At 41.4% G+C, this 72,089-nt stretch overlaps 1 long non-coding RNA gene and 2 pseudogenes across 1 annotated transcript; 2 read left to right on the forward strand and 1 right to left on the reverse strand.

The window, feature by feature from the left end:
* The first annotated feature begins 14,139 nt into the window (after positions 1 to 14,139).
* On the forward strand, positions 14,140 to 20,805 carry LOC148002451 (uncharacterized). The gene is made up of 3 exons (XR_015633712.1): positions 14,140 to 14,203; positions 14,830 to 14,914; positions 20,516 to 20,805. It is a non-coding gene; the product is annotated as an uncharacterized LOC148002451 (long non-coding RNA).
* Positions 36,384 to 37,049, reverse strand: Olr1836-ps (olfactory receptor pseudogene 1836; annotated as a pseudogene).
* LOC148002452 (Y-linked testis-specific protein 1-like) lies at positions 49,922 to 50,713 on the forward strand (annotated as a pseudogene).
* Positions 50,714 to 72,089: the final 21,376 nt, after the last annotated feature.

A 72,089-nucleotide genomic window follows, 5' to 3' on the forward strand; every position in this document is an offset into this window, starting at 1 on the left:
CCTCTACCAAAAAATAATAACAGAAAACCACAATAACTATTCATTAATATCTCTTAGCATCAATGCAAATTCTCCAATAAAAAAAATAGACATACAGACTGCATACATAAAGAAGAACTAGAATTTTGTTGCATTAAGGAAACACAGCTCAGTGACAAAGACATATAGTATCTCAGAATAAAAGGCTGGAAAACAATTATCCAAGAAAATGGTCTGTAGAAACATCATGGAGCATACATTCCAGTATCTAACTCAACCAAAAGTTATCAAAAAAAATGATAAGGAAAGACACTTCATTTTCATCAGAGAAAAAAATTCCACCAAGGTCAATTCTCTATCCTGAAAATCTATAATCTACATCCAACGGCACCTAAATTTATAAAGGAAACCGAACTAAAACTCAGGCTAACGAAATAGTCGTGGGAGACTTCAACAACCCACACTCAGCAATGGCCAGATCATGGAAAGTGAAACCGGAGACACAGAGAAATTAACAGCTTTTGAACCAAATGGATTTAAGGAATATCTATAGAATATTTCACCCTTGAACAAAAGAATACAACTTATTCTCAGGAACTCATGGCACATTCTCCAAAACTGATCATACAGTTGGTCATAAAAGAGGCATCAACAGCTACAAAAGAGTGAAATAATCCCATGCATTTTCTCACACGACCATGACCTAAGGCTGGACTTCAATAACAACAAAAATGTCAGGAAGCCCAAATACACATAGAGGTTGACCAATATTTTACTCAGTGATAACTTGGTAGAGGAAGAACTAAAGAAAAAAATTAAAAATGTTTTAAAATTTTAGGAACTGTAAGGTACAACAAACAAACTTATGGGACACAATGATAGTATAGCTAAGAGGAAAACTCATAGCTCCGAGAGCATCCAAAGAGAAACTGGAGAGAGCATACATAAGCAGCTTGACAAAAAATATAAAAGCTCAAAAACAAAAAGAAGCAGATTCACCCGAGAGGAGCAGAAGGCAGGAAATAATCAAACTCAGGTCTGAAATCAACTAAGGAGAAACACAAAGAACTTGACAAAGAATCAATAGAACCAGGAGCTGGATCCAAGGGTAAATCAACATGGTGCATAAACCTGAGATAGAATGACAAAAGGGCACAGTATCCAAATAAGAAAATCAGAAAGGAGAGGGAAATAAAATAACAGAATCTGCAGAAATTCAAAACATCATCATACCGTATTACTGAAATTTATATTCAAGGAAAGTATAAAATCTGGACAAAAAGATCAATTTTCTAAACAGGGAGCAGTTACCAAATTTAAGTCAGGGTAAGAAAAAAATATCTAAACTGTACCATGAATCCTAAAAAATTAGAAACAATTATGAAAAGGCTCCGACTTGGGAAAAGATCCCAGGACCAGATGATTTTAGTTGAAAATTCTATCAACACTTCCTAGAACCAAATACCACTACTGTCCAAAATATTCCACAAAATACAAACAGAGGAAACTACCCAATTCCATCGATGAAGCCACAGTTATGCTTATACCTAAAGCACACAAAGACCCAATAAATAAAGTGAACTTCAGACCAATTTCCCTTTGAATATTGACAAAAAATATTCAATCAAATCATTGCAAACCAAACCCATGAACACATCAAAATGGTCATCCATCACGATCAAGGAGACTTCAAAACAGGAATTCAAGGATAGTTTAATATGGAATTCCATCAACATAATCCACCAGATAATCAAACTGAAAGAAAAAAATGATATTTTCATCTCATTAGATGGTGCAAAAGCATTTGACAAAATAAAACACCCCTTCATAGCCAAAGTCTTACAATGATAGAATTCAAGGCCCATACTCAACAACAGTAACGTAATGGACAGCAAACCAGTAGCCAAATATCAAACTAAATGAAGAGAAACTTGAAGCTCTTCCTCTAAAATCAGGAACTAGACAAGGCTATTCATTCTCTCCCTACTTATTCAAAATGGTACTCCATGTGCTAGTCTGATCAATTAGACAACAAAAGGAGGACAAAGGGATACAAATATGAAAGGAAGAGGTTAATATATCACTATTTGCAGGTGATATGATAGTATACTTAAGTGACTCCATAATTTCCACCAGAGAAATACTGCACGTGATAAACAGCTTCAGGAAAATCCTGGATATAGAATTAAGTCAAACATATCAGTAACATTCCATGAATAAACAGAGCAAGAAAGAAATTAGGAAAATGACACTTTTCACAATAATCACAAATAACAAAAAATACCTCCGTGTAACTCAAACCAGCCAAGTGAAAGTGCCGTATGAAAAGAACTTACTTTCTCTAAAAGAAGAAAATCTCAGAAGATGGAAAGACCTTTCATGTCCATGGATTGGCAGTATTGATATAGTAAAAATGGCCCTTTGCCAAAAGCAATCTACAGATTCAATGCAATCCCCAGGAAATTTTCAACAAAATTCTTCATACAGTTAGAAAGAAATATGCAAGTTCATTTAGAAAAAGAAAAAAAAAACAAGGAAGTTGAAACTATTCTCAATATAAAGAAATTCTGTGGAAATAAACATCCCTAACCTAAAGTTGAATATCCAGCAATAGTGATAAAAATTATATGGTATGGGTACAGAGAGAGGCAAGTAAACACCTGTGTTGGTTCATCTAGATGTCAACGTGTAAATTATTGTAAATCCATCCATTCTTATCACGCTGTACAAAGCTAAAGTCCAAGTGGTTTAAAGGCATCCAGAAAAAAGAGATAAACACAAACCAATAGAAGAAAAAGTGGGGAAAAGCTTGAACACGTGATGACTATGGAAAATTTCTTGAACAGAACACCAAACCAGTGGCTTATGCTTTACGATGAAGAGTTAACAGATTGGACCTTGTCAAAATGCAAAGTGTCTGTAAGGCAAGGAACACTGTCATTATGACAAAACGGCAACTAATACCTTGAAAAACAATCTTTGCCCTTCTATACCTGAAAGAGAACTAATATTCAATATGTACAAAGAACTCAAGAAGTTATACTCCAGAAAGTCAAATAGCCCCATTATAAATGGGGTACAGATCTAATCAAATAATTTTCAGCAGAAGAATTTTTGAATGGATGAGAAATACATAAAGAAATGTTCCACATCATTGTTCATCAGGGTAATGCAAATCAAAGGATACACCAGGCAGAACGGCTAAGATCAAACATTCAGTTAACAGCAGATTCTGGTCACAATGTGGAGAAAGAGGAAGACTCCTCCATTATTGGTGGGATTGAAATGAGGTACAATATTCCGTAAATTACTCTGGGCTTTCATCAGAAAATTTGACAAGTATATGCTGAGGACTTAGATATCCCACTCCTGGGCATATTCCCAAATGATGCCCCAACATATAACCAGGAAACATGTTGTTCTATGTTTATAGCAGCTGTATTCATGATAGCCAGAAGCTAGGAAGAACCCAAATGATTTGACCACATGAATGGATACAGAAAATGTGGTTCATCTACATAATTGAGTGCAACTCAGTAATCAAATACAATGACATCATGAAATTCATAAGTAAATGAATGAAAGTATAAAATACCATCTTGAATGAAGCAACCAAATCACACACACACACACACACACACACACACACACACTCACACACACACACTATCCCAAAAACTTGAATTACACAACATACAATTCACATACCGCTTTAAGTTCAAATAGAAGGATGATCCAAGTGAGGATGGTCTGTCTTAAAAGGGGAAACAAAAATATTCATAGGACATGATATGGAGATTAAGTTTAGAGCAGAGACTGAAGGAATAGCCCTTCTGAGCCTAAACCACCTGGGGATGCAGCCCACATACATACAGCCCCCAAACCTAAACAACATTGCTGAGGCCAACAAGTGCATGCTCACAGGAGCCTGATAGAGCTGTCCCCTGAGAGGCTCTCCGAGATCATGACAAACACCGAGGCTGATGCTTGCAGCCAACCATTGCACTGAGAACAGGGTACCCTTTGGAGAAGAGAGAGAAAGTATTGAAGGAGCGGAAGTGCCTTGCAACCCAGGAAGGACAACAGGGGTCACGAACCAGAGCTTCACGGGACTAAAGCACTTCCTGAAGACTGCACATGGATAGACTGGCGTCTCCAGCTGCATATGTAGCAAAGCATGACCGTGCTCTGCACCAATGGGAGGAGCCCTTGTTCATGCCAAGGCTGGACCTTCCAGGAAATAGAATGTCATGCTGGGAAGGCAGCATGGGGATGTTTTTGCGGAGGGGAAGCACCTTTGAAGAAGACAGGGCAGCAGAAAAGGATAGGGATGGGGGTTTATGGATGGAGGCCTCACACATGGAGTCTGTATATTTTCTATGCATTTAACAGCTCAATGGCAAGGCCACTTCCTAACCTCCGATTGGCTAAACTATCGCCCACTGATATTCCCACGTTATTATTTGCTAAAATCTATATCCCATCTTTCTTGCCCTGGACACCATTGGGCAGCTATCCTGGGTCTGCTTATTCTCATGCTCTTCTATGTCAGCTGCTTCTCTGTCCTGAACGACTCCCCTCTGCTTCTGTCCTGGAGAATCTCCATGTCTTCTTCCTCTCTGGTCCTTTGTCCAAGCGTCCAGAGACTCCTGCACTGTCTGCTCTGCCTAGACACTGGCTATCAATATCTCTATTTTCCAATCAGACCAACTGAGGCAGGGTCCCTGATTCCTAAGTTCAGGACACTGTGATAAGCATGAGAATAAAATCAGCTACAATAACTATTTGTATGTGATTTTCTGGGAACAATATTCCCCAAATTTTAATATTCTGTTAAAGTACTAGAATCATAGAAAATACTAAGTAGACACATAATAACAATAATAACAATAATAATATAATATAATGTAATAAAAGTGATAATAAAAATAATAATAAATATAATAATAATATAATTAATATAATAAAATGATAATAAAAAGAATAATAAATATAATAATATAATATAATAAAATGATAATAAAAAGAATAATAAATATAATAATATAATATAGTAAAATGATAATAAAAAGAATAATGAATATAATAATTATAATAATAAATAATAATAAAAATAAAATAATCATCATCATAATCATCATTAAAGCCTAAGTGAACAGAGAAATAAATATACAAAAGCTGTGAAGGAAAAAGACCAAGTCACACATAAAGCTGATCACATTAGACTAACACCTGAATTTCCAATGGATAATCTATAATATAAATGGGCTTGGAGCACCTTTCAACACATTGTCAGAGAATAAAGATACGAGTCTCAAATTTATTACTGAGCAAAAGTATCGTTCACATCAACCCGAGAGGAGAAACTTTACACAGCATAATCACCAGGAACCCATGTCTCTTCAGCAACCTTAGTCTAAAAATGGGAAACCGCATTCTGAAAATAAGGGATATTCTCAGGAGGACAGAAATGGTAAATAACCCTGTAGTAATTCATCAGAAGAGGGAAAAAGTATGGGGCATCAAAAAAATAAAAAAGACTCATAAATACTCCTCATTAATAACGCTAAGCATAGGGGTTTGGGATTTAGCTCAGTGGTTAGAGCGCTTGCCTCGCAAGTGCAAGGCCCTGGGTTCGGTCTCCAGCTCCGAAAAAAAAAAATGCTAAGCATTAACTGTCCCTCACCAATAATATACAGGCTATCAGGTAGTATAGGAAAACAGGTTTATTTCTCCTACATCCAAAAAGTACATTTGTTTTAGATACAATTGCATACTCGTGTTTAAGATGCAATTGCCCATAATTCTTTTACTTTTTCTTTTCTTTTTTTTGTAAGTATATTTATTGTTCATTAGTTTTTTATAAAAATCTAGCAGATTTTCTTTTTAGTGGTAAGTGTAGAATTTTAATTTATATGTTTTTCTCTTTTTTTCTTTTTTTTGGGGGGTGTTCCCCTCCCCCTCCTCCCCCCATTACCACCCTCCCCCCAACAATCACGTTCACTGGGGATTCAGTCTGGCAGGACCCAGGGCTTCCACTTCCACTGGTGATCTTACTAGGATATTCATTGCTACCTATGAGGTCAGAGTCCAGGGTCAGTCTATGTATAGTCTTTAGGTAGTGGCTTAGTCCCTGGAAGCTCTGGTTGCTTGGCACTGTTGTACATATGGGGTCTGGAGCCCCTTCAAGCTCTTCCAGGCCTTTCTCTGATTCCTTCAACGGGGGTCCTATTCTCAGTTCAGTGGTTTGCTGCTGGCATTCGCCTCTGTATTTGCTGTATTCTGGCTGTGTCTCTCAGGAGTGATCTACATCCGGCTCCTGTCGGTCTGCACTTCTTTGCTTCATCCATCTTGTCTAATTGGGTGGCTGTATGTGTATGGGCCACATGTGGGGCAGGCTCTGAATGGGTGTTCCTTCAGTCTCTGTTTTAATCTTTGCCTCTCTCTTCCCTGCCAAGGGTATTCTTGTTCCCATTTTAAAGAAGGAGTGAAGCATTCATATTTTGATCATCCATCTTGAGTTTCATGTGTTCTCGGCATCTAGGGTAATTCAAGCATTTGGGCTAATAGCCACTTATCAATGAGTGCATACCATGTGTGTCTTTCTGTGATTGGGTTACCTCACTCAGGATGATATTTTCCAGTTCCATCCATTTGCCTATGAATTTCATAAAGTCATTGTTTTTGATGGCTGAGTAATATTCCATTGTGTAGATGTACCACATTTTCTGCATCCATTCCTCTGTTGAAGACAATTGGGTTCTTTCCAGCTTCTGGCTATTATAAATAAGGAATTCTGCATGAAACACATCTCGACCCGGACTCTTTTTTGTTGGGAGACCTTTAGTGACTAGGTCTATTTCCTTAGGAGTTATGGGGTTGTTTAACTGGTTTATCTGTTCCTGATTTACCTTTGGCACCTGGTATCTGTCTAGGAAATTGTCCATTTCCTGCAGATTTTTAAGTTTTGTTTAATATAGGCTTTTGTAGTAGGATCTGATGGTTTTTTTTAATTTCTTCTGATTTTGTGGTTATGTCTCTCTTTTCATTTCTGATTTTGTTAATTTGGACACACTCTCTGTGTCCTCTCGTTAATCTGGCCAAGTGTTTATCTATCTTGTTGATTTTTTAAAGAACCAACTTTTGGTTCTGTTGATTCTTTCTATGGTCGTCTTTGATTCTACTTGGTTGATTTCAGCTCTGAGTTTGATTATTTCTTGCCTTCTACTCTTCCTGGGTGTATTTCCTTCCTTTTTGTTGTAGAGCTTTTAGTTGTGCTGTCAAGATGCTGACATATGCTCTTTCCTGTTTCTTTCTGCAGGCACTCAGCGCTATGAGTTTTCCTCTTAGCACAGCTTTCATTGTGTCCCATAAGTTTGGTTATGTTTTACCTTCATTTTCATTAAATTCTAAGATGTCTATAATTTCTTTCTTTATTTCTTCCTTGAACAGGTTATCATTGAGTAGAGCATTGTTTAACTTCCACGTATATGTTTGTGTTCTTTCCTTATTGTCATTGAAGACCAGCTTTAGCCCGTGGTGGACTGATAGGACGCATGGGATTATTTCTATCTTTCTGTATCTGTTGAGTCCTGTTTTATGACCAATTATTTGGTCAATTTTGGAGAAAGTGCCATGAGGTGGTGAGAAGAATGTATATCCTTTTGCTTTAGGGTAGAATGTTCTATAAATATCTGTTAAGTCCATTTGGTTCTTGACTTCTCTCAGTCTGTCTATGTCTCTGTTTAATTTCTGTTTCCATGACCTGTCCATTGATGAGAGTGGGGTGTTGCAATCTCCTACTATTATTGTGTGAGGTGCAATGTGTGCTTTGAGATTTAGTAAGGTTTCTTTTATGTATGTAGATGCCAGTTATGGGAACAGAGTATTCTGCTCTCAGGCATGTAGTTGCTCCTGTTCACTGGGTTTCAGCTGTCCTTGTGGGTAGGAACCAGCAGGACGTGCACCTACTTCTCCTAGGTTCCCCTGTGGGGGAGGGCGGTACAGATGGCACAAGGTGTTTTCCTGTTGAGTCAGAAATCTGGACAGAGAATAGTCTCCTTTGGTTTCCCAGGAGTTCCTGTTACTCTGAAGTTATAGTTCCCCCACCCTCAGCATTTGGGTGCAAGGAGCTATTTGATCAGTTCAATTCAGAACCAGGCACAGTCTGGAACATGATGGTCCTGCAGTTTACTCCTCCTATATTCCTGTGTCCAGAGGCACTAAGCAGTTTTGTCTTGGGCCAGAGATGTGGGCAATGGTTGGTAAAAGTGTCGGTCTCTCCTGCCCTGTAGTCTCAGTTTACCCTACACTCCTGGATGATCAGCTCTCTCTCCCACAGCGTCTAGGAGCAGGGAGTTCTGGGCCAGGATCAGCGAGATTCAGTTGCAAACTAGAAACTGGAAGCGCCTGGTCCCAATGGAAATTCTGCCTTTGCCTTTCCTGAGTCCATCAGGCAGGACACTTGGAGCAGAAAAGTTGGTTTCACCTCTGGTCTCAGGCCTGAAGTCACACCTCGGGCTGACTTTCCACTTTCCAAAAGAGCCGCAATCAGAAAGGTCCTGCCCCTACTGCTCCTAGGTCCCTATACACATTAGTCCCAGATGGACCTAGGTATTTTTTTCTTGAGTCAGGAATGTGAGCAGAGTTCTCAGGGGTTTCCATCCCTCTGATGGTTTAAGTCTTCCCCACCCCACACGAGATTTGGGTGTAGGATGCATTTTGGAACAATTCAGATCCAGGTGCAGTTTGGACTGCAGGGCTCCTGCAGCTTGACTGCTCCTATATCCATGTGTCCAGAGGCACTATGCAGTTTCCTTTTGGGCTAGGGTTGTGTGCACAGGTGGGCCGAAGTGGCAGTCTCCCCTTCCCTGAGGTCTCAATATTGCCCACTCTTCTGGGTGATCAGCTTTCTCTCCCACAGAGTTTCCAAAGGAGTTTCAAATGTTCATTCCCTTCCCTGCATGTCTCTAATCTTTCCAATTCTCCTCCATCGTGTGTTGGAGAAGACCCCTCTGGCCAAGGGGAAGTTCAACAGTCCACATCAGACAAATAGGGCTGCAAAACTTCTTCTCTCAAAGGTAATCTCAGTGATTTCTCATATTCCACAAATGAATGAAGTCCTGCCCTCTCTCCACATGAGACTTTAATACCTTGGCCAGCTGCCAAAGCTTGACAGAGAGCTATGTCCACATAAAGTCAGTCAAAGATATCCCCCATCTCCACCAAAGTCCCTTATGAAATCTGCTTCGGGTAAAATGAGTTTGAAAACTGATTCTGCTGACAAAGGGGATTTCAGAACTTCCCTTTAAACCAAGAGGACCTTCAAAGTCCTATACTATTAAAAATGGACTTAAATAATGACTTATGGTCCAAGGGGGACAAAATACAGTCACCAATCCCCAAGTGAACCTCATAACACACGAAACAGCCCAAACAGAGACAAAACTTTCTGCATGTACACCACTAGATCAAGGACCATTGCCAGGTTCAGAAAGGGTTGCTGAGAGTACCCCACCCATGCAAGATGTGGTAGAAATTTCTGAGTCCACCCAAGGGACTCTTTGCCTTCTGGACATAAAAAAAGTGATCTACTACCCTCACCATCTCCCCCAGTGCTTCCTATGCCCCTATACAACAGAGAATTATTCAAATATGCTCTACCACCCGAAAGGACCCTCCTGACTTGTATTCAGGCCCAAAAGAGCCAAGTTTATCACAACACAAAATCAATGAACCATGCAAACTCCATATATATACAATGTGCAGAGAAGGTAAAACATTCCCTACCTACCCAGGGGACTCTAGGTCATTCTGTCCAAAAGGAGAGGCTCCAAAATTTTCCACATGTACACCAGAGATGCTAGAATTTCCAAAAACTAAGCAGGATTCCCTGAGTAGTACTCTATCTCATAAAGAGACTGTGGGATGAGAAACATCTACTAAAGACGTTCTACCAACAGCCACATCTTTAGAAACAGCTTGTGATGTTACACATATACAAAAGATATTCTTGGACATATTCCATCTGTAGAGAAAATTATGGGTCCATATTTGAAAAAGGAGTGGTAGAACATGATATGCAAACACCAGTGTCTGTAGCATCCTCGACAACGGAAGAAAGGGATTCCTTGTATTCCTTTTGTGCAAAAGAATGCATACGACCTCCGCAGATTTCACAGGAGGCTATAGGAACTTCCTTATCTCCTCAATATCAGCCATCTTCCCCAACTACAGAAGATGCTACACACTCTTCCAAATATGCACATAGGGTTTCCAGTCGTTCTGTGTACCCACAAGCAGACCCAGAACATCTGCCAAATACCTCAAAGGCTCTGTATTTTACCTTATCTCCTGAAGGGGCCTTGGAAACCGTTTTGCCTATCAAGCAGGCTAGGGAACCTGACACTTCTATATGAAAGTATGTTTCCACTTCTCCAGCAGAATAAATTTTTCTTGGAACATCCACAATTACACAACGATATCTAGAAACATCCTTATCTGCTCATGAGGCTTCCAGACCTTTCACATATGTCCATGATGCTCTAGGAGAGGTCACATCTTCAGAGGTAGCTCTAATACCTACTCCCGTTTCTGACATCACAGTCAGGATTTCTACACATATACACGGTACATTAAGACCTTCCTCATCTGAGAAGGATGTCTTAGGATCTACTGCATCTAAACTGCATGCTTTACAACTATCCCCATCTACCCAAGTAGATTTATTTCACATGTCCACTCTGGGGAGAAATTGTCGACATTCTCCCTCTACCAAAGTGGACCACAGTCATCCAGTTTCTAGAAACACAGGGTTAAGATTTGATCCTTCTGATGGAGTCTTGAGAATTTTCCCCTCTAAGGAAGACAGTTTCAACCTTCCCCCTTCTGCTAAAATGGATCTTTTGCCATCTTCTGCTGCCAAAGAGACTCCAAAACCTACAATTACTCCTTAGGTGAGTCCCACACCTTCTCCATCTGTCCAAAGGGCCTTGGAATTTTCCGAAAATGATAAAGGAATTGTGGAAAGTTGCCAATCCTTACAAGGGCATGCTGGACATCCCATATTGTCACAAGATGCTCAAGTAACTCCTCCTTCTATCAAAAAGGCATGTTCACCATCTGCCCTAGGGTTTCAGGGAATTTCTTCACCCCTCTCTAGGGCTCCAGAAAGTGTTCTCCATGCTCAAAGTGATTTGTTATTGTGAAAATTAGACTTCAAAAATACAAAACCTTTTTTTATATTTCCAAAGGTCTGAGGGATAGTCCACATCGAAAAAAAATCATTTAGACCTTGTGCCATTAGTCCAAGTATATTAGAAAAATTCCATGTCTTCTAAAGCATCTAAAAATCAATCTGGCTCTAGCAGTCTTCCTGGGAAACATTTACCATCAGCCATACAAACCACAGGACAATCGAAATCTAAAAAGGTGTATCTAGAAACTTTACCATTTGCCCAAAGGTCTTTAGGATGTTCAGCAACTTCTCCAAGAGCTCGGTGAATCTAGAGAACAAAATAACTAAAGACATCTGCCCAGGGTGTTTTCACAAGAACCACATATTTCTTCTTTTCTTTTATGCCAAGACAGATGTCCAGCTTCCTTCTCCCCATCTCTGATCTCTTCATCCTATTTGTTCTCCCTCCCAAATGGCTCTTTTCTCTGAATTAGAGGCCAATTAGTAAACCATAGTTATACGGAAGGAATATCTGAGAGGCAGTTGCAGTCACGACAACACTTGTGACATCACAGAAGAAGCTAGGGCTCTCCAGGATACAAGAGATTTTTCAGGGAGGGCATAATGATGATGTCACTGAGAACTGCCATGTCCTACCTGCTGAACAGATTTCCTTACATTAACCAGATTCAAGGGTTCCCTTTCCAGGAGTGTCTCCTGTCACACAGTGGAAACCTTTACGTACTACATCTCTCTAAACCTAGAGACTCTTCATTAGTGGTCACATGCTCTGAATGGAGAAAGTTAGTCAGGAGCTTGGCATGGGTAGAAAAGATTTAGGAACATGGAGAGAAGGAGATTCTTCTGAAGATTCATGTTATTCCCAGGTCCAATCCTATGACATAAAGTTCAGTTGCCTAGTGTTCTCATTTTCCCAGGTGCCAGTATTTTCTCTACAGACCTTTAATGGAGTGAATATTGTGCTACATTTTCTGATTGTACATTCATTCACAGGGGACATTTTATATGTTCCTGCATGCGTACTAAAAAATTTCATTTTTCCAATTCCATTTTTTGCAATGAATATGGCTACAAACGGGGCCCAGCTATAGAGCGAATATAACAGTGCAAATACTGTATACCTCCTTCAAATGATAAAATCCCAAACACTCCTTTTATCCATAAAGTAGCAGATATCAGTTAAGCAAAGGACAACATGGAGTATAGAATGTGTTTCTGTAGTTCTATTAGATATCAGTTCTCTAATATCGACCTTCCTGTGTTCCCAGGGAAAGACTTGAGGTTTTTGGATGCTTTACCATGATTCTTTCTTCAGGACAAACATCAGTTTCTGGGTGATGGTCAGCAAGAAGAATGGCTTGAGGTCCAGTGAAACCTCAACATCCATAGGTTATAAGAAAAGGAGGGCGTCTATTTGGCATTGTCATTTGTGGATCGTATATTCTTGACCTAGTTACACAGAATCCAAGTAAATATTCCATCAAAATTCTTAGTAGTAGGAGCCACCAAAAGCATATATATATATATATATACATACATATATATATATATACATATATACATACACACACACACACACACACACACACACACACACACACATATATATATATATATATATATATATATATATATATATATATATATATATATATATATCACCAAAACTAGATAGGATTGTTGAAGCTAAGAAGAGCATGCTGCCAGGAACTGGACATAGATCTTTCATGAGAGATGAGAGACACAGCTAGAGCATGTCAAATACAGAAGTGAATGCTAGTGGAAAACCAGGGAACTGAAAATGGACCTCATGTTTGTAGATGTTTAGAAAAGATTACAAGAGCTGAATGGACTTTCAACCCCATAAGAACAGCAATTCATCTAAGCAGAGCTTTCTGGTACTAAACCAATATTCAACGACTGTGTATGGACAGGCCTATGGCTCCAACTCCATTGGTAGAAGAGGATGGCCTTGTTGGGCCCCAATGGAAGGAGAAGCCCTTGCTCCTCCCTAGGTTTGCCTCCCAGTTCAAGGGAATGTCAAGGTGCAGTAACGGGGGTTATAGAAGAAGGTTAGTGGGACTGTTTAAGGATCTCAGCGACAGGAACCTGGGAAAGGAAATAACATTTGAAATGTAAATATAAAAATATCCAATTAGAAAAAGCAATAAAAATTGCTAAAAAATAAAAAAAATGAGAGAAAAAAAGAAAAGTTAACTGCCAGCTAATCACACCTATTGTCTCAGAAACCAAAAGGTAACTGTCAGGGAATGGTAGTCATAGTAGTACTAGTGGAAAGACTGAGATGCTGAAGTTTCAACTAGAAGCACTTCTCTCTCCCAGATGTCAGTGTCAGACACAAACTGCACTATAGGAATCCAAAGCAAGGAGGAGTTTACACTGAGCTGAGGACACAATACTTGTCTTTTCCTTCTTCCTTAGGACCTTTCTTTCTGGGAAAAATTATATAAGCCATGAGCTCTCAGGAATCAACTGGGCCCTTTCCAACACCTGGCTTTTGGAATAAAGAAATTAATGATATAAACTCTCTGACTTCAAGGAACCATAACAAGCAGGGATGTTCAGATGTTTCTGGGAAACTATCAGTTCCTGATTCCCATATGTTGAAGGCTCAGATAAAGGCTATCTCTTCAGCAAACCCACTCAACCCCTAACCAGGACTCACTGAGCTTTCCAATGGACCAAGTATTTCTTCCTTTTTTATACAAATACAGAAGGCCAGCTTCCTTCTCACCATCACTGTTCTCTTTAGTCTCTTTCTTCTCACTCCCAAATGGCTGTTTACTCTGATTTAGAGCCAATTAGTAAACCCTAGAGGTACTGAAGGAATATCTGAGAGGCAGTTGCAGTCAGGACAACACTGTGACATCACAGAAGAAACTAGGGCTCTCCAGGTTACAAGAGATTTTTCAGGGATGCCTAATGGTGATGTCACTGAGAGCTGCCATGTCCTACCTGCTAAACAGCTTTCCTTACATTGACCAGATTCGACAGTGCCTTTTCCAGGTTTGTCTCCTGTCACACAGTGGAAACCTTTATGTACTCCATCTCTCTAAAGCTGGAGACTTCTCTCTGCTTCACTAGTGGTTACATGTTCTGAGTGGAGAAATTTAGACAGGGGCTTGGCATGGGTAGTAAAGATTTAGGAACATGGAGTGTAGTAGATTTTTCTAGAGAATATTTTTATTCTGTATGTCACAGGTTTTTTCCTGTGACATACCGTTCAATTTTCTAGGTTTTCTCTGTTTCCCAAAGTCTAGTATTTTCACTACAGACCTTTAATTTAATGAATATTGTATTTCCATTTCTTATTGTAAATTCCTTGAAAAGCGACTGTAGGCAGCTGCGACGTGCCAGGCCTCAAAGTTGGCGCTGGTTTCTGCCTTCCACCCTCCCAATGGTGAGCTCTCCTTGTAGTAAACTAGTCCTTATATGGCTATGCCTTCCTGGCCTGCTGGCTTCCACATAGTGACAGCCTATCTGCATGACCCACCTGGCTTGCTAGGATTGGCCAGCACTAGCTTTTTAAGTGTGGTGGGGGGTTCCATGGGGTCAGAAGATTGTATCAAGGGTCATGAGTAAAACTGCCTGAAGAAGATCTTCACTATTCATGTCTTCCTCGCTGGTCGAAGTTGGGCACGGCAAGTTGTGGCTTGTACAGGGACCTCCTGAGATCAGAACTTCTTGCAGTGAGGATGGCACTGGAAAGTTCCCAAGGTAAGGTGGGGCCATAAGGACCATGGGAAAAAAGCAGCTATAAATTCTCAAGGTAGTTAACAAGAATGTTCGCGATAGCAGCGAACAGAAAGTAGGAAGACGCCTGGTGAATTTAGCCGTAGAAGTGTAGAAAATTTTTGTAATGGGGACCTCACAGTCTCATCCAATTTTTCTGGCTCTTCAAGAGCTGTTTGAGCATAAGAAACTAAAAATAAAAAGGAGCACCTTAGAGAGTTTTTTGAGCGAATGCAAAGTCATTGCCCCCTGGTTCACATCTCAGATAATCAGTAAGATTATCTTGCCACAGTAAGTGGCAAGTTGGGAAAAACTAGGGAAAGACCTTGATTTTGCCTGAGAACAGGGGACTCTAAGACCCGGGGTCCATCCAGTGTGGTGCTTAGTGCGTAGTTGCCTTGAGGATCAAAAATGTTTTCAGGCAAATATAGAGAAGGGGCAAGCTGCCCTAGAAATGCTTCAAGAGGAGAGGTCAGAAAAGCAGGGAAGCACAAAGGAGACAGACTCAGAAAAGACAGATGCAGAGGAAGAAACAGACGAAACAGAGTCAGAAGAAGAGCTACAAGTGTTGATAGATCAAATGAGGAAACAGTCTCTAAGGAATAGACAGAAGAAGAAAAAGGAAAAGCCTAAAATGGTGGAGGAACTTCCTGGGTGGTTCCTCTCAGCTCCTCCTCCCTGCAATGTTGTAGAGGGAGGAAATAGAGTTTCGGGTGCAGGGCGCCCTCCTGTGGTGAACAACGGTACTGAGCATCCGCAGGCTTTGCACCTGGCATCAGTTGGCCGATAATATGCTAATGAGGGAGCAGCACCATGCTAATGAGGTAATTCATGCTCCACCAATCCCTGAAGGACAATCAGCATAGCCTCAGCTGCTGTCTATATAAGGCGAGCATTCTTGATGCTTCAGGTCTCCCTGTCCCTGTTCAAGGGAGCTGTACAGTAAAGGCTTGTTCGCAGAAGAATCCTGTTGCCGCGCGTAGTTTTTGCTGGCAAGACATTGGGCGTGCGACAAACGGGTAGTACATTCTGCCAAGAAGTGTGGAAGCCAGTCCACACAGAACTGCATCTGGCCTATCCTGTTTATGTGGATGCTGATCAACAAAGGTATCATGAGCCTTTAGACTTTAAGGTGATCAAGTCCCTGATGGAATCAGTAGGACGTATGGAATTATGGCCTCACTTACCATACCTCAGGTTGAGGTCTTACACAGATTTTGCATGACTCCTAGTGATTGGATTAAACTTGCTCGGGCCTGTCTTAGTCTGGGACAGTATTTGGACTGGAGAGCTTTTCTTATTGAGTTTGCCAATGAACAGGCTGCAGCTAACTTGGTAGTGAGGGGGGGCGGCGGCCAGAGGCCTGGGATAGAGATATGCTGCTGGGTCAGGGACGCTTTGGCAATGCTCAGACAGGGTATCCAGGACAGGTTTCCCAGCAGATTAATGAAGTTGAAACAAAGGCATGAAAATCCTTACCTAATAAGGGAGAAGTGAGTGGAAACCTCATCAAGATCCTTCAAGGACCTATGGAGCCATTCTCTGACTTTGTATCCCGATTAGTGGAAGCAGCGGGAAGAGTCTTAGGCGACCCCAATACTGCTAGGCCCTTGATTAAACAGTTGAACAATGAACAGTCACAAAGGAATGTCGAGCCGCTATCACTCCTTACAAGAACAAGGGACTTAAGGCTTGGATGAAGGTCTGTAGAGAAATAGGGGGACCTGTGACTAATGCTGGACGTGTGGCTGCACTTATGGCGATGATGCAGAGAAAAGGAGGAAACTCAGGAGTGTGTGTTAAGTGCTGTCAACAGCGGCGCCTAAAAAGGCAATGTCCAGAAAGGAGAAGTCTATGCAGTATAGGAAGTTGCCAACGTCCGAGGCAACAAGGGCTGTGCCCCAAGTGCAAAAAGGGGAACCATTAGGCTCATGAGTGCTACTTGGTAAAAGACATCAATGGGCAGCCTCTTAGCTCGGGTTTTGGTGGAAAAGGTCAAAAAATGGTCAGCCGGGTCCACGACCCCAGGGCCCACAAATATATGGGGCAGTCGAGAATCAGGATGTAGAACAGAGTCACAAGAGATGGCCGTACCTTTGCCATCTGAGGGGAAAGGAGAGTCACTAAAGGCTCTGCAGGACTGGACCTCTGCTTCACCACCAGACTTGAACTAACTCCTTGGATGGGCATCCAGTTGACAGAAACTGATTTTAAAGGACCCCTTGAACCTGGCACATTAGGGCTACTTATAGGGAGATCATCTACAGATTTAAAAGGACTACATCTCCATCCAGGAGTTATTGACCCAGATTACACAGGGGTAGTCAAGATCATGGAAGAGTCACTGAAAGGGATTACTGCCATTTCCCCTGGGGACAGAATATCCCAAATATTACTTTGCCTAGCCTTCATGGAAGATTTGTAGCCCAGTCTAGAGAGAGGGGAGAGAATGGTTTCAGTTCCACAGGCTCCGACCATAAATTTTAAGACTTGGGTTTAACCAACGCCCAGTAATGAAGCTAAGGGTAGATGGTAAAAGGATCCCAGGACTGTTGGATACAGGGGCCGAAAGAAGTATAATAGCTAAGAAAGATTGACCCTCTGGATGGCCAGTACAGGCCTCATCTCAAACATTACAAGGTCTCGGTTATGCAAGAGCTCCTGATATGAGTTCAAGACAACTGAGTTGGAGAGATCACGAAGTGCATTCAGGAGTTATGCAACCCTATGTGTTGGATTTGCCCATTTCCCTTTCGGGGAGTGATTTGCTAAAAGATATGGGTTTCAAATTGACCACTGAGTATTCTGAAACTTCACTAAAGATTATGAAACATGCGGGCTATTTTCCCAGTAAAGGAATAGGGAAACACCTGCAGGGAAGGACTAGCCCTATAGCTGCCCAACAGAGAGAAAGGAATCAGGACCTGGGTTTTCCTTGGGGCCGCTGAGGAAGGGTTCCCATTACATGGAAAACAGAGGAGCCGGTTTGGGTTCCTCAGTGGCTGCTTTCTTCTGAGAAGCTTGGCACAGCTAAAGCTGGCTAAAAACCATAAAAAACCACCAGTATTACCTTGGAATATCCCAATATGTGTGATTAAAAAAAAGTCAGGGAAATGGGGACTGTTGCATGATTTACGAGTTATTAATCAACAGATGCAAATCATGGGCTCAGTGCAATGCAGGCTTCCCCTTTTATCCTCTCTGCCAGACTGTTGACCTGTTGTAGTGATTGATATAAAAGATTGCTCCATACCTCTTTGTCCAAGGGATAGTGAAAGGTTTGCTTTTACTGTTCCATCATGCAATCATGAAGAACCTGAGCAACGATATGAATGGGTAGTTTTACCACAGGGTATGGCCAATAGCCCTCCTATGTGTCAAATTTTTGGGGGCAACGCCATTGCCCCAATAAGACAGAGGTTTCCTGTACTGAGATGCATCCATTTTATGGATGATATCCTTTTAACTTCAAAGAATGAAGAGATTTTAGATTTAGCATATGGAAATTTAGTTAATTTGCTAGAAGGTAGGGGATTGATTATTGCCCCGGAAAAGGTACAAAATGGCAGTCTTGTAAATTATTTAAGAGCAAAAGTAAGTCCTTATACCATTATCCCCCAGAAGGTTGAATTGAGGAAAGATAATCCTAAGACTCTTAATGATTTTCAAAAACCACTAGGCGATATTATTTGGGTCATATATTATTTAAAATTACCAAATTATTAATTAAAACCATTGTATAATACTTTAGTTGGGGATTCGGCCTTGGGATCTCCTAGACAATTGACTGATGAAGCAAGGGAAGCTTTAAAGAAGGTTGAAAAAGTATTACAAGGCCCAATTTTACATCGATGGAAGGAGGGTGCAGACATTGTGCTATGCATTCCAGACACCTACATGCAGCCCACAGGATTGTTGTGGCAAGATGGCCCTCTGCTTTGTGTTTATCCCATGGCTTCTCCAGCTAGATCAGTAGAGTATTATCCTACAGCAGTTGCATGTTTAGCCCTGAATGGTATCCAGCAGTACATACAATTTTTTGGTGTTTCCCCAACCTCGATCATAGTGCCCTATACAGGTCAGCAGATGAAGATCTTGTGTGGCACTGTGGATGCTTGAGCTATATTATGCTGTGGATTCCATGGAGAGATAGATAATCATTATCCAGAACACTCTTTGCTGTCCTTCTTCAAAGAACATTCTGTGATCTTTCTATGGTTACCTCCAGTGTTCCTATACAGGGGTCGCCAAACATTTTTTACAGATTGATCCAAAAATGGCTGTGGAGCTTATGCGATTAACAATCAAGAGCCAATTTTGTGTCAATATCAACCCGGCTCTCCACAAATAATTGAACTCAAAATTGTTCCTTTGCCTTTAATTTGCTCTCTGATTCATCATATTTGTTAATGCAGTTAAGATATTAGAAGTGGCTGGCCCTATTAAAATTAGCAGCACGGTATGCCAGCTGCTGAGGGAACTTCAGGAATTGATCTGGAAAAGAGGTCACAAGTTTTTTGTCCAACATATTAGAGCTCATAAAGGTTTGCCTGCTCCTCTCAGTGAGTGAAATGATCTTGTGGATAGATGTACCCGAATGGAGTTCATCTTCTTAAGCTCATCATTGGATCAAGCACGACAATCTCATCAACAATATCATGTGCCTACTAAGACCTTAGAGCAGAAGTTTCATCTGTCTTGAGCAGATGCTCGACCGATAGATTTAGGAGGTCAACAGTGTATCACTTTTCACCATGGACCTAGTGTCGGGGTTAATCCTAGAGGCCTCTTGCCCTTAAAGATTTGGCAAATGGATGTAACTCACGTATCTGGATTTGGGACTCTAAAATACATTCATGTTTCTGTGGATAGTTGTTGAGGAGTCATTCATGCTACCCCTATGAGTGGAGAAAATGCACGCAATGTTATTGGACACTGCCTATAAGCCTGGGCTGCTTGGGGAAAGCCTCAACACTTAAAAACTGATAATGGCCCAGCATAAACTGCCAAATCTTTCAAATCCTTTTATAAACAGATGGATGTGCATTTGAGCCATGGCCTGCCTTATAATCCCCAACGTCAAGGTTTTGTTGAGCAAGCACATCGTACCTGAAGGAATGCGTAATTAAACAAAAAGGGGGAATAGGCCATGGTAGAACCCCAAGGGAACAAATATCCTTAGCCCTTTTTACTCTTATTTTTTTTAATTTTGGATGATGATGGCCTTTCTGCCGCTGACCGACATCAGTGTCGGGCGGGCACATTGAAAGGTTATGTGAAATGAAAAGACATGATCACTGGCTTGTGGCATGGGCCAGATCCCGTGTTGGCATGGGCAAGAGTGTCTGTTTGTGTGTTTCCTCAGGACCAGCAAGATCCGTTGTGGGTCCCTGAAATATTGACCAGGAAGTACAACAAGAATGAAGATCCTGCTGCTGCTCACACTTCTCGGTGTGACCCAAATGCTGGTCCAAATGGAACCGCTGTGGGGGATATTATCGGTGTTCCCAAGACTCATGCCGATACATCATGACTTTTAAGTCCACTCCTCTACTTTGTCTAAACAGTTGTCAATTTATCTTCTAGGTAATTGGACAGAGGAATTCGATTTCTTAATGGATCAGCTACGTGTAGCCATCATGACCGTGAACTCCACACGTGCAGATGCTAGACTGGCTATGGGATTGTCATCTTGGATTGAGGCTGCTATGAATCATCTGAGGGAGTGGGCGGGTATGGGAACCCTAGCTTGACTCTTGCTGCTGGTCTCCCTAGTGCGCCTGTGGTGTCTCTGTTGAATGAGGTTTGTTCAGAGGCGGCACGAGTTTATGGTGGTACAGGTATTTGCAGCCATTAAATCAGGACAGTCCCCTCAAGCCTGGCTTACGGTCATTCAGAAGACCTTGTTGTACCTCACGCCTGAGTATGTATGAGTGACCCTGCCCAGTGATGGGCAACCTCCCTTCTACCTAAGGCATAGGACCTTGTGGGAGACGAGGTGTCCTAAGACTGCTTTAATGAACAGATGATCCTAAGATGGTTGGATGGGTTGCCACGCTCAGGGGTGCTTTTGCCTGCATGATTAATTAAACAATAAGGGGGAACTATAGGCAGTTGCGATATGGTGCGCCTCAAAGATGGTGCTGGTTTCCATCTTCCACCCTCCCAATGGTGCGTGCTCCTTGTAGTAAGGAAGTCCAAATTGGCTATGCCTGCCTGGCCTCCCAGCTTCCGCATAGTGTGAGACGATCTTCATGATGCACATAGCTTGCTGGGATTGGCCAGCAGTAGCTATTTAAGTGTGCTCCGGGGTTTCCAAGGTTGTATCAAGGTTCCTGAATAAAACTGCTTGAAGAAGATTTTTGTTGGTCCTGTCTTCCTTGCTGGTCGAGTTAGGGTCTTGGCATGGGTAGAAAAGATTTAGGAACATGGAGTGTACGATATTCTTCTAGATAATATTTTTATTCTATATGTCACAGGTTCATTCTTGTGACATACAGTTCAATTTTCTAGGGTTTCCCTGATTCTTAAAGTCAGTATTTTCCCTACTGACCTTGAATAGGATGAATATTGTATTTCAATTTCTTATTGTAAGTTCCTTGATAAGGGACTTTGTAAATATTCCTCAATGTCTACTCAAAAAAATTTTTTTCCAATTCCATTTTCTGCAATGATTTTGGTCACAAGTGGGTCCAGCTATAGAGTGAGTATAACAGTGTAAATACTGTGTAGCTACTTCAAATGATAAACTCCCAAATCCTTATTTTATCGAAAAATTACCAGACATCAGGAAAGCAAAGGACAACATGGACTATTGAGTTAGGTTTCTTATCCCATTTGATATTAGTACTACACTATGTAGCTTCCAGTATTCCCACGGCCAGAGTTGGGGGTTTAGGATGTTTTACCATGATTCTTTGTTCAGGCCAATCCTAAGATGCTGGATGAAATGCAGGGAGAAACGTGACTTGAGGAGAAGTTAAATATCTACTTCAATAGGTTCACAAAAACAAGAGGGAGTCTATTTGAAATTGTCATTTGTGAATTCTACATTCTTGACATAGTTGGGCAGAATCCATGTTAACATTCCACTTAACCACATAGGTGTAGGAGCCACCAAAATCATATGTTTACTGTAGAGGGCCGCAATAATATTCACCACCACTAGATGGCACTGGCTTCCTCTGCGCCCCACGAGGAAGGCCTAGCTAGACAAGATGGCGCCGGCCTTCACCGAGGCAGCCGACTTCCTTTCAGGAAGTTAACTGTGTGCGCATGTGCAAGAGTGCCTTTGTGCCAGGTCTTTGCCCACTCCGGGGCGTGCCTGATGAGATCATGGGTAAGCGACCAATCAGGTGTGGATGTGCCTCGCTAGGGTGTATATAAGCGTGCCATGCTGGCACGCGGTGCTTCCTCCTTAAGATATCAATAAAGTTTGGTCGCAGCTAGGATTCCTATGTCCACACGTGTTTTCTTGCTGGCGAGGTCGCACGTGGGACAGTGTACATCAGCCAACCAAACTAGATAAGATTTATGAAGGTAAGAAATGCATTCTGCCAGGAACCTGAAGAAGTTATTTCCTGAGAGACACAGATACAGTATGTCAATACAGAAGTGAATGCTAGTAGCAAACCAGTGAACTGAAAACGGAACTCTTGTTGGTAGATTTTGAAAAAGGATTAGAAGAGCTGAAGGTACTTTCAACACCTTAAGAACAACAATGCCAGTGAACCAGAGCTTCTCATACTATACCAATATACAGAGAAAGGACATGGACTGAGCTATGGCTCCAAATGCACATGTGGCCGACTATGGCCTTTTTGGGCAACATTGGAAAGAGAAGCCCTTGTCCTCCCTTGTACATCTTTCAGTTCAAGGGAACGTCATGCAGGAGAAAGGCTGGTGTGAGAAGAAGGAAATGGGAATGGGTACGGATCTTATGGACAGGAAACTGGGAAAGGAAATTATATTTGAAATGTAAATATTGAAACATCCAGTTTAAAAAAAAAGCAGTAAAATTTACTAAAAAATAAAACAAAAATGAAAGTTATATAAAAAAAGAAAAAGCTACCAAGTAATCACACATATTGACTGGTGAATCTGAAGTGGTGTTCAGAGTAATACTAGTGGAAAGACTGAGATGATGAAGTCTCAACCAGAAGCACTTCTCTCTCCCAGATATCAGTGTCAGACACAAACTGCACTATAGGTATCCAAAGCATGATGCATTTACACTGAGCTGAGGAGACAATACTTGTCTTTGCTTTGTTTCTTTGGACCTTTTTCTTCAGGGCAAAAAGAGTAAAGCCATGAGCTCTGAGGGGAACAGCTGTGCCCTTCCCAACAACTGGCTTTTGGAATGAAGAAACTGATTATATGAACTCTCTGACTTCCAGGAACCACATCAAGCAGGGAAGTCCAGATGATTCTGAGAGGATGGCAGCTCCTGATTACCATGTGTGGAAGGCTCAGATCAAGGCTGTTTCTTCAGCGAACCCACTCAATCCGTACCCAAGACACACCGAGCTTTCCCGTGGACCACTTAGTTCTTCCTTTTTTTATAGAAAGACAGAAGTCCAGCTTCCCTTCTCTTTTATCTCCCTCCCAAATGGCTATTTAGCGGGAATAAGAGGAAAAGAGTTAGCCCTAGAGATCCTCAATAAATATCCAAGAGGTGGTTGCTGTCACCATGACACTTGTGACATCACAGAAGAAGCTCGGGGTCTCCAGGATACAAGAGATTTTTCATGGAGGGCCTAATGATGATGTCACTGAGAACGCCATGTCCTACCTCCTGAACAGCTTTCCTTACATCGACCAGATTTGAGGGTGCCTTTTCCAGGAGTGTCTCCTGTGACACAGTGGAAACCTTTACATACTACATCTCTCTAAAGCTAGAGACCTCTCTTTGCTTCATTAGTACTTACATGTTTGGAATAGAGAGTGTTGGTCAGGGGCTTGGCATGGGAAAAAAGTATCTAAGAACAGGGGGTGGAAGAGATTCTTCTGGGTAATAATTCCACTCCCAGGTCCATTCCTGTGACAGACAGTTCAAGTTTCTAGGTTTTCTCTGTTTCCCAAAGTCCAATATTTTCCCTCCAGACGTTTAGTTGAATGAATATTTTATTACATTTTCTTATTGTACATTCTTTGAAAGAGGACTTTATATATATTCCTGAATGTGAACTCAAAAATTCTGTTTTTCAATTTTATTTTTTGCAATGATATTGGCAACAAAGTGGCCCAGCTAAAGCGTGAATATAACAATATAAATATTTTATACCTACTTCTAATGATAATCTCCCAAATCCTTATTTTATACAAAAATCACCAGCCATCAGTAAAGCAAAGGACAACATGGAACCTAGAATGTGGTTCTGAATTTCTTTTAGTCTTGAAAAATTTTGCGTAGAATGTTTTGTGGGTGTATTTGTGTCTTTATCTGTCCACTGGTGGTCCTTCCGGGCTACAGAAGTTGGCCTCTTCATGTTCCATATCACCAACGTAAGTCACATCTTAGGTCACCCATTGATTCGTGGGTACCTCCCTTATCCAGGTCTCTTTCTCTTCCTGGAGGTTTCTCCCACCTCCTCATCTCTAAAAGTTCAAGATTTCCTTTCCATCTCCTGACTATCGGGTCATATCTCCTGTCCCTTCCCACGCAGGATCCATTCTCCTCTACCTTCCTTCTCCCACCTAGTTCCTTCCCTCAATCTCCCTCCAAGACTATTTTATTCCCCATTCACCTGAGAGTCAATCATCTGCACTTGGGCCTTTCTTCTTGTTTATCTTCTTTGTATCTATGAGCTTTGTGGAGGACGTCCTGTAGTTTATGGATAATATGAACTTATTATTGAGCAATTTCAACAACCCTGCTGGATCATATTTTTATAGTAGTATGTTAACATTGAAATTTATAATTTAGTATGAGTGAATGTCAGGAGGAGCAAATTTAAGTAAAAAGCAACTTAAAAAGTAAATCAAAACACAGATTTTACCAGTTGACATTCTTATAATAATAATACTCTACTACCATGAGTTATTATTGTCTCACAGGTGATTTTTTAAATGATACCAAAATTTGGCAGGCAAGTGATGCTTTTACCAAATACTTATGGATAATATGACTAAGATCAAATAAGATAAATATATTGTTTTCATTTTGATATCACTTGCAGGCATTTTTCCTCAAACATGATATATAATATAGCATTAAACATTATGGTATTAGTTTTAAATTTTAATATTTATTTTAACCTAACCTATAAAGTAACAGGCTGCTTTATGTTATTTTTGTAGACATTCAACCTCATCCTTGCTTCCTCAGTTCTTTGTTCCCTCCTGCCTTATGAACCTCACCACTTATACTAGTGTCTCTTCATTATTCTTACTTCTATATTCATATCCCACATGTTCAATATCTTCCATACCACACTCTATAAAACCCTACTTTCTAATCTCTGCGACCTATACCCGCTAAATAAACTCAAACCACCCACAGCTTCTCATAAATACAAGTATATGAAAAAGGAGATTCTATTATCCACATGAGAAAGAACACATGGTATTTGCCTTTCTGAGTCTTTGCTTCCTTACTCGGTATATTTTCTAGTTACATCTATTTTCCTGAAACCATCATAGTTTAGTTTTCCTGGGCTGAATGAAATACCATTGTGTATATTGTCACATTCTTATGTATCTACGTATCAATGAGCATTCCTTACTATTCTCAATAAAACAGCAATAGGTTTCTTTGTGAAAAATGATGAGAAAGCTCAGATAGAGAAGTCAAGATTAATTACTGACAAACTAAGAAAAAATTTCCAAAGATAAAAATTTGTGGCTATGTTAACTAGATCAGTGTATTTTAACATTAATAAAGGATGTGGTATTTATAACGTTTTAATACTAATTAAAATTGTAGAATATTCAATACTTTAGAAATGCTTATAAAATTGTCCATCACTAAGTGATATTTCCACTAAAAATTTAATCTTTTTATAAAATATTTTGGTTATATATATATATATATATATATATATATATATATATATATTCAAAATGAAGAACATTAAGAAGTTACTGTCATAAAATTCAATAACAACACCAAAGACCGGTTATATGAATTAACAACAGACTAGAAGTTATTGAAAACCTCTCCAGTTAAATTAAGAGACTTAGAAAAAAGATAGCATTTTAATAGAAGTGCACATGTCAAACAAGATACAATAAAATCCCGAAACTGAACTAAGATGGTTACTATGCATTCCTATGTGCTAAGGTTTCATCAACATGGTATATAAAGAGAAGGTATATATCAGAAAAATATATTCATGTTTAACATACTAAATTTCTTCATAAAACCCAAGCAGACACTTCTCTTTTTTGTTGCTTAAAAAGTATGTACAAAGCACGGATTTTGATTATAACACTAATATTTCAAAACTACCATTAAATATGCAAAGATCTTAAAACAAAACCCAGAGTTTTCAGAGCAACCATTCAAACTTAAGAAGGAATAGAAAACATTTTAAGTACATAGATGTGTGTAATGAAGTCCCCAGCTAACCAGTAACAGACGGGTCAAATTTATTGTTCTATATATTCCATAGAATACTCTCTCCCAGTTCCTTAGCATACATTATTGCTTATCTTTCTCTGTTTCTTATCTTCTGAGAGCAGGTGGTATTGGCCTGAAATCCACCATTCTTCATTCACAATATAAAAACCCTTTATCTAATCACAGAAAAGCCTTCAAAGTGTATTTACATAGGTTTATTTAATACAAATTCAGCTTATAGTTTAAGGGGAATAGTGATGGAAAACATCTTTTCATACATACTGTTGAGGAAAGCTTGTTGTAATTTCCAAACCCAATGAGCCCATAAAGAAAATACACAATCTGGTTATTATAATTATAATCTATAAACGTGTATTGGGTAGATCTAACGTTATCATAACTTATTCCCCAACCATAAACCCCCTTGCTACATGTGCTTTCTCCAGGCCATATGGATTGTTTCCATCATTCCTTCCTCCTCTTTTTCTTCAATCCTCTCCCTTCCCCTCTTACCCTCTTCTGACTCTACCTAACCCCACCGTCAAACCTCTAGTACCAACTTTCCCCTCCGGCTCTCAGTAATAGGCTCTAGCATTTACTGACCAGTTAAAATGGGAAGAAGGTTCATATGCAATCACCAGAGTCCATGACAGAGGGCTAGTCCAGGGAAACCTCCTTTGATGAAGCAGATAAATATCAGGTTACAAATTGCATTTCCTGGGGGAAGAGGAAATCTGAATAATGCTTTCCATATCTATCCAGTGGATTCTGAGAAAATGGGAAATATTCTTCCTAAAGACCCAGCTATACTACACCTGATCTTATATCTGAAAAGACCTGCCATAACGCAAGGACATGTACTCCATCATGTTCCTAGTGAATTTCTTCATAATGAACAGGAAATAGAAATAACCCAGATTCCCCTCAACCAAACAATGGCTACAGACAATGTGGTTCATTTACACAATGGAATACTACGCAGCTATGAAAAATAAGGACATTGAGAAGCTGCTGTCAAGTATATGGAATGAGAAAGTCTTGTCCTGAATGAGGTAACTGAGACCCAAAATAACATGTACACATTCACTTAAAAGAGGGTATTAGCCGTAAAGTACAGAATTCACACACTAAGATCTACAGAACCAAAGAGGCTAAACATGAAGAAAGACCCAAGAAAAATGCTTGAATTTCACCCAGAAGGAGGAATAAAATAATGAGGGGAGGGAGATGGAAGGAAAGGATTGGGTGGCTGAGGGGATGGGAAGGGATATGGGGTTTGAGAATCATTTCTGGGGACAGGCAGGCAAGAGGGACAGAGGGCAGGAGAATAGACTAAATCAGTGACTGTCCAGGGTGGGCGCTATCTCTATGATTATCCTGCAGTCTGCGATGGGTGAGGCTGCCCTGGCATCCATGAGGGTGACTTTAGCTGAGACTCGGTGCAGTGGGGATACGAAGACTGAAATGGTCACTTTCTGTATCCACGGAGGACCCCAGGTGGAAGGTTAAGGACACAAACACTCGCCCAAAATTTTGACCCAGATATTGCCTTTTCTATAATAGACACAAGGACAGAGATGGAAAAGGAAAAGAGGGAATGGCCAAAGGATACGTGACCGGATGTGAGACTTATCCTATGGGCAGACGGCAAACCCTGACATTATTAATGGTCCTTTCTCATGTTTGCAGACGGGAGGGTAGCGTTATTGTCCTCTGCAGGCTCCACCGAGAGCCGACTGACACAGAAGCACAGACACACGGACAAATATCGTTTGGAGCTCAGTGAGTCTCACTGAGGAGCTGAGGGAAGGACTGAGAGCACCAGAGGAGCACAATGGTCCTCACGTGGGGTCACTAACCCGTCGCCTGTCTGTGGATCCTGTTCTCCTACCCGGCTGCGTTTTCAGGACCTGGTGGGAGACGATGAATCTCGTCCTGCAGAGACTTGATGTGCCAGGGGAGAGGGTGTACCCAGAGGGGTCCTCCACTCTCTCAGAGAAGAAGGGGGGAGGGTAGGAGGAGGGACTCTAAATGGTGGGACCCTGGAGGGGTGTGGTGACAGGGCCGCATTCAGAGTGTTACCTGGTGAATAGATACAACCATTCTAGCAAGGGCATGACATCATGGGGATGGGGCAGGACATCATGGTTATGGGGCATGACATCATATCGGTGGGGGAATGATATCATAGGGATGGGGGCATGACATCATGAATCTTAAGAGAAAATAGATGAAACTAAAAGAAAGAAAGCAGCCTGAGAGGGAGCTGAGACCTAGAGACGCAAACATGGCGGCGTTTACCTATGGATGGTATCGGCCATGAGATAAATCTTATTCTATCTACGATCCACACATGCAGAGAGGACACAGGAAAGGAGAAGGCCCGTGAGGGGGAAAGCATCGACCTCTCTGAAAGGAAAACTGGAACAGATTCTGTGGGTGAGTGAGGACGACTGAGGACATGGGCGGAAGGTCGGTGGGGACGATGGAGGGAGAGCGCGGTGCAGAGAGAACCGGCCAGAATTAGGGGACACACGGGTTAATGCAGAAACACGATGGATGCGCTGGTTTGTTCATGGTGTCTAGAGGGCAAACTCCGGAGGATTTAATCTGACAGAGAACGCAGAGTCGGAACCTGCAATCCTTTGAAATCGAGCAAGTGGGACCTCAGGGTGGGGATGGGGCACACTCAGTGGAGTCGGTTTCTGAGGAGGTCACATGGAGATCCCTGAACAGCAGCCCGAGGCTGGGACAGAGTTTATAAAGATATAGCAAATGAGGCCTTCCTGGTACCTTAGGCCTCCATCGATGTAAATGCACATGAAAACCCATTCCCCCTCTCCAAGGTTTGTGTAGCCCTCGTTCACCCTGAGTAAAATATATGCACACAACCATAGCATGTCCCTGAACACCTTCTAACAGTGCTGTGACACGGAAATCCTTGGAACAACCCCCAACTCACTTGCAGGCAGAACAAGTTTCTGTTGACCGACTGGCTCCTGGTCCCTCTTCATCCATTCACACCTGTTGTGCGCCTGGACACTCTAGGAAGGAGACAAGAGATGAGTGTATGTGTGTGTGTGTGTGTGTGTGTGTGTGTGTGTGTGTATGTGTGTTTGTGTGTGTGTGCATATGTGTGTTTGTGTGTGTGTGTGTCTCTGTCTGTGTCTGCGTATCTGTATATTGGTTATCGTCTGTGTGTCTGTGTTTGTGTATATGTGTGTGTATGTGTGTGTGAGTGTGTCTTTGTGTGGGTCTGTATGTGTCTCTGTGTTTATGTGTCTCTCTATGTGTGTATACGTGTGTGTCTGTGTGTTTGTGTAGGTGTGTCTGTGTCTGCGTGTTTGTCTGTGCCTGTCTGTCTGTGTCTCTCTGTGTGTATGTCTGTTTCTCTAACTGTCTAGGTCTCTTTGTGTGTGTTTCTGTGTATCTGTGTGTGTGTGTGTGTGTATATGTGTGTGCATGTGTGTGTGTATGTGTGTTAATCATGCATAAGCTAAGCATCCTCACACACAGACTGTCTGGATTGCATTTCTTCTGGAAGGTTGGCGAATCTTTCTCTTGTCCTAAGAAAAGACCACCCTGGTTCTCAACTCTCTCTGTGAAGTCATGACAGGTTGAGTGATTTTCATGTATGAGGAGTCTGTCCTTGTGAAAATTGCTTTCATGGATACAATAAACCTTGAAAAACACATTTCAACATTTACTTACCATAGTCTGTGATCCCTTGAGGGGATTACTCCATTATTATTATTATTATTATTATTATTATTATTATTATTATTATTATTATTATTATTACAGGATTATTCCATTATATTGTTATCTCCATTGTTAACAGTGTTGAAGTTCACTGAAGGCAGGAAGAAAGATTTTGTTTCATGTGGGTCCCATTGGACGGCCATGTTTTGGTTCTTGAAACTGAAAGTTTTAGTTTCATGTTCCCAAGAGCAAATACATGCAAGGACAGAAAGTTCCTTGGTCTTCTACATGAGAGTGACACCCTCATGTAGTCCTCTGATCTATTTGAGAAACAGAATTTAGACAAGCAATGAAAAGGTTGGTGACCAAAGACCCAAGTTAGGGAGACATAAGACAGTTTTCCACAATGTTTCGGGCTTTGGGGATTGGTAGACATTCCATAACCATCTTTTCATTCATAGCAGGAATAGTCAAAATTATTAAATAATAGTAGGCAGAAAATTTTAACAACATGTGTGTGCTGGCTAATTTAAATTCCCATATTTCATCTCTAGAACATTATATATTCTCTTTCAGGTTCTTCTTGAAATTCTTTGAAGACGTGAAAACCGGTATGTGTTTATGTGTTCACATTCATAAAGCATGGCTGTCGCTCTAGTGATGGACAGACGACACGACTGTCAAGAGGCAAACTGACATTCTTGCGAAAGAAATAAATCTTCAACTTCATGGAGGGAGTTTCATTCTTAGGTGCAGAAGTTTAAAATCCCCTGAGAAAGCTTCCTACAGCTACCGTTTCCTATATGTGGTAATATCCTAGGATGTGGGTTTGTTCTTTGCATTTTGTTTCAAGATCTACAAGAAAGTTTTGACTGTGTGTACTATTTGGAGATGTTGTCTTTTATCTTTTCTATAGATGGATTCTGGGTTGTAGACTCTCAGGCGTTTTCTGATCCATCCCTCACAGTAAGGGCTGCAAGTGAGATGAGTCTTCTTCAGGAATAAAGGAGAGAAGACAGATAAGGTAATAGATGACTCCCTGATGTATTTATACCTGTGAATCTGAGATGACTGTTGTCATCAACCTGTATATATAAACTTTAACTTTACAACAAAGTACACTCACATGAGTTTAAACCTTTGTACTTTTCATTGTGTAAATATTTGCAATAAAGAGAGCTTTCAAAGTGATAAAGTTGTGTGATGTGTGTAACTCATTTAATAGATTCTCTTGTATAACTAATAGAATATATAAATGGTTTTCCTTCATGTTGAATGTAATGAAGACATTGTCTCTTCTAACAATATATGTTGTAATTCTGGCCTCTATAAAATTGAATATGTGCATGTCTTGCCTAAACCTCCACCACAATTACTTATGGGATACTCCCTATACTTACTCAGTGATTTTTCCTAAATATTGACTTTAAAATGCATTTAGCAGACTAGATATTGAGGAGGATGGAGGGAGGGAGGAAACTGAATGGGAGGGAAGGTAGGGAAGGGAGTGGACTTTGGAGGAATCAGCTGTAGGGAAAGCAGGGAAAAGGGAATGGAAATCACAAGTGTGGGGTGCGCATCTCTAGAACGTGCAAGAGAACAGGGAAAGGTGAATCCCCAGGGTGTCTATTGGGGTGACTCTAGCAGTGGGGATACAGATCCTTAATTGTCCACTTCTGTAGCCAGGCATGATTCCCAGTGATGTGACAAGGACAAATCCCACCCACAAAACCTTCAATCCAAAGTGAACACAGCCTACAAAATCTTCAGAGACAGAGATAGATAGAGCAGACATGGAAGGAACGTCCAACCAATGGTTAGCGCAGATTGAGAACTACCCCGAGGGCAATCACTGATCCCTGACACTATTAAAGATTCTCTATCGTGCTTGCAGACAGAATCGTAGCATAACTGTCCTCTAAGTGACTCCACCCAACTGCTGAGAGAAACAAGTGTAAAGATTCACCACCAAACATTAGCTGGAGCTTGGGGAGTCTTTCAAAAAAAAAAAAAAAAAACAGGTGAAGAATCGAGGCCCAGATGGTTTGACGGATTCCACAGGAAGACGAATAGAGTCAACTCACGGGGACTCTTGGGGTTTGCCAAAGACTGAACAACCAACCAGAGAGTGAACGTGGATGGAACCTGAGCCCCCAGGACATAGGAAGGAAATGTGTAGCTTTGTCTTTTTTTTTTTACGGGTTACCCCGACAACAGGTGTTGGCGTACCCTGAAGATGGAGACCAATATTGGGATGAAAAGTGAGTAAATAAATAAATGAATTTTAAAGACACAGATGTCCCATCTACAGACAACATGTTTTGGGAAAGCCCATTTCTAGTTGTTCGGTACCCACATGAAGACAAAGCCTGTGGAGGGCCTATGCCCTTAGAGGCCATAATCCCTTTCATTCTGTTCTTCCATCAGAGTCCCCAAGCTCCACCCGTGGTTTGGATAGTGGGTTTCTGCTTCTGTCTGAGTCAGCACCTTAGTGGAGTCTCTCAGAGGGAAGCCATGATAGACTCCTGTCTGCAAGCATAACAGAGCGTCATTAATAGTGTCAGGGATCGGTGCTCATCCATGGGGTGGGTCTCAATCTGCACTAACCATTGGTGGATTATTCCTCACTCTCTGCTCTATGCACGACCCCTGTATGTCCTGTGGTCAGAATAAATTTTGGGTCTAAAGTTGGTGTCTCTATCACTCCATTTTGGTTGCTCTCTGGTTCCAGGAGATGGCTTCTTCAGGTCCATATCACTGAGGCTGTGAGTCTAGGCTAAGGAAACACCCATGATTCATGGGCATCTCTTACCCCAACTCTCTGCCTCTTTCTGGATGTGACCTTTACCTCCCCACCCCGTCCATCTAGGCTGCTGTGTCTGGCCTCAGTAGCAGAGGGTGTGATCACAGAGACTGGATATGCAAGGTGAGGAGATACCCGTGGGGTACCCTGCTGCTCAGAGGAGAAAGGGCTGTGGGAAGGATTGTGAGAGGGGTGGACTGGAGGGGGCAGTGTGCAGCATGTAAAGTGCATAAATAAACAAATAACTATGAAAATAACTAAGTCTACTTGAAGGTAAGAAGCAGGTGTGTGTATGTGTGTGTGTGTGTGTGTGTGTGTGTGTCTGTGTGTTGGTTTATGTAACTAACTAAACTTGAAGGTAAGAATAGGTGTGTGTGTGTGTGTGTGTAAGTAAGTAAACTTGAAGATAAGAACAGTTGTGCGTGTGTCTGTGTGTGTGAGTGTGTGTGTTTTTCTGTGTGTATGTGAGTTTGTGTGAATATATATATATATATACATATATATATATATTATATATATATATATGAAGGTAAGAAGCTGGTGGGTGTGTGTTTAATATTAAATTATCACATTTGAGAAAACAGTGGTCTATGCAGAAGACAGGACAGCTTAGGCACTATACTTACAAAAAATGGCGTTTGCGGAAGATGAAGAAATGATTCATTGATTAATAGCATTATCTGTTCTTCTAGAGGCCGATCCACAGCTCCCGAGTGACAGCTCACAAGTGGCTGTCATTTCAGCATCACGGAATCTCACACCCTCTTCAACCTCCTGGACACTAGGCATGAATGTTCTGCACACGTGAACAAGGAGGTAAAACTCTTACATATGTACAACAAAAAGTATAAAAACAGAAGAGCAGTTCCTGGTTGACATAATTTGATTTTCGTGAATGTTCATAGTGATGATCACAGTCAAATAAAGAATTTATTGGTCTATAGTGCAATCAAAGCCACTAAACGTTAATGATCACATGAGTCACTTAAAATCTATTTATTTAAAAATTTGCAATAAAAATATGCAGTCATTAAATTAAAATTTTATTAATATACAAATTAATAAACTTTGTTATTCTCATAGAGAGCTGAAAATAATACTTTCCACATATTTGTTTGGCTTCCATAAATATTGCAATTTGTGGTTAGTTTGTTGTTGATTTTTGTAGGAGTTCATTTCCAGTTATTAGGCCATAGACTCTATAAACTCATGCAGAATACACTACAGGAACGTAGGCTCTCCTGTGTTGAATTCAGGAAGGTTGCCATCTGTTTTCCTTCTTGTCTGATCAATTTTCTCTACTTACATTTCAAGGATAATATTGTTCTTGGATTCCTCCAGTTTTGTCAAGCTGATAGCTGATTGCTGAAAACTGGAGAATATTTAATTTTTGAATGTCATTTTTGAAGCTATTCCCTGATGTCTGCACTCTCAAGGTTGTAGATTTTCAAATGCACGGCCAAATGAACAGCTATTCAGGGACTAAACATGCCTTATAAATACTGATGTTTTGACGTTTTGAAAGAAGAAGTCAGAAAGGGATGGTGTTTGGGGTAAGGGACTCTGTGGGGAAAACAGGAAGGATGACAGCATTTGAGACATAAATAAATTAGTAAAATAAATAAATACAAAAAAATAAAGCAGAATTCAATCTATACAGGAAAGTCAGATTTAATTGATAGGAAACAGTATGGTTTTATATCGTAACATAATTCCTGAATTTTATATACTTTAATCAATCTAATGACTAATTCTCAAAAAATCAGAAAATTAAAAAAAAATATGTTACAAGTAACACAGTAGGTTGACCGAATCATAACAACAATGTTTCTAGAACTGTACACTTTCTAGCCCGTGTCCAATACAGAAATCCAGTTGACATTTAGTTATTGCATGTCTTACGTCATTCTATTCTGTGATAACTCATTACTATTTTTATATTCTGTGACAACACCTTTGAAGATTAATAATTACTTTGCTGTAATGTCTCTGAATTTGGATTTACACAGTGGTTTTTCTCTTTTAGGTTGAGATTATACGTACTTGACACAGATACCAAAACGTGTTTCTTGCTTTGCTTATCGTAGTTAAGCATTAGGAGGACGCCTGTCATCTTAACAACACCCAATTACGGAGCAATGAAGTTATTTTAAATTATTTTCCTTTCATAGTTAAAGTATTTTAATGTATTTTTCTTTTGTATTTTCTTTTAAAGTAATAGAAGTAATAGGAAAATTACTTAAAGCCTATATAAAGACTGTGTGTCTCTTCAAAACTTTAGTATTTGTTTTCAGCATCTCGGTCATTTTTTTACAACATTTTGACCTGAATGGTCCTTACTGCATGTAAGTAGACTCAGAACCATGAGTCCGAGGAGAATATAATTATTGTCTTTCTGTTTGGGTGACTCATGCCTAAAACATTACTGTAGTTTTAGTGTCATGGTAATTTTTTTAATGTCTTCCATATTTTCAGCACACTTAAATGGAATTTTATTTTTGTTTAATTATACTCATAAAGAGTCAATATTATAATTTTATGTTATTTTATTTTCTTGTTGAATAGCAACCTGAATCTAATTATCTGACACTAGCTGACTTTTATGTGTATTCTGTCACTTGTAAACCCACTTCAATTCCTGTATAATGTGTGCATTCAGGCATGTGTATGTGTGTGTGTGTGTGTGTGTGTGTGTGTGTGTGTGTGTGTGTGTGTGCATGCGCGTGAGTGTGTGCGTGCGTGTGTGCATGTGTGTTTGTGCGTGAGTGTGTGTGTGTGTGTGTGTGTGTGTGTGTGTGCGTGTGGGCTTATCTGAAACTATGATATTGATGTTGAGAATCACCTGGCTGAAATTCTTTTCCTCCACCCTATAGAAATCAAACAGTGGAGGAAAGACGATTCCTGTTCCAAAATCATAGGCCCTGGGTTCCCAGAACTGACGTATGGACTGACCAAATGGTACACAAAGCAGAGGCTAAAAATTCACTAACCTGAGAACTACTTAGCAGTTCCAGTCCAATGCAATGAATGTACATGTACTGAGGGATATGGAATTGTAGCATAACGAGCTGATATCATTTACAAAGAATTTCTGGATTGGGTAAGAATGGACACAGAGAATTTTCAAGGCCCCTGAGACATTAGCATGTTGTTTAAACTCTGTCCAGATGAAAACGTTTAAGTACTGGCCTGATCTACTAAAGTAATTTAGTAGGAAGCAAACTTTACAATTGTTTGCAATTAAACATGGTGGGGAATAAAGAGAACACTCTAAAACAAAGTTATGTTTCTTAAGTTTGTTTCAAGACAGCAAGAAAGAGCAAAGTGGTTTTGTTTTCGTTCTTTCACAGACTTTGCACCTTTTTGAAAGAGCACTTTGGGATCCTTAATTACCTATTTATTATCAGAACTTTCTTCTGACCCAGAGTCCTTCTCAGTGCTGCCTTGACTTCGTGGTTCCTTAAGCTATAGATGATGGGGTTCAGCATGGATGTCATTGTGGTATGGAAGATGACCAAGAATTTATCAACTCCTTGTGGGTGGTTAGATTTGGGCCTCAAGTAGTTTTGTCCCAACCCTACAAGGCAACCTATTCCCCATGAAACAATTGCCAAATGGGCGCATACCTCACAACTCATTTGGGTTGCATAGTGAAGCAGGGCCATATGGTGGCCAAAGGCCATGACTGCCAATAGGAAACACTCAGTTATATCAAAAAGTGTGAAGAACAACATCTGTGGGGCACATCCCTCCTGAGAGACTCCTCAGATCTCACTTACACGGCTCTCCATATCTTGGGTGTGACAGAGCCAGTGTGACCAATTTCCAGGATACATAAGTTCCCCAGAAAGAAGTGCATGGGGGTGTGTAGAGATGGACGGGTGCAGATAGCAAAGGCCATGAGAGCAGAATGAGGGTGAACAGAGGGAGCATTCTCCAGGGACCTCACAGTTCTTGGCAATTGCAAAGCATGTGACAGACAAGCCCTTTTCCTGCCACAAAGAGCAATTGACACACTTGACACTAATCTCCAGAAACACAGAGCAGTAAGCCATTAGTAGGATTCTTGCAGATGAGAGATATTGATTTTTTAGTATTTTAGAGGCTCAGTTACATCAGTCAAAGTCTTTGTCTGCAGTCACAAAAATCAAAGCTTAGAAAAGATTTTTTCTCACATAATTTCATAGCTAATACTTTCTCTCTTAACACCAGGGGATTTTTCAAAGTATGCGAAGCATTGAGCCAAGTGTCCAAATACTTACAATAGAAGGTGGAAACATGTAGTCCTGGCACTAATGAAGCTCAGGCAGAAGGTTAACCGTGGGTTTAAGTTCAGTTTCACATGCTGCATAAGCAATCATTCAAACGAAGGAAAAGAAAACCTTGAGTGTATCTCGATTTTTACCCATTCTTATCATTAACTAGTTATCAATGTTATGCAGAAAACCTCATCAATCCACTCATCTCTATGCTTTCCTGATGACACAGGTATAGTCTCTCCAACCACGCTGTGTGTGTGTTGGGCCCCGACTATCCTCTGATTGCTATTATGAATATTCAAACCCACACTATAAAGGAATCATTTCCTCAGGACTCATCATTTTTGAAGATAAAGTAAAATCAAATAATCGTTTGATAAATAAATGATTACTGGTTTTAATACATAGAATTAAATGCAAGGCACATCTCAATGTCTGCACAGTAACGGGGTCGTCAGAGAAGCTTTTTAAGATTTGTAAAGTGAGCCATGAAAGTGAAGAAGGATCAACCAAACAACACCAGACCCCTTCATGCCACAACCTTCAATATGACAGCTGGTATCTGTAACTTAATAATTCCTGTCTCTTTATAGAGCATGTTTTCTTAGCAGGAGCACTACTGTGTAGGCTTTAAATGTCTGTTTTCTTAATATTGTTCATGATATTCTATCAATCAGACTATAGATTTAAATAAAGAAAAAAGAATAAAAGATGTATTGTCTGGATATGTAGTCCAGGCTAACCTGAAATTCCTAATTTCTCACCCTCAGTCTCTTGAATGTGAGTATTCTAAGAGCAAGACATGGTGCCTGGCTTGATAGAAATTCCTTCCTATCCTCTCATATCAACATCTTAGAATTCCACCAAACAACCTGTATTTCTGTACACATAGTATCTACACAGTTCATCCCTCTTTGCTCACTTTTGCATATGGCACCTGCTGTGTGCTTGCTTGGTTACTTACATGGAAAACTGTTCAGTTCCAGCTCAGCCTTGTCTATTTCAAATATCATCCTTCTCTTCTGTCTATAGTTACACTCTGTTTTTCACAATGTGACTGCTAAAGTAGCTGTTAGCTCTGTGGTGGTGACTCCTTTTCATCTTGTTCACATTGTAGCCTTATATGGAGACTGAGTATGGACTGCAAAGTTCTTATCATTATGTTCACCATCCTCACCAATCTCTGAGCTCTCGTGTAATGAGAAGCTCCAGGGTTTAGCTTACTTTGGCTCCTTGGGGATTCTGCCTGTCCATTCCCATTATATCTTCTGAAGTTCAATCTCATGTCCCTCAAATATTGGAATGTGGCAAACTCATTTTTCTCCCAGTCTGATATCTTTTCCCTACAAATGACATAACCTTTCCTGTTTTGTGGGGTGTATATGTCTTTGCTAAATTTTGGTTTTACTTTCCAAAAATACACCACTTTTTCCTGACAAGAGTAGAGAAGGAGATATCACCAGCCTGTTAGGCTCTCTCTCTATTCACCTGATATAATGAAATGTCAGACGTATGTGAGTAGATCAGCACATGGTTGATCCACAAATCAAATGTGATTTTCAGTATTTCCAAATTATAAATAAACATGTTCCCTATGTTCATAAATACCATATAAGACACACACCCACATGCACACACACATATGCACACACACTCACACATATGCCACATACACATGTCTGCTTATATAATCATGCAGAAACACAGACACAGAGAAACACAATAGAGAAAGAGGACATGGAGATTGTACTTGAATTAAAATTTTAGTATAAACAACAATGCAGGGTAACAGTATTTCTTTACATACTTTTTCACCAGTTGGTCACTTTTAAATACAGCGAAGAAAAAAATGTATTCCCTATGAGTTTGCTTCTGTGTGAGTTAAGTTAATTTCCCAAATCACTTAAGTTGATCTGGTGTTGAATGCTTGTCAGCTACATGGGACAAGAGCATGAGTGCATGTCTGCACACAAACATTTCAGATTTACCTTTGTGTACACTCTATTTTGGGGGATTTCTCACCATAATACATTATTTTTGTTTCTGTTCACTAATTGATCACTAGATTAATTTTCTATTGGGGATAATGGAAAACACAGCTCCCCAAACAACAACAACAACAGAAAAGCAAAACAATACAAAGTTTTCTCATGGGAGCAGACGACATAGTCAGGTATACTAGCTTATTAGATCTATTAGATTAGATCTGCACCCATTCATGAAAAATTTATAAAAATCTAAGTGTAGAGAACATAGAACAGTCTTAAAGCTCTGACAATTAGGAAGCAGGAGGTCTGTTTTACATACTTGACCACTCAGTGGACTCTGCTCTTGTAGAAAAATTGCTGGAATGAAGAGGATTCTATTGTGATTCATTTCACACTTATTTTGATGTACTGTAAATATTTCTTCATATTAAAACAAACAAACAAAAAACAAGTAAACAACCTTCCCACAGACAAAACAGAAAATGAATACTTTTCTAAATTTGAAATATTTTAAAAGCAACTTCCTTTTCATTAGTAGTTTCGATATTTGTATATGTAGCTCTCTACTTAGAGAGTAAGGCCTTGCCTCTCTCAGTTAAATTTCCAGAAAATCAACTCAAGAACAAAAATGTTATATTTACATTTAAATTTGTACAATAAAAATGATTCGCGATTAATCCTGAGGCCGCAGGACAGATCGATATATCTGTGCACCTCAGCTCACATCCCGGGTGCAAGGAGAAATTGAACAGTGCCTCTGGACACTGGGATATAGGAACAGTCAGCCACCTGTACCCATGGTTCTGCTCTGCACCCAGGACAGCACTGAACGGCCAAACAGTTCCCTGTACCCGAATCCCATGGGGGAGAATGCTGGACCCTCAGGGGTGTGGATAATCCTGAGAAGTCAGGGTAGAATACCCACCTCCCCACAGTACAGACCCAAGAGGGTATCGCACAGAGCGAACTTTGCCCTTAAGAGGGCCAGGACATGCAGGAGCAATCAGGGGCAGTAACCTTTGATTCCTGCCTGTGCCTAGAGCTGGAGAAAGGTCTATAGAAGAGCCTACACACAGGAAATCAGACCACCTGTTCCCAGGAAAGGCTGAAAGCAATCAGGAAAACAGTTCTACAACAGTGATGACACAGAGGACTACAGCATTGTCAAGTCACTCTCAGAAACAGCAAGACAAGCAAACACCAGAGACAACCAAATGACTAGGGGCAAGCGTAGAAATGTAAGCAACAGAAACCAATACTACTTGGCATCAGCAGAGTCCAGTTATCCAACCAAAGAAAATACTGGATATTTAAACTCCCCAGAAAAGCAAGATTTAGATTGAAAATCACAATTGTTGATAATGATGGAGGAATTTAAGAGAAACCTAAAGAATCCCCTTAAAAGAATGCAGCAAAACTCAAGTGAACAAGTAGAATCCCTTAGAGAAGAAACACAATAATCCATGAAAGAATTACAGGAAACATGTCCAAACACTTGGACGACTTGAAAATAGACATAGAAAGAATAAAGGAAGCACAAAATTGACAAATATGGAGAGAGAAAAACAAAGGAAGATACAAGGAGGGATAGATTCAAGAATCACCAACAGAATGCACGAGACAGAAGAGAGAATCTAAGGGGCAGAAGGTTCCATAGAAATCACCAACACAACTGATGAAGATAATGGAAAACAAAAAGTTCCTGGCCCAAAACATACAGGAAAACCAGGACAAAATACCTCCCATCACATAATAATCAGAACCCCAACTGCACAAAACAAAGAGAGGATATTAAAAGCAGTAAGGGAAAATGGTGAAGTGACATATATAGTCAGACCTATAGGAATTACACCAGACTACTCACTAGAGACTATGAAATTGAGAATATCCCGGACAGATGTCAAATAGACCCTAAGAGGGCACTATTGCCAGACCAGGTACTGTATCCAGTAAAATATTCAATTAATATAGACAGAGAAATCAAGATATTCCATGAAAAAAAAACAAATTTATGAAATATCTTTCAGCCAATCCAGGCCTACAAATGATAATAGATGGAAAACTCCAACACAAGGAGAGAAAATATATCATACTGAAAGCAAGAATATAATTTCCTTGTAATGAATTCAAAACAGAGACGAACAAACATAATTCAACTTTTAACAAGAAAAATAAAAGGAAGTGACCATCATTATTCCTTAATGTCCCTCAACATCAATGGGCTCAATTCCCCAACGAAAAGACATAGACTCACAGAATGGATACATAAACAATATCGAGCATTTCACTGTAGGCAGGAAATACACCGCACGGACAAAGACGGATACTACCTCAGAGTACATGGCTGGAAAACAAATATCCAAGGGAATTGCCTGAAGAAGCAAGCTGAAGTGGGATTCTAATGTCAAATAAAATTGACTTTCTACCAAAAGTCTTTAAAAAAGATAAGGAACGACATGGAGGGTAAAGAGGATGATGACTTCACATTCATCCAAGGAGAAACCCACCAAGATGAACTCTCAATCATATGTATCTATGCTCCAAATGAAAGGGCACCTGCATTCACAAAAGAAACCTTACTAAAGCTCAAAGCATGCAATGTACTGCAGATGATAAAAGTAGGAGATTTCAACACCTCACTCTCATCCCTGGAGAGATCATGGAAACAGAAATTCAACAGAGATGTAGAGAAACTAACAGAAATTATGAACCAAATGGATTTAACAGATATTTATAGAACATTCCATCCTACAAATAAAGGATATACACTTTTCTCAGAACCTCATGGAACCTTCTCCAAAATTAACTATATAATCGGTCAATAAACCGGCCTCAGCATATGCAGGAAGATAGAAATAATCCCATGCATTCTATCAGATGACCACACACTAAGACTGGTCTTCAACAATAACAATAATGACAGAAAACTCACGTATACGTAGAAGTTGAACAATGCTCTACTCTATGACAACTTGGTCAAGGAAGAAGTAAAGAAAGAAATTAAAGACTTCTTTGGACTTAATGAAAATGAAGACACAACATTCCCAAACATATGTGACACAACGAAAGCAGTGCTAAGAGCAAAACTTATAGCTCTGAGTGCTTGGGAGAAGAAACAGGAGAGAGCATATGTCAGGAGCTTGTCAGCACACGTAAAAGCTCTAGAACAAAAAGAAATAAGTGAACCCAAGAGGTGTAGAAGGCAGGAAATAATCAAACTCAGAGCTGAAATGAACCAAGTAGAAACAAAAAGGACCATAGAAAGAATCAAAAACACCAGAAGCTGTATCTTTGAGAAAAACAAGAAGATATATAAACCCTTAGCAAGACTAACCCGTGGTCACAGAGAATGTATCCAAATTAACAAAATCAGAAATGAAAAGGGATCCACAACAACAGAATCTGAAGAAATTCCAAAAATCAGGAGATTCCACTACAAAAGTCTATATACAGAAAACTGGAAAATCTGGAGCAAATGGAAATTTTCTAGATGCCAGGTAGCAACGTTAAATCAGGATCAAATAAACTATCTCAACACCCCATAAATCCTAAAGAAATAGAAGCAGTTACTAAAGCTCTCCCAACCAAAAAGAACCCAGTTCCAGATGGGTTCAGGGCAGAATTTTATTAAACATTCATAGAAGACTTCATACAAATATTGTGCAAACTAGTGTACAAAATAGAAATGGAGCACTACCAAATGCTGCTATGATGCCACAATTACTCTTATACCTAAACCGCACAAAGACCCAACAAAGAAAGAAAACTTCAGACCAATTTCCTTTATGAATATTGACGCAAAAATACTCAATAAAATTCTTGTGAACTGAATCTAAAAAACAATCATCCATCATGATCAGGAATGCAGAGATATTTTCATATACAGAAAACCATCAATGTTATCCAACATGTAAACAAACTCAAAGAAAAGGACACATGATCATTTCATTAGATGCTGAGAAATCATTTGACAAAATTCAACAACCCTTCAGTGTAGGGAGCGTCTCGGTAAAACATAAATGGTGCCGACATCCAGTCTCGTCTGGTAGTAAACAATTTATTGCCCATGCGCAGGCTTGTCCCCTTGCCAGGGCGGCTGTAGGATAATGAGGTGATCCGGCGCCCTCCTGTGGTGATCAACAGTATTGCACATGAGCGTGTTTTGCACCTGGCGTCAGTTCGATGGGATGGTAATATGCTAATGAGGAATTCATGCTCCGCCTATCCATGAAGGAAAAGTAGCAGGGGTGATAGTGGGGTGATTCGTGCTCCGCCAATCCCTGAAGGACAATTAGAATAGCCACAGCCTGTTGTATATGTTGTACATATAAGGCGAGCGCTTTTCCCACTCGAGGTCCCTGTATCAGCAAAGAGGTGGTCCTGCCAGAAAGGCTGTGGAGAAGAATCCGACCGTGTGGTGTCTTCCTTGCCGGACGAGGTGGGCGTGAAACTTCAGAATAAAAGTTGTGGAAAGATCAGGAATTGAAGGCTCATATCAAAACATAGTGTAAGAAATATGGAGCAAACCTCTAGCTAACATCAAACTAAATGGAGAGAAACTTGAAGCAATCCCACTAAAATAAGGCACTAGACAAGGCTGCCCAACTCTCTCCCTACTTATTCAAAACAGGACTCCATGTGATAGCCAGAGAAACCAGAGAGCAAAAGGGGGTTAAAGGGATACAAATTGGAAGGGAAGATATCAAAATATCACTATTTGCAGATGATATGATAGTATATATGTGATCCCAAATGTTCCACCAGAGAACTTCTTAACCTGATAAACAACTTCAGCAAAGTGTCAGGGTATAAAATTAACTCAAACCTACCAGGAGCTTCCCTCTCCTCAATGGATAAACAGGCTAAGAAAGAAAATATGAAATCACACACTTCACAATAGTCCCAAATAATATAAAATATCTTGGTGTGAGATTAACCAATCAGGTGAATGATTTGTATGACAAGAAGATCAAGTCTCTGAAGAAAGAAATTGAGGAAGATCTCAGAAGATAGAAAGAGCTTCCATGCTCATGGATAGACAGGATTAATATAGTAAAGATGACCATTTTGCCAAAAGCAATCTACACATTCAATGCAATCTCCATCAAAATTCCTACTCACTTCTTTAGTAGAGATAGAAAGAGCAATTTGCAAATTCATTTGGAATAAGAAAAAACCAGGATAGATAAAAGTATCCTCAACAATAAAAGAACTTCAGGGGGAATCATCACCCATTAACTCAAGCAGAATTACAGAGCAATAGTGATAAAAACTGCATGGTATTCATACAGAGACAGATGGATAGACCAGTGGAATAGAATTGAAGACCCCAAAATGAACCCACACACCTATCATTTGATATTTGGCAAAAGACATAAAACCATCCAAATGAAGAAACATAGCATTTTCCAAAAATAGTGCTGGTTCAACAGGAAGTCAGCATGTAGTTGAATCCAAATTATCCCATTTTTATGACCATGTACAAAGCTTAAGTACAAGTGAATCAAAGACCTACACATCAAACCTGATGCACTCAAACTAATAGAAGAAAAGGTGGGGAAGAGTCTTGAACACATGGGCACTGGAGAAAATTTCCTGAAAAAAACACACATGACTTATGCTCTAAGATGAAGAATTGACAAATAGGACCTCATAAATCAGCAACGTTCTGTAAGGCAAAAGACACTGTCATTAGGGCAAAACTGCAACCAACAGATTGGGAAAACATTTTTACCAATCCTATATCTGATAGTGGGTAATATCCAGGATATACAAAGAACTTAGGAAGTTAGACTCTAGAAAGGAAAAATACAATATTAAAAATTGGGTACAGTGAGTTACAAAACATTCTCAGCTGAAGGTTATCAAGTGGCCAAAAAACACCTAAATAAATGTTCAACATCCTTAGTCATCAGGGAAATTCAAATCAAAATAAAGGGGTCTCAATCCAAGTGGGTAGACCGAATCCTGGAAGCTTTTTCCTGGGTCCCACTGTAATAGTGGTCACACTCTTGATGGTTACTGATGTATCAATGAATCCAGGCAGTTTTCTTTTACATCCTCGAAGATGAGGATTATAAAAAGAGTTCTGCTAGTCAAAAGCAGGGTCTGAAGCTATCCCTGGCAATCTTTCCCTTACCTAATGGCTTCTTGCCCCCACAAGGCCAACAGTAGATGTCTGAGTGCCTCTCAAGCTGCATCTTCCCAATCTACACTCTTCCTCTGTCCTGTTTCTTTCATGAAGAGCACACACGCTAACCCTGAACCCATCTTGTCTTCAGTCAGCACAAACAACCTATTACTCTCTGCCAGCTTCGCTTTCCCATATGACCTGGTTGCTCACAATTCTGAGGCATGTTCACGCTCGTATGGACAAACAGAATGTCACCATTTGGCTAGTCTATAATGACGCAGATTCTGAATGATTCTGCTTCAGAAGCCTGTAAATCCAAGATGAAGAGACCATCGACAGAGGAAGGAGTTCTTGTGGGATGTTGTCACCACAGAAAGGATCCAATGGGCTAGGAAGACAAGATAGGGAGCCAAACTCCCTTTCATAATTTAACCTTTTTCCACAATAGCATCACTAATGGATCTTTATTTGTAGGTCGCATCCCTCTTGACCTAATCAATTCTTCACAACTATATTCCCACTGGGGATTAATCTTCAGAAAATTACTTTTGGGAAAACACATTCAAACAAGAGAAGAGGGTGAATATTTGGATATCTATAGTGGGAGTGGGCATTATTCTTCCCACTTCGTGTACCCTTAAGAACTCTAACTACCTCCTTCCCCACAGTAGCCTCAATGAATGACGTGGATTCTGGGTGATTGATGAGGTAGAGACACCAAAGCTCACTGCCATATCCTGTCACCAGTATCAAGCTCAAAACAGCAAGAGCCACATGTGGGAAGGAAAATATGAATAAACTTTACAGTATCTCTAAACTATAAACCCACAATTTAATCAAAACATTGTTTTAGACTCAGTTCTTTTATATCGATGTGCTTCAAATGTACAAGTCAGTGGGCTTGCTTGTGAGTCCTTGTACAGGTTTATACTGTACATTAGCCATCTTCATCCTCACAACTCACCTCCATTTCCACCTGCACACACACACACACACACACACACACACACACACACACACACACTGCTGCTCCCCTTCCTCTCCCTATCTGCCCCCTTTCACTTAATATCCCTTATTAAAATCTAAATTTCGCAATCGTCTGTTTGAGTCTGGCTTGTTTCAGTTAACATATTGTAATTTACACTCCCATCCATTTTTCTGAGAACAAAACCCTTTCCTCTTACACATAGATGGAAATCACATCAATGTATATCACATTTTTTAAGCCATTCATCCAGTGATCAACAGCTAAGGTTATTCCAATGACTTGCCTATTGCACACAGTGTGGCAATCAGAATGGATGTGCAGGGTCCTGGTTAGTTTTTATTATCAGTTTGACTAAACCTGGGAAGAAGGAGCCTCAGCTGAAGAATTGCCTCCATCAGATTGGCCTTTGGCCACATCTGTAAGGAATTATTTTTTCTTGATGGTTGATGTGGAAGGGTCTAGCCCACTATGGGGAGTGTCATCCCCTATGAAGGTGGCCCTGGGTTGTAGGAGAAGGAGAGAAAGCTGAGTAGGTCATGGATAGCAATCCAGTACCCAGCATTTCTAAGTTGTCTCTGCTTCCTTTCCTGCCTCTAGAGTCCTGCCTGAGTTCCTGCCCCAACGTTGCTCAGTAACAGACGGGAACCTAGAAGATAGAGTGAGACAAACTCTTTCCTCCTCAAGTTGACGGCTATGACGAGATTGTTCTTCATGTTGCCTACTTGTTCTTCCCTTTTTTGAAAGTTGTCTCTGTTTATTGTTCTTAGAAAGATGATATTACGTGTTTTCTTAGGGGCTCTCTGTCTCTCTCTGTGTCTCTCTCTGTCTCTGCTTCTGTCTCTCTCTCTGTATTTGTGTGTTTGTGTGTATAATGTGTATGTTTGTGTGTCTGTTTGTGTGTGCGTGTGTGTGTGTGTTTGTGTGTGTATGTATGTGTGTGTTTGTATGCTTTAGTATGTATGAGTGTTTCTGTGTGTATGTGCGTATGTGTGTTTGTGTGTGTGTGTATGTATGTGTGTGTTTGTGTGTTTGGGTTGTATGAGTGTTTCTGTGTGTGTGTGTGTGTGTGTGTGTGTGTGTGTTTGCTTTCCAGGCTTAAAAAAATCCCCAACGCTGTATATCTCAGCATGTGCCTAGAGAAGGAAGATGAAGGTGAGAAAAGGGGGAAAAATCATGTCCTTTGAGTTAACCCCACATTGAGGTCAGCCACATAGTGGACCAAAGTCACATAATGGCAGAGGAGTCATAAGAGCAGAGAGAGAGGAAAACTCAAAGTGTGAAGGAAAATGTGGTTAAAACTAAGATAGAAGGGAGAAAAAGAAGATGGTGCACTTAGAAAAGTGGTCAGATTTTAAAAAGCTGCCATAAGTTGTTAAGCTCTAAGTACATATAAAAATTATAATGTTAATGTGGAAGGGAATTACTGGGAAGAGTGAAGGGAGGGTCAGAGTGTGGTGGGGACAGGGGAGGGTTCTGAAAAGAATCCTTTTGAGGATCTGAAGAACTATGTGACACAAACAATTAACGTGTCCTCTAATTTACAGGTATATTCCACACTTACCTGCATCCAGTATTCTGTCTACCCATATTTCAAAAACAAAATTACCTCATCTATTTCATCCTTTTTTGCTGCGTTTGATCTAATAAATTCCTTATAACCAGAAGTGCTGGTAAACTTTAAATACATTTAAAATATGACTGGTCCATATCGGGTTTGTCATCAGTTTACCCGACTTTGGAAGCAGGTCCAGGAGCTAATTTTTCCTCTCTCTTTGCAAAGAATCCATAATTCATGATTGCCATTGACTTCAATACAAGGTATTTAATCCTTACAAATAACAGCTTTGTTTGAATAAAAGTGCCCTCCTCTAATTGTGGGTTTTGATAAAGCTAATTTTGGGGTGCTATCCATTGGGCTGCCTCGGAGAGAGAGCCTAGCAATATTTCTGATACGGAGAATGGCTGAAAGATAACCAAAGGAAAGATAGGAGCTGGAAAAATAACCACCAAGGATGTTGGTGACTCAGAAACCAAAGACTTTTTCAGAAAAAAGAAAATGCATGAAAAGAGCTACTTGGGCATACTGTGACTTGAGTCATCAGAATATTTGGGTGGGGACTTTATTTTGGGTCTCCAGGAGGCTACATGAGAAGCTAAAACCTATATGCTGGAATTTTCTAAGCGTTACTAGGGAAGGAACTGGGCTGAGAGCGCTTCATGACGTAAGCAGAGCCTGGATGATGTCACAGAGCACTGGGCGGAGGTTGCGCATCTCTTCCACTTGGAGGCGCTAGACTCCCTTGAAGGTATGTTCACTATCTTCGCGGCAGGGTGTGAAAGCCAGTACAGCTCCTGGACCCCACAATTGTTCAACAGGCTTTTCATGCCTGACCTGTTTCCGAAGACAGAATCTGGACGACGAGGACATTTTCTCTCGGTAAATACTTTTATGAAGATAACGGGGACCCTTGTAGCCCAGAAAGCTAAAAGTTTTCCCTTGTACAGCGAGTGACCGTATGTTCTGATGTCTTCCACGTTTGAGAGCTTGTGGGATGGTCTAGGCTAGTCAGTCTAAGAGTTTATTATCCTTTGCTAACAATATCTAATTCATAATCCTACTAAAATGCCAAAGATCCTCTCTGTGCCTGTGCATTTTAGGAGATAATATTTCTTTTTGATGTTGTTGTTGTTGTTGTTGTTGTTTTTCGGAGCTGAGTACCAAACCCAGGGCCTTGTGCTTGCTAGGCAACTGCTCTACCACTGAGTTAAATCCCAACCCCCGGATATTATTTCTAAATGGCTGTTGTTGCCTACACAAAAGACTCTTGTTGCGGTCGAAGATGCAACAGCTTCGCGGAATAAACCTGGGCCTGGGTCAGATTGGACAGTACAGAAAGCCAGTGGACTGGTGTGCTGTGTCTCTGGGCAGACACTTGTGGATGTTGCCACATAGCTCATAGTTAGAGGGTAGAAGAGGGGTGTGGCCACCCTCCTGGCTCCTTTGCTATCCTTTATTTGTTCTGCTTGCTTACAGTGGGGACAGGGATACTTAATACCACACTGACCTAGCCATTCAAGGAAAGGTTCCTCAGCAGAGCCAAAGTGCCTCGGGCTGAAGAAATGTGTCCGAATATGTTATTCTGAGCTGTAGAGAACCATTTTTTTTTAATTTTCCTTTGAACTTTAGATTTTGATTTTTGAGAGAGGCTTTTTCTGTGCGTAGATTTGGCTACCCTTGAACTAACTCTGTAGACCAGCCTGGCCTTGATCTCACAGAGGTCTGCCTCCCTCTGCCTCTTGAGTGCTGGAATTAAAGGTGTGCTCCACCATTGCCCAGCCCTCCTACGAACTTCTGATTACGACAGAATAAGATTCAGATGCTCAACCCTGTATACCATCGCCTTCCTCACCTGCTCCAAAGTTCTCTTAGACAAGAGCCTTGGTCCAGCGCCCTCCCCACCCCACCCCCATTGTTCTTGCAGGGACTCATATGACAGAGGGAACAGCATTGTGTCTGGTTTAAGCAGGCGAGCTCTTCAAACCCAGGCCATGGGCAAGTATGAAGCCTGAAAACAGAACGATAGTCACAAGACAGTGGACCAGGAGTGCCGTGGCCTACCACACTAGGTCTACAGCCAAGAAGAAGAGGATGTCTCTGAGGAGGATGAGCACACCATCCTTCCAGAAGCGGAGGAGGAGAAGGCCTTCTCCCCATGCCCTGGGGACATTGTGGGCTGCAGAATTTCTCACGGATGGAAGGAAGGTGATGAGCTGTCACCCAATGGAAGGCCATCGCTGTAGATCAACTGCCAACAAATCCCTCTCTCTATCTGGTCAAGTATGACAGAATTGACTGTTTCTACGGCCTGGCACATCACAGCAATGAGAGGATTTAAAAGCTTAAGATCTTGCCTCACAAAGTAGTATTTCCTCAAGTGAAAGACGCCCATCTCGAAAGTTCCATGGTTGGCCGAGCTGTGGAGCATACATTTGAGGGCAAACATGGCTCTAAGGACAACTGGAGGGGGGTGGTCCTAGCCCAGGTGCCGATCATGAAGGACTGGTTTTACATCACCTACGAGAAAGATCCATCCTATACATCTACCAGATCCTGGATGATTACACAGAAGGTAACCTCCATATCATTCCAGAGACTCCTTCAGCAGAGGTGAAGTCAGATGTTGACAGCGACATTTTAACAGGTCAATGTGTGCAGTTCACCAGAAGCGACCGGTCCAAAAAGATCGGCAAAGTCATTTACCAAGTTCCAGCCAAGCCTTCCGTGTACTTCATCAAGTTTGATGGTGACATCCACATCTACTTCTATGATCTGGTGGAAAAGATACGTTAAGGTGAAATTCACAAAGTGAGGGGGACATAGATGGGGAATTTATAGGATTGGGGGGGGGGGAATGGTTGTTTTTCTGTGTTTCAGATACCCAAGGGCCTTTGACAACTCCAGTATCTTTTCCAGTGGAATTTGTTTTTCCTCTAAAAATTAAAATGTGCGATGTGATGTGTTGTGTGTAAACACTTTGTTGGAGGAGATGGGCTGTGGTGGATGGAACATGGAGAGGATGATCTGGGGAGACGGGATAGGGGTAATGCCAAGTGTGTGGTCACACATGCAAACACCAGGGCTTGGTAAGGGAACAGGAGAATGACCGGGGCTTCCTGACAGTGAGCCTCACCTCAGGTTCAGCAGGGGACCATGTCACAAGGGAATACAGTAGGTAGTGAAGGAGCAGAACACGCTCTACCCTCCCCCAGCCTCTGTACTTACATGTCTCTATACACACACACACACACACACACACACACACACACACACACACATAAATATGACTAGAGTATACAAGAGGCTTGCAGAGTTTATATGCAAGTGCAGTGTCGTTTTATCCAAGGAACCAGAGGACTTTTAGATCATTGGGTGTCCTGCAGTCAACTCTCAGAGGACAGGATATATCTCCTTATTGTGCAAACAAATCCTTGGTTGAGTGTTTGTCAGTTACTCCACACAGTTCTCCTCCTCTAGGTTCCTGTGTGTCACAGAGAATGATCTGGAAATACTGAAAGAAAATATAAACTATAGGCTTTGTTGGGGTTTCTAGCCTTGTGTTTAAAATATATTTATCACGTTTTATTAAATGTAAGGGAAATCTTCAGCTCCCAGCAACAATAGATTCAATCATGTTGGCTTCTGTTTTATCCCATTATGAATATCAATTAATTGCACATCAATAGCTCCCCATGCTTTGATCTAAATCAGGATGAAGGGATATGTTTCCGTAACCCCTATGTGGATAATCAAGTAGAAAGGGGGAAGGTATGATGCCTTTGGCTTATGGGAGAGTGATGGCTTGATTGTAAACTTGTTATGCAAATAACCCTACTCTCTGAGAAATGAAATGTAACGATAAAATATACTGCCAAATGGGATGGGCACTCATTACTCTTCTAAAAGAAAATAAAATCATACTTTAGGATTTTAAATAAGTGTGACCCTCAGAGGTTCAAATACTTGAATGTGTTTGGTTTCCAGTTTGTGGATTGTTTAGAAAGGATTGGGAGTTGTGTTTTTGTTAAAAGAGATGTGTCAATGGGAGGTGGGGCCTTGAGATTTCAAAAGCCCACCAGGCTTCTCTCCCTCTCCCTCTTCCTCCCTCCCTCTCCCTCTCCTTCCCTCTCCCTCTCCCTCTCCCTCTCCCTCCCTCTCCCTCTCCCTCCCTCTCCCTCTCCCTCTCCCTCTCCCTCTCTCTCTCTCTCTCTCTCTCTCCCCCTCTCCCTCTAACTCTCTCTCTCTCTCTCATCTGGGGAGCAGGATATGAGCTCTCAGGATCTACTCCAGCCAGGCCTGCCTGCCTGCCAGCCTGCTGTCATGGTGTCTACCACGATGGTCCATGGACTCACCCTCTGAAACTGTAAGACGACAATTAAATGTTTCCTTTCATAAATTGATTTGGTCACGGTGTCTCTTCACAGCAATAGAACAGTAACTAAGGCACACATCTTCCTGTCTATTTTTCTAATACTTCTGTATTTATTTCATTAACGTTACCTGCTGTCGGGCTGGAGAGATGGCTCAGTGGTTAAGAACACCCGATTGCTCTTCCAGAGGTCATGAGTTCAATTCCCAGCAACCACATGGTGGCTCACAACCATCTGTAAAGAGATCCGATGCCCTCTTATGGTGTATCTAAAGACAGCTACAGTGTACTTATATATAATAAAATAAATCTTTAAAAATAAAAAAAGTTACCTGTTGTCCATTGAACAGTTTTATGAATGAGTTTCAAGTTTAAAGACAAATAGTGACAAATAGGAGTGCACTGCTAGGGGGTGTGACCTTGTTGAAGTGGGTGTGGCCTTGTTGGAGTAGGTGTGTCACTGTTACATGGGCTTTAAGACCCTAACCCTTTCTGCCTGGAAGCCAGTCTTCTAGAAGCCTTCAGAGGAAGATGTAGAACTCTCAGCACCTCCTGCACATGCCTGCCTAGATGCTGCCATGATCCTGCCTTGATGATAATAGACTGAACATATGAACCTATAAGCCAGCCCCAACTAAATTTCCTTTTCAGACTTGCATTGGTCATGGTTTCTTTTCATAGCAGTAAAACTCTAAGACATACATACATAAATACATACATACATATATACATATACATATACAACTAGGTTTACACACACACACACACACACACACACACACACACACACACACACCATTTATAGGGATTTTAGATCTAGCCAGGGCCCCTGCAGTTTCGTTGGTCCATCTGATACACGTGTTCATGGAACATGTCTCTCTCTCTGTTTCTTGTTCTTGGAAGAACGTGGACAACATCTGCAGCCTCGCTTCATTTTGCTTTATTCTCTTCTTCAGCCTTAGAAATCTCAGCTTACAGAGAGGGGAAGACGGGAACTTGGTTCGATAGCTCTTTTTGTCTGTGGGTAGCTTACATCTCAAGTCACAAAAGGGAAATAACTATAATAAGAAATAGTAATACACATCCAAACCGTGATGGGAAGTTCATATCCGTTCCTCTTAATGAATGTCAACTTTGGAAATTGGAATCCACGATGAGATGAGACTTTTAAAAAATCCTAATTCTCAGGCAGGCTTTGGTATTTCTCTTTCCCTGAAAAGGATCACTACTAGAAAAAGACATACGGTAGGTTGCTTTTGTCCAAAAATCGAATCAGAAGCATTTGATAATGAGCATAGAGGGGGCTCACCCCATGTTTACCAAAGAATAAAGTAATATGGGGTCGGGGGAGACATCTAGAGAACAGTTGGTGCCTTATTGGTATTAAAAAAAATCCAGATGTCAAGAAATAATATTTGACAACAGAAAAAACTAGGTTTCCATTAGGCAGACTGTTTTTAAAAATGCCTTCCTTTTAGTCATGGAAAGAGGAGGGTGGAGCAGGTCAGTCTGTAGATAACTAAAGTCATTCCCATCAAAAAATTAAGAACAATGTGGATTTTTAATGGACTTGAATAAAATTAGAAATTTTAGCTTTCAAAGGGGAAAAATTGTGTTCCAGAGAGAGAGAGAGAGAGAGACAAATGAGTGTCCAAACTCATACTTGATTCTTTCAATAAATCTACCGGTAACTCGTGTGTTTGTTGATATTAGGATGAAAACGCAGGTTGGATATCTCGATTTAAGAGTGTAACGTGTGGGCTGGGGATTTAGCTCAGTGGTTAGAGCGCTTGTCTAGGAAGTGCAAGGCCCTGGGTTCAGTCCCCAGCTCTGAAAAAAAGAATCAAAAAAAAAAAAAAAGAGTGTAACGTATGTGAACAGCTGTCAGTGGAAAGACTTGTCCTCGGATTTCTCAAAAGGCATGAAAAAGCCACCGTGGAGTTACTGGATTTTGTTTCAAAGACTTTAGCTCCTTCTCTGCAGGGATGCAGGGCCTCAAAGTGAAAGAGCCGCCCCAAATTTGGGGAACCTCTCACTCCATTCGCAGGATGGAGTTCCCCAGGAAACTCGAGTAGCCGGTCTTGATGTAACAGGAAGATGTAGCGTTTATTTATTTATTTCTTTTTTTTCGGAGCTGGGGACCGAACCCAGGGCCTTGTGCTTTCTAGGTAAACGCTCTACCACTGAGCTAAATCCCCAGCCCCAGATGTAGAGTTTATTAACCAGAAATCGGGTCAAAATATGTCGCACACAGGAGGCAGAGGAATCGATGCCAAGACTCGAAATTTAAGGCTTTTTATAGGGGAAGGCAAGGGGATTCAGTGTGGTTATCAGCAAGGGAAATGGGTACAAGGACTCATTTGCAAGCAGTATGTGCGGGCTGGAGTGTTCTCAATATAGGAGAGCGTCTTATATTTATCTGTAGAACAGGGAGTCATCTGTCTGGATGGCCCCCGACTCAGTCTAGATGTTGGCTGTCAGTTCCTTGAACAATCCCTTAACTTTGTTTTTAGACTTGGCCGGGCATGTCTCTGGCCTGCTCTGTCCTGTCCCCTTATCTGCTGTTCTTTTGCAATTTTTATGAAGTTTTTATTTTAACTCTTCAAAAGTAAGGGCCCGAGACCTCCTAAGAGGTAGCGTCCAACACCTGAGGCCATGCGCACAGAGGGAAGCGGCCTTTCTCAGAAAATGGAGCTACGAGAGCTGACAAATGAAGGCGACACATCGATCAAATCGCTGTAAAAGAACGACGGCAGCCAGTTCACAGAGCGAGGCAGCTGACAGCCACTCGGCCAAGAACTAAGAGGATTTGAAAAGACAATAACACACAGAGTTCACAGAAGCCACTATAGACTCATGGCGTCTGCGAATTTAATCCATGTGCTCTGGGCAGAGAAAACAATCCAAACCAGAGATCCCTCTTGCTCAGCCCGACGTAACGCTGTGCCGTGCGGTGGATGTCCCATGTCAAGGACTCAACCTAGATGCCGGAAGCCTGTGAGAAACCGGAACTACGTCATTTAAGTGCTGACACCAGAAATGTCTCAAGTCTGCACCTTCATTGGAAGGAGAAGAAATAAGTCACACAGCACCGGAAGTAATCCTCGTCAGGGTCTGTGTGGTCGGAAGTGTAGGGCGCCATGATCAATCAGTAAGCACTTCCTACACGTGTCGGGTGAGCCCACAGAAATGAGGAAATGATTTTTAAATTTAAACACGATTTCTAATAACTAGTAACTTTTAAGTGTCCAGTTTTACCACAAGCTTTCAGATTATGTGGTTTCTCAGGCGGAAGAACGCCGCAAAAGAAGTGAGTTTGAAACTTCGGAGGTTACCACTATACGACAGCAAACTAAGGAAAGCACGGAGGTGTGGTATGGTAAAACTAACTAGAGGAAATCTGTAAAACCAAGATGGAGAATTCAGAAGACTTGTACAGGAAAGGCCAGCAGCAGGGAATGGCTCGGAGGACCGTCCTCGTTTTCAGAGTTTATCACAACAAAATTGCCAAAGACTGGTAGCAAAATTGCTACTTGTCCCTGTGGAAAATCTCTGAACCTACACACACACACACACACACACACACACACACACACACACAAAGAGAGAGAGAGAGAGAGAAAGAGAGAGAGAGAGAGAGAGAAAGAGAAACAGAGAGAGAGAGACAGAGAGAGAGAAAGAGAGAGAAGGGGAGGAGTAGGGAAGGGCGAGGGGCAAGGGGAGGGGAAGTGGGAGAGAGGGAGACAGAGACAGACACAGAAAGAGAGACAGACATAGAGACATATACACAGACACACACATGCAGAGATATACACGAAGACACACACAGCCCAATTGAGGACTTACAGAAAGATACCCATCAACGGACCCGAATATTTGGTGCTAAATTAGGTGAGCTTTGTGGAGGAATGAGTGCCAACCAAATTTTGCAAGTTCTGCAGCCACCTGCATGTTTCCGCACCCCCTTAGCTGTCGGGGTATCACATACATGGCTGTCACTCCTGCTTTCTTCATTTGTATTTTACTGTGGATCTCCCTTCTCCCCTGTTCAATATGGCCAGCCATTTTTCATGTGGAAGGCTTCACAATGCACTGTGTCTAGGGCAGGGAAAACCATTTCAAAAGAGGCTAAGTGCTAGGCAAACAGTACAAACAATGCATACTTCACCTCCAAAGGAGGGCCTCAAAGAATACAGAGGTTCTGGCAGGAACACAGAGCAAAGCTTACAAAGTTAGGACCCACAGCATCTCTGGGAACAAACCAGCAGCTCTCATTCAGCCCTCCATGCTAATGACTCACTCTCATCTCTTGAGACCAGAGGAAGAAGCATTTGGAAGATCCTCTCCCTAAAAATGAAGCTTGTATGGAAACTCTTATGAAACTGAAGAACAATTTTCAACAGGAAAGCCCACACACAGTAAAAAAAAAATAAATGGCAGATTCGAAGGCCTTCTCTGCAATTCCATCATGCACACACACACACACACACACACACACACACACACACACACACACCAGAAGAATAGACCTACATAAAGGATACATTTCCAGGCACAGATATGTTGGGAGGAGGTTGACGTTCTAACAAACCTCAGCCAAGGACTCCATTCAGAAGATTCAGAAGCTCAAGACATTGGTTCACTCCTAGGAGCAGATCACTATCTATCTCACAGAACCTTTATGGAAAACAAAGACAGATCAGCCTAGAATGAGTTAAACAGAAACCCTTTCAAGGTTATTGAAGAATTCTGTAGCCAAACTCCACAGACAGTTATCAGCATAGATAGTGACCCATGACTGCAGTTTGTATAATACCGCTGGACCTGGTGAAACATTTCCTACTCTCCTAGGAATCCTAGAAGTGAGAGGGAACCAAGGCAGCCTGGGCAGCCCACTTCAGTCTCCATACAAAGTGCACTTTGCAGGCTGACACCCACATGGCTAGTCTGCAAGTCACCAATCTTTGTCATGAAGTCACTGAAAAACAGTAGAGGCCTTACCTGGTAGAGCCACAGTCTCTGGTTCCTGCCTTCTGGAGGCTCCACGGTCATTCCACCCTTAACTCTCCATCATCCTGTTGACAAGTGTCTGGCCTTTATCTTTGACTTAGGAGTATATTTTATTTCTCTCTCTCTCTCTCTCTCTCTCTCTCTCTCTCTCTCTCTCTCTCTCTCTGTGTGTGTGTGTGTGTGTGTGTGTGTGTGTGTTTGTGTGTGTTTGTGTTTTTTGTGTGTGTGTGTTTAAATGTTATAAAGTTTAATGAGAAGAAAAAGTTGCTGGTTCCAGTAAACATTTAAAATAAAGATACTTTTTTTTAAAGCTTTATTTATTTATTCCATGTATGTGAGAGCACTGTCACTGTCTTCAGACACACCAAAAGAGGGCATCAGATCCCATTACAGATAGTTGTGAGCCACCATGTGGTTGCTGGCAATTGAACTCAGGCCCTTTGGAAGAGCAGTCAGTGCTCTTAACCCCTGAGCCATCTCTGCAGCCCTAAAATAAAGTTTCTTAAGAGAGCAGTTTAGAGTGGGAAGCAATAAAGATGCCCCATTTATGGATGAGCACTCAGTCTCTTTAAACTCCTGGGACTCGGGAAGCATCTTGGACAAGGAGGTGGGAAGAGTGTAAGACCCAGAGGGTGGGAAGAAGAGCTGTGGTTTGCTGCGTTCAGGACAGGACGTGGCTGCTGCAATCATGAGCTCACAGCAGCTGTGGTCACCTGCATAGGTCTATAAAGGACCACCAGCTAGACAGAGTCCCTTAATGAGGAGGTTTTCGGATGCTGAGGGCTGCTGGGGTAAAAGAATCATTCTTCTCTGAGGGTTTGGTCACTGGTAGAATTCCCACATGCCTGTAGATTGTCACACACCCATAAGTACATAACCAATGCTAATTGGGCTTAGTGGTTATAGGTTGGGAAAGAGGATATGAATTTTGAGGGATGGTTATTGGCAGGGAATTTGGGCAGAGCAGAGGGTGAAATTGAAGTGGTTATGGCCATGTTTCATTCTATACGTGTATGAAATTCTCAAGGATAAAGACAATTTATTATTTAATAGTAAATTTAGACTATTAGCTTTAGCTACGTAATACAAGGCTGTGTGACTCTAAAGAATTCAAATATTGAACATAAATCAAATCAATTGACTGCCTTATGACTCAAGGAGCAAATTATATGTACTTAATATAATGTTCTTTCTCCCTCTTTCGGTCTCTTTCTATCTCTTGTCTCCCTTTCTCTGTCTCTCTCTCAAACACACACACATACACACTCACACATGCAGGTACACACTTACATTATTTTTATGTCAATGTATTAAAATTCATGATAAAATCAATATGAAGGAATAGAGGTTTGTTTAGGGCACACAGTCACAGTCATTGTGTTCAGACTGTCGGGGCAATGACTACATGGCCACAGTGTATTGATCTGTGTCACTGAGAGCCTGCATGAGTCCTGCTTATATTTGGGTGGATCAGGCGGCCAAGAGTTCGGTCTGAACCAGCCAGCTCCCTCCTTCCTGCCCCAGTGACATACTTCTGCTAGGGCACAGCCTGAAAGATTCCACCACATTCCTAGGCAGTGCCATCAGCTTGAGACAAAGTGTTCCCACAGCTGGGACCCTGGGGAAATTTCACACTGAAGCCCCAATGACACTGAGCCAGGCAAGTGTGAAATGTTTTGTGAAAACCGTTTAATTTCAGTTCTGTAAACAGGACAGGGAGGAACCCTTTGACATGGATTGATTTAGTCTTTAGCTTACAGAGTGCACCCCCAAAAGATACATAGTGTAGAAAATGCACAGTTTTCTATGTGGCAAGCATGGTGCTGAAAACAACACACTAATGAAAGTAAAATGCAAAGAAATGGGATATATAGTGACAATTCCAATCGTCAGTGTGAAAGGCTCTTTTATTTACATATGTGAGCTGTCGTTATTAGTTCCCTACTGGGTTGGTTTTACAAGGAAAGAAAATCGCAAGCTCTGACTATCCCATTGACCACGGTGTCATGCATCTCGGTGTTAGGGGGCTCCCATCTAGGGATTAATCATCAGGGTTTGACAACAGAATCCATCGGCTCAATACATGAGGCTTTAGGGGAGAAAGTGAGGTTACAAGTATGCAATGCTCTTTAGTGTCTTCTCTGCCAGTCTGTTGCATGCATGCCTTGTTGTTGACTATTGTCGTTGGTGGTGGTTGTTGTTGTTTGTAAATATGAAATGTTGAATGCAAGGGCAAGTGGCAGGGATCCGATAGATCTTTGCATCCTCACTTTCTCCTTCCCATCTCGGGCTAAGTCCCCCAATCCTCAGCTATCATTCAAATACACTGAAACAACTCAAATATACCTAAACAAGGTGAAATCAAGACACTGAAACAACTCAAATATACTGAAACAAGGTGAAATCAAGACACTGAAACAACTCAAATATACCGAAACAAGGTGAAATCAAGACACTGACACAACTCAAATATACCGAAACAAGGTGAAGTCAAGATGCACTTGCCATCTCTAATTTGTTTTCGCATGTTGAACGTAATCGCCTGGTAAGCCTTAAAAACCACACGATGGGTCTTAGGAGGATTGGAGGGTGAAACTGCTTGCTGCCTAAGCAGACCCGAAATCAGATCCCAGTCACCATGAAACAGGCAGGGGAAACCTGTAACCCCGGGCACAGGAAGGGGGAACAGAATCACTAAGGTCTGCTGGCTTCCAGCGCTGATGAAAATATGAGAGTTTGGGATCAGGCAAAGACACCACCTGTCTTATTTAGGGCTCCATTGCTGTGAGGAGACACCATGACCAAGGCAACTCTTAATAAAGGAAACATTTAATTAATTGGGGCTGGCTTACAGTTTCAGAGGTTCAGTCCATTATTATCATGGTTGGAAGCATGGCAGAGTCCAGGTAGACATGGTGCTGGAGAGTGTTCTATATCTAAATCCGAAGTCAGCCCAGAGAGAGACTTGCAGCCACAAGTAGCCAGGAAGAGCATCCATCTTCCTCATTGGGCAGAGCTTGAACTCTAGGAGCCCTCAGAGCGGGCCTACACAGTGACACACTTTCTCCAACAAGGCCACACCTCCTACTAGTGGCACTTCCCATGGGCCAAGCGTGTTCAAACCACCACAGTGCATCAAAAGAAAATGGCAGAGAGACATAGAGAAAGATACTCCATGGTATCCTCTTGTAGCAGGGTGCTGTAACCCTCCCACAAACACACACATAATCCCGTGCACATGTGCACACACGAGCAGATTTATTTACTTAGTTTTATTTTTTATTTATTATTTTATTTATTTATTTATTATTTATTATTTATTTATTATTTATTTATTTATTATTTTATTTATTTATTTATTTATTTACTTTGTTTTTATTTTTTTTCCTCAAGAACTTGGTACATACACATAATGTGTTTGAGCAAATCCATCCCCATCCCCTCCCCTCAAGTAGTCCCTCCCCTTTCCTCCCTCCTAATTCCATCTGCATTTTAATAGAAACTGCTGAGTCCATTTAGTTCTGACTAGATGTGTAGGGTCGGTACAAACATCCAGGGGATCCTGGACAGCCGTCAGGTGCCAAATTCATGAAGAAAACGGGCCCTCTGCCCTGCAGTCATCAGTTCCCAGTAGTTCCTCAGTTGGGGTAGAGGAGCTTCAGAGTCTCCACCCGTCTATTCTGGGATGTATCTGTGCAGATTTTGTAGATGGGATGCTGGACACTGTGAAACACATGAACACACAAACACTCACACACACACACACACACACACACACACACACACACCCCAAAATTAAAAACCAGAGAATGGTTTTTAAAAGGTTACAAAACGTCCTAAATTCAGTTCCTTGGTGGCGAAATATTTGAATTCCACACCAGATCGTAATACTATCTATATAAAATTAAATTATTCAAATGAATATTTTAAAGTTCAGCGGATCTTTATCTGTTAAATAGCAGAGGCTGAACGAAATCAGTTGGTGCCAAACCTCCCTACGGCTGCACAAGAAAAATTGTAAATCAGTGTTCAAAAGTGTGAATCCACAAGGGTGAGGGGATCATCAGAGATCGAGGACCTACAGGATACGGTACGGAGGCTCAGTAGACCAGACAGGTGGATCATAAGAAAGAGCCTTGAAAACGGGTCATTCATACCTTTACAACCTTCAAAGACTAGGGGAAACGCAGGGATAGGTACCCACCGAAGTGGGAATAAAAAAAAAACTTTAATACATTAACAGTACACTTAGCTTCTAAATACAGTGTGGATTGGAATCTACAGTTTGAAAAGGCATAGGAGTAGTAGTGTCCAGTTTTCCCCTTGCTGTGACAAAATTGTGTCATTTAGGGGCTGGAGAGATGGCTCAGCTACTCAGAACCCTTAGCATCCTCACAGCTGACTCTGGCTCTGGAGATCTGCCTCCCTCTTCTGGCCTTTGCAGGTACTGCAGTCACATGACATAACACAAAAAAGACCCACGAACAAAAGTAAAAACGTGAACTTAAAATAAGTCATTTAGTTGATGTTAATGCACCAAGGTTTGTAGAGAGAATCTCTTCTAAGCGTCACCTGTCAATAAAAAAAGTCTGTGACCTGTGAGCTGGGGCAGGAAATAGAAGGGGGGACACTGGCAGGAAGAGAGGATTCTGGGACATAGTGTATAAAAGGAGACCCAGGGAGGGACGCTGCGGCAGATGCTAAAGGAGATGTTGAGGAAGATGCTAAGAAAGGGGATGAAAGAGCTGAAAATAACCATGTAGAAGACACAGAATAGTTTGAATGGGTTAAATAAGTTAGTCCGGGAATGAGCCAAAGTTTGTGGCTCAGGAATTTGTTAATAAATAATCAGTTTCATAGTTGTCATTGTGGGAGCGGGAGCTGGGAAGGAAAAAAGTACTTTTTTTTTCCAAAGGCTATTTTCTCCTAATTATTTTCATATGATTATGTAAGATGCTAATATATGGAAATCATGTGTAGGTTATATGGAAAACTTCAACTATCCTAGAGATTTCTAAATAAATGTGTTTTTTAATGCAAAGTCGGTAGTGATATTTTTTCCACTTCAATTTTTCAAGTCTCTGTCTATTCTAAAGTATATGTGTTTCTTTTATCTACAGTAGAAAATGTCCTTGTGATGTAATGAAACATTAGTCAGCCCCACTAAGATGCTTTCTGGAAGTCAGTTATCCTCAGGCACTGAGAGCTGTGATGAATTAAGATGGGCCAAAGCACTTTCATGATCGAGATCTGATGAGCATGGGCTTGTGGTCGCATTCACCCCAAAAGTGACCATACACACACACACACACACACACACACACACACACACACACACAGCGGGCATCACTGACTAACTATAACTTAGCTAGAGCTGTGGCTTTGAGATCCTGGAGGAGGTGGCACTGGGTTTATATGGCCTTACACTCTGACACAAGCAGACAGCCACACTCACAACTCTCCCTCTGGTCCCCCTCTTCCTTCACAGCGAGTTCCAACACAATTTGTTATTTCTGATTTTATCCATCCAGTTTGGGCATCCAGATCTTAACTTTTTTGTTCAGTGTGTGTGTGTGTGTGTGTGTGTGTGTGTGTGTGTGTGTGTGTGTGTGTGTGTGTGTAAGAGAGACCCTGTGAGTGTGTGACAGAGAGAGAGAGAGAGAGAGAGAGAGAGAGAAAGAGAGAAATAATTAGTCACCCAGTTAACACATGTGCATGCACACACATGTGGAAGACCAAGGTACACTCAGGAAATATCCTTAATGTCTTGTCTGTCTTGTTCACTGTGGCAGCAACTCTCACTCACAGGCAAAGCTCCTTTTGGTGTGGGTCACCTTTCCAGACAGCGTGCTCTGGGCATCCTGCCTCTGCCTTCCAAGGTGGACTTATAGGATGGTCTCCACATCCACGGGGCGTCTATGTAAGTTTCTGGGGAGCGAGGGCTTAACTGCTAGACTCTCTCCCTAGCCCCTTCCAGAACTTTCTGTCCCGACTCCCCTTTACCTTTCTTCCTGAGATTTATCGAGTATGCTTGACAAATGGAGACTGTATACATTTGAAGTATGAGGTGTACTATTCTGATCACATTATACATTGAACAGATATTTTAAGATCAAGCTTTCTCTCTCTCTCTCTCTCTCTCTCTCTCTCTCTCTCTCTCTCTCTCTCTCTCAGATCCACTGCCTTAACATACTCCACATACACAAAACCGCAGTGACAATCAGTTCACTGTTCCCAGGCTCTGATGTGTTCTTCATCCCGTAACCGAATGATGTTGTACATTCTGTCCAATCTACTTCTCAAAAGGAAAAATGAGCACAGCAGTCACCAGTTAAAACCCTCAAATGGCTCCATGTCACTGAGGGTAAGTTGGAAAGCCCCTCTGTTGAAGTCCCTCTGTTGATAGACAGATGCTGTTCCAGAAAGACGAAAAGCTATGACACACCATCCCGGGCCTGGGAAATCATAACTTTAGCTTCTTGTGTTTGTGAACAGAACAGAAAATGGGGTTTACAAGACAAGGAGAATGTAAAATTTCGTGTTGCTAGAATACTCAGTCACATAGGTTAGACAGCGGCTGAACTCAGGGTTCGACAGGGGTGTGGTTGGGGGAGTCATGTGTGTGTATGAGTTGAGTGCCTGTTCCCAAGTGCGACGGCACATACGTGTGTACATACGTGCAGAATTGAATAGAATGTGCATTCTCTTCCTCACTACTCTCCGTCTCTCAGTGAACCACAGCCCACCACTTGGAAATCCAACCGCCTCCACCCTACCATGTTGCAGACATGATTAGCCATGCCTGGAGTTTTACAAAGGTGCAGAGAGAATTTGAACTCTTTGGGCTTGCAGAGCAAAGGCTCTTGCCCACTGAGCTATCTTCCCAGTCCCCATCAGGATATAGTCTATCACAACCTTCATGCCCTGCCTTCTGCTGTGTGTGTTTCTCAGTGTCCTAAGGGATGTTCTCTCACATAAACGGTTTCACCCCCACACGGCTCTGTGCTTACACCCAGAACAGAGTGTCTCTTTTACCAGGAGAACTAATTCAGAGGTGGACATGTTCTGATTGCAGCCTCTAAGGTATAGAGAAGACTGTCTGCATCTTCAAGGCTTGGGCTTTCTTACCCTCTGAACTGAAAGCTGGTGTCCCACCCTGGAGGATGGAGAAAAGGAGAGAAGGATGCGGGAAAGAGAAGGAGGCAAAGGTGTAGGGGAGAGGTTGAAGTCACACTAAAAGTTCCAAGTTAGCATCAAACCTGAAGAGTAGACAGGGAGAAATTGACAGTGTTACTGCTGTCACCACACACACACACACACACACACACACACACACACACACACACACACACATACACACACACACACAGAGACACACACGCACAGACACACACATAAACACACACACTCACAGACACACACACTAACACACACACAAACACACACATGTCTGCTGTGCCTCAGGTGTCATTCCCACACTAAATAAAATGCTCTATTAGGCTTATCTGTCCCTCTCACGAGTAGCCTGTAATTAAATAACCGCCTTTTGAAATCCTGCTAGTCTGAAAGAAAGCCATTTGAGCATTTTCCTTAGCTGATGAATTACATGCATCTGTGGTCCTTGATAAACAGGCCTGTTCTAAAGCGATGCATGAGAAAAAGTAAACATGTCTAAAACAATTGATGGGGGATTAGATCCCACGTCTCTGGCCTCACTGAGTAGACTCTGTCCCCAGCAGGGAGCAGAGCCCAACTAGGACCAGCTGCAAGACTGGTCTTCTAGAGGGTGTAAGATCCAGGAGGGCCACTTCAGGGACTCTGTCAGACCTTGCTTTTCCCAGAACAAATGCTGTTGCTGCCCATGCTGAGACACTGAAGCGAAAGAGTGAGGACAAAACTGCTCCCTTTGGCGACAATCTCTCCTAAGGAAGTTCCCCATCAGGGCCACAGGTTTTTCACTGCTGCTTCAGGGCCTGATCATGGCTGTGATGGCTGTCTGTGGTGCTGACCCTTTCCTCATAAAGTTCTTTCTAAAGAGTAATTTGTCTCCTCTTCCTCCCCATGGAACCCACCATGCCATTGACATCACAGATGTCAGCGTATCTTTTTAAAGAGAACACAACTCAATCCAATTCTACCCTCTGGCATCCAAAACGCTTGTCATTTTCATAGCCAAGTACTTTAGAGTGCTGACTCACTCCTGAATCAAAAATCTCCTCTAAGTCAGTTCCTGGTGAGACTCGGGTATGATTCACCGTGGGGCACATCTATGCACCGTTTATGAGTCTACAGAATCAAGAAAGCAAGATGCATGCTGCAGCTAGCAGAAACTGGTTAATTCTAGCCTCTGATCAACTCAGCATCACTTGAAGAGATAGAAAGACAGACAGACATACAAACAGACACACACATGAGGGGGAGCTTAACAAATGTCTTATTGTGTTATTGTGTTGGTCTTTGGACAGGCCTATGAGGAATTGTCTTGATTATTGACTGACTTAGGAGGGCCAAGCCCACTGTGGGCAGCACCATTCACTAGGCAGGTCGCTCTGAGATGTATAAGAAAGCTAGTTGAGCTGGAGCAAGCCAACAAGCAGAGTCCCTTGGTGGCATCAGCCTCAAGACCTTGTTGTAGTTCCTACTCTGACTCTCCTCCATGACCTGAAAGTTGAAGTCATTTTTCTCCCCTACACAACTTTCCATCCAAGCATTTTATCAGAGCCACAGAAAGGAAACTAGAACAGACTCCATGGGGCAGCGGTGAGGACTGAGGCCTCACAGATTCCCAGGAGCCTGTGCTTGCAGCTTCTGTCTCTTATATCACTGTGAGCCACAGTGACCTGGGCAGGCTCAAGAGAAGGAAGGACAGTCTGCATTACCTAGGAGATGACACAGTCACTTCTGTCCTTATTCCACAGACAAGAAAGAGTGCTAATGACCCAGTGGTTATAACGTTTAGCAGTGGGAACAGAAAGAGAGGAGGAACTTAACGCTTCCCACAGGGCCAACAAGAGGACCAGAGGCAGAGGTGAAGCTGGACTCTGTAGTACATTTCCTGTGTGGGCTTCCTTCCCCCACCTAGTAACCAAACAGAAGGTTCTATGTCAAGAAAGAGAGAAGAGAGCTACAAGATGAAAGAAACACAAGTATCTCAATAATGCTCCTGGCTCAGCTGCAGTGCCCAGAGGTTTGCGTTTCTGTGGACATGTCTATGAGGAACTGCTTTGATTGTTCACTGACTTAGGAGGATCAAGCCCATTGTGGGGGGTACCATCCCTAGGCAGGTGGGTTCTGAGCTGTATAAAAAGACCCAGTCTTGGAGATTGTCTGGTGCTCATGTGGGTTTTTTTTCTGTTTTTTTGTTTTGTTTTGTTTTCTAACTGACAGAGAGGGCTACAGTATTGCCTACAGCGAAGTATTGAGCCTGCTGCCCAAAATTATCATCTTACTGTAAAAGAACTCAAGGAAAATTCCATATCTCATTAAACAGATAGTGGCCACCTTCCCCCCTTCTCCAATTTTTAGTCATTAATGCATTTTTAAGCTCCTGTTATCCCACCTTAACCACAACACACTCTGATCTTCATAAGACTGCTGACACACAAGCAGTGCAAGCCACCAGACAGAGGACAGAGGTAACTAAACCAAACATCCAATGCAGTTCCCAACTCAAATATTTACAGAGGCCTTGTCAACCTTCACTCAAAACAGGCATCACGTTTCTCTCATTACCTACCCTTTATTTGTCAAAACATTTGCACGTCTAAGTTCTTTCTGTTAAAGGGGTGGGGGGGGGGACTTCTTTCTACTTTATGAACCATTTACTTTAGTGTTGTTAAGCAGAGAAGAGGACAATCCAGTCGACATTTGCTCTAATAGGTGACTGATGTATGCATGAGGCTGTCCCTATTTCTCCAGTAACTATAAACCTAGATCCCTTTTCCTTGCAGGATGTAGGAAATGAGCCTTCTACCCCATTCTTCCTTTCTATTTCAGCAGTTCTCATGATCACTCTGGCATCCACCTCATACCAGATCAGAAAGACTGAACACGATCCCTTCTGCCATTAAGGATGAGACACCACTGTGGGCCTGAGAGACAGCTCAGCAGCTAAAACCACTGGCTGCTCTTGCAAGGGTCTCAGGTTTGATGTCTTCCACCCACATGGCAGCCCCCACACATCTGTAACTCCGGTTTCAGGGAAGACATTCTGCTGGCTTCCGTGAGCTCCAGGCATGCCCAAGGTAAATATAGAAGCATGCAAAAAAAACCACCCCTACACATAAATATATATATATATATATATATATATATATATATATATATATATATATATGTAAGCCTTAGAAGACAAGGAAGAAAAGGAAAAGAAGAATAAAGAGAAGAGAAGGAGGCCCTATGTAATCCACAAAAACACTGCATTCAATTTTTTTTATTTATTTACTTTATTTATGAGTACACTGTAGCCATCTTCAGACACAACAGAAGAGGGCATCAGATCCCATTACAGATGGTTGTGAGCCACCATGTGGTTGCTGGGATTTGAACTCAGGACGTCTAGGAAGAACAGTCATTTCTCTTAACCGCTGAGCTTTCTCTCCAGTCCGTTGATTATTTTAACTTTGTAGTCCATAAGTCCAAGCTCTTACTTTGAAGGAAATGCCGGGAGTGTGTGTGCACACTGCATATTATTAATACGGTGCTGATGCGTAGAGACAGGTGGATCCTGGGGCTTGGGGGGCCAGCCTAACTAGCCTAACTGGTGAGATCCAGGACAAGGGGAGACCTTGTTTCAGATGATGTGGATGGTGTTCCCGAGACTGACACCAGTCTTTCAGCCTCCACCAACATGAGCACACGACCGTGAGTACACTTGATGCGTACATTACAAAAATGAAAAATGAAATGTAGAAATTCAATAAAGAAAGCTCCTTTCCAGCTGGTGGGGTATAGAGAGGATTGCCTCTCCGAGTAGAGTTATCTCTGAAGAGGAAGTCAATAAAAGACTCAGACAAGAGCCTCTAAAATATCAGCTGCCAACCCAGGGCCCAGACCTCCGCTCTGGATGCAATTACCTTCTTAACATGACTCCACATTGTCTCCTGGGACCCAGGTTTCCCCTTCCCCATAGCTCTGCCCTACTTTGAGCCTAAGAACCCAAAGAGCTAGCCAAGAAAGGAGGGGAGAAAGGACACGAGGGGCTGGAGAGGAGGCTGCCTGTAATCCAGTCATAAACACTGACCATTGCATTGGCACTCAGTCCACGGATGCCAGGCCATATCACTGAGCTGGATGCCCAGGGGGAAAGGCAGGGTTAATAATCAAATAGGTGGCGGTATTTACCACAGTAAGTTCAGCCAGCTGTGAACACAGTCAGAACACAGAAGAAGATGACACCTGTCTGTGAACTGTGAACTCCTGAGTGCGAGTGCATGCTTGTGTAGAAGGACTGTGTGTCGCTGTGTGTGTGCGCATGTGCATTGTTATTTAAGCTGGGTTTCTTTTTTTTATTTTCATATATAGTTAGTTCTGGGACTACTTCATGACTTAATAAATCTTACCAATATTTCTTCCGCTGTGCCTGTTAGTTCTGAAAACCCCTGCTGGTCACCTAATGATGTGCTTTACCTTGTCAATTATTTCAGGGGACTTGTGGGTGACACCCTTTCCGTGAAGTCCAAGAGACAAGAAGAGAACAGAAGCCCCACCTGGCAAAAGAAAGCGGGTACAACATTGTCTGAAATGATTCGGGGTGGGCGAGCACGCGGATAAAAGAACGTAATGTGAGAACTGAGCGCAAGCTCGACACACAAAATGAGACATTCAACCCCACACAACCCCCCCGCCAAAAGGTGCCTGCGGGTTTAGGCTTAAATGTACCCTTCCACAGAGAGCCCAAAGGAATCAGTACTGAGTCTGTGGGGACATTGGGTAGAATAGAAATCCTTTGCCTCCGCTCTCAGTAGAAGAGACGGCAGTAAAATGGGTTACAGATGTATAGGGCTATTGGAAGAAGCAGATTAAAAGAAAAGAACTTGACTCATCGGCTTTGATTCGAAATCTTTATTATCACAAATGGTGGTTATTAGATAAAGATGCCTCACACATCCTCCGTTCAGTCACAATGGCACTTTCAGCCCATTTCAGCTGGTTATGTGTTCATGCTCTCTCTCAGGGCTAGGTAGTAGCAAAACTTGATGTATGGCCATTATCTGAAGCCTGGCCCAGAAAGATAATGGCCCAAGGTTTACAAGGCATGTGGGAACGATCAATTATACCCCCACAACTGACAGCACAGCAGAACCCCAACACTGGATGGGAGGAAGAGGAAGAGAGATGAAATTGTCTTGGATACCTCCCTCTTTTTGAAAGGCAGAAAAAATCTTTCTTCAGAAGATGTTTGGTGTGTCTCAGGGAGTCTTCTGATGCACCTCAACAGCAGTGACATGCACAGAACAAAGCTAGCAAGACTGATTCAAAACATAGAAATATTATAAGACTATGTTTTTGTTTTAATCCAGGCTGTGGGGTATGGGATTGCTTCCAATTCTCAACAGTGGCTGACTATGATTTGCCTCGTGCTCTAGCAGGGGCGTGATTTTGCGACCAACAGATAGATTTTGCACGTGTGTAACATTTGGAATGCTGGAGACTTTTCAGAGAACATATAAATGCTAGAGCCCCATAGGAGGCTGATCTGATCTGTGACATACACTAGGTACACTGATAATTGAAGGACATTTTCTGATCTGTGACATAGAGTATGTACACTGATAATTGAGGACATTTTCTCACCTGTGACTTAGACTAGGCAGAATGATAATTGAGGACATTTTCTCACCTGTGTCATAGACTAGGGTAACTGATAATTGGAAGAATTTTTTTTTGATCTGTGACATACTGTTCTTCTGTCTCTTGCCAGAGTATGTATGTTCAATGGAAACCTCTCTCACTTATTTTTCTGCATTTCAGGAAGGCAATTGCCCTATGATGTTTAGACATAGCACCTCCTCTGATGTGTGATGTGCAGTGAGATATTTCCAAAGAGAGTCACTGTGACTTGGGTTGACAAGCAATCACCTTCTGCTACAGTCAACCATTCATAATCTAGCATGTCGCCTCGGCTCTTCCAATGCACTTCAGAATGTGGAATTTATTTTTATACAAATGGCCAGCACTGTAACTACATTTCATGACTTTCTTTATTCTGTCATTAGACTCGGGACAAGATTTTAGATTCATAAGGTATGTTTCTGTCTAGGTCAGAGAAGGTCTTTTATGTCAACTATAATATCAGGAACTTCCAAATCGACATGTAAAATATGCATTGGGTTAAGGAATCCAATGAGCCTTTTATTATTTTGATCATTTGTACAAAGAATGTCTGTTCCAACTAACTGATACAGACATGAATCGCACTGTGATTGTGTTGTTTCAGTGTCCCCTACTGCATTGCACCTGGACAGAGGTTTCACAATAGTCCAGTTCTGTAGCAAATCACAATGTTGCATCTCCAAATACAAAAGATTCCCTTCCTCTCTCCTTGAGTTTCTCACTATCAAATTTTGTGATCTATTCTTCAAATCAATATTTATTGTAGGCCAATTATTTACTGAATTCATCTTAAACATTTCAGCATTTTAAAATATAACCTTTATAAAGAAACAGAAGGGCAGAGGATGTTACCATTTGGTAATTAAGAAAACAATAAACGTAAAAATATACATAATGAAAAACGGGACATAAATATTTCTAACCAAGCAACTTAGCTCTGATATGTCCTGAAATGATCACCACTATTTTTATATCAAATATTTATTTTTATTTATTTCTCAATATGTTATGCCATGTTTTAATTTCTGATTATGTGGAATCAGAAATAGAATGTATTATTCTTTAACTCCAAGGAAATAAAATAACTTACTTTCTGAAACATAACCCTGAATATTCTACATTTTCATGAAGAATAAAATTGCGTATAGGTAAAATTATTGTGTCTGTATGTAGATTAGAAATTAAGTCTGTTATAAATATAAAGTTGGGAAAAGAAATTACCTTAATGTGAAAGGCAAACTAAGCTTGAGTATCTCCTCTTAACTAAGATGCATCATCATCCTTTCTCATCTGTAGGTCTGATTTATAGACACCATTGCTTGATTTTTCATGTACGGACATGAAAAAAAGTGAAATTAGTGTCTCAGTTGTTTTTTTTTAATATAAACTATGTAGACATCCTGGAAAATATACTGATACATTTAAACTTCACATCATTTCTTTAGTGGTAAATTAATTTGCTTTTAAAAGAAATGTTGGACGGGAATTCAAATGGATTTAAGATAAGAGTAACTGCTGTGCAAGTTTCATGACATCATTGGGTCCATGACTCGATGCTGGAAAGTTGGATTCTAGTTATCCACCTGTGAAGTGTAACATATACATGTTCAGACATATATGCAAATAAACATAGAGATGCACACATTCATACATGAAGGCACACACACTACAAAAAATATATAATTTCAAAGGTGGTTTTGTTTTGTTTTATTTGCTTTGCTTTCATTTACTAGTAATGACACATGCCTTTAGTTATACCATAAAATCTGAGAAAGGGCTGACAAGTAGGAGGCCAGAACTTCACATGAGAGCTTCAGAGCAGTTAGTACAAGTTTAACATGAAAAACGTGAGAACTTTTCTCAAAATCCTAAGAGCTTGAAATATAGGTCAGGGCCTTCCTGGCACACAGTTGGTTATGTCTTTGATCTTCACAACTGAATTTTTTCATTCAAATT

The sequence above is a fragment of the Rattus norvegicus genome, chromosome 11 (genome assembly GCF_021556685.1).
Source record: "Rattus norvegicus strain SHRSP/BbbUtx chromosome 11, alternate assembly SHRSP_T2T, whole genome shotgun sequence".
In the NCBI taxonomy this organism is placed as follows: domain Eukaryota; kingdom Metazoa; phylum Chordata; class Mammalia; order Rodentia; family Muridae; genus Rattus; species Rattus norvegicus.